A 71,480-nucleotide genomic window follows, 5' to 3' on the forward strand; every position below is an offset into this window, starting at 1 on the left:
CAAGAAGGGGAATCGCCAGAGACCAGAGAGCTACCGGCCAGTAAGTCTCACCTCTATCCCATCGAAAGTCATGGAATCGATCATCCGCGATCGCCTCCTACAGCATCTTTCTGATGCAGGGCTCCTCCACAAGGCACAACACGGGTTTCTTCCGAAGAGATCGTGCTCGACCCAGCTGCTGGAGGTGATGGAAGAGTGGAGTGCGGCGGTAGAGTCTGGGGAACCCATTGATGTTGCATACCTGGACTTTTCCAAGGCCTTTGATTCTGTCCCGCACCAACGTCTCCTCACAAAACTGTATGGCTACGGTATCAGGGGAAAACTGCTGGACTGGATCGCCACCTTCCTGCTCGATCGCCGACAGAGGGTGGTCATCGGAGGTGCGAAGTCCGATTGGACTCCGGTGACCAGCGGTATCCCCCAGGGATCTGTACTCGGGCCAATCCTATTTAACATATGTGTAAACGACATGCCCGGTCACGTCTCCGGCCGCATCAAGCTGTTCGCCGACGACACCAAACTGTACCGCCACGTGACTGAGGACCCTGCCGAGTTCCAGGCCGACATCGACGCCCTCGTCCGCTGGTCGAGCGAGTGGCTGCTGCCATTCAATGCCTCCAAATGCAAAGTGATGCACATCGGCAGAGACAACCCAAGGAGAACCTACCGCCTGAACGACTCTGTCATCGAAGAAGTTACGGAGGAAAAGGGCTTGGGCATCATCATCGACGAGGACCTGAAATTCCACCAGCAAACAGCGGCTGGCATCGCGAAAGCCTCCCAGATGCTGGATGTGGTGAAGCGCTCCTTCGCTACCATTAACGAGGTCACTCTCCCCCTGCTCTACAAGTCCATGGTCCGTCCTTTACTGGAGTATGGGAACCTGATCTGGGGTCCCTTCGGCAGAGTAGACCAGGCGAGACTGGAACGAGTACAGCGCAGGGCCACTCGGATGGTTCCGGCCATTCGGCATCTCCCGTACCCGGACCGACTGCGTCACCTCCGCCTCCCCTCACTGTATTACCGACGACGCAGAGGCGACATGATCACCGTCTTCCAGCTGCTGCACGGCGGAATGGCTGTCGAGTCCGACCAGTTCCTGCACAATAACACCTCAAACCAAACAAGAGGCCACCAGTGGAAACTGCTCAAGCCCAGGGCGAATACCCTGACACGAAGAAACGCCCTCAGCACAAGAGTCGTCAACGACTGGAACGCCCTGCCGTCCACAGTAGTGTCAGCCACATCGGTTGCGCAGTTCAAGGCTCGACTGGACCGACACTGGGCGAACGAGATGCACAACATCCCGATTCCCTACCATTAAGAGCCTCGTTCTTACCTTGTCACACATGCTCGATTGGAGCGGGACCACCAGGCCTAGTGGCCTTATTACCCGATAACCGATAAGGTAAGGTAAGGTAAGGTATTTATTCAGAACACAAATCTAGGCTGGTGTGATCAATGTCATCCAACTTCCAACTCAGATTTGTGGGAAGTGTCGCGGACGACGGTGAAAACAGGGCGCCTTGGGCGATTTGATCAAGGTTCGTGAAATTTACACGTGACGTTTGGCATGTAAAAGGCCCACAAAGGGGGAGAAGCTCCAAATGTCACGTGACTAATATGCCCTCCGGCGCCCTGTTTTCACCAGCGTCCAGTGTCGCGCATCGTAATTTTCTTTCGTTCTCAGTCAGGTTGCCGGTGAGTTGTTGGGTTTGTGCCCTCATTTAGCATCTTTTTATTCATGGATATTATGCAACAAACCTGTAGCTGTCTATATGGCGCTTCCTAAGCTCTTTGTGCTAGGCCATTTGCAGACAAGCAAGCATGTGTTTTTTTTTTTGTTCATGGCCGTTTTTTACTGGAATTTGCAATGCTTCAAAAAACTAGTGTCAATTGTCATAATCTAATGTTAATTGTCATAATCTAAGAGTTAACTGGGCCCAGTCCCCGAAATAATCGCATGGACTCTGGACATTATTCACTCATTTGTCAATGATGTATTTTATCATTCATAATGGCATGCATCATTGCATATTGCATATTGAAATTGAAACATTGCATGGCAGGTATCAAGTAGAGTTCTGCACAGCTGCAATTTTCCACAGCCTAGCCGCCCCACAGCCGTGGCCGGTGGCTCCACAGCCACAGCCGCTCACAGCTGTGGCAAACTGTGGGCAGCCAGCCGTCCGCCGGCCGTGGATACTTTTAATGAAATGCAATCAAATAGTATATGATAAGTTGTTTTTGGTTAAAACATATAGACAAAAGACACCTCCACTTCACCCCGCCCCTACCATACGAACAGTAACACTGTCAAACACGAACTCCACTGGAGCGGACACTACAGGCCTTGGGCCTCTCAAAATTTTCCGTGCATCTTAAGTAGGTAAGTAAAAGCACATTGCAATGGGCTATAGATTCTCAAGCTCATGAAGCATGCCTACACAAGCCCTTGCAAGATGGGTAGGTACCTACACAAACAGAAGATATCAGTCGGGGAAACTATGGTAAAATCTGCTATTTTTAGCAGTCTGCTATTTTTAACAGAAATCTGCTAAAAATGGGTACGCATGTGACGTCATCGTACCCAAATATAGCAGATTTGGGTACGGCCCCATACAAAAGCAGATCTACACCCTAATTGAAGCAAATGCGCATCAAATGCCTGGCATATTCATGATGAGAATAGTGCTGAGAGTGATCTCTGCTATTTTTGTTCAGATCCGACTATTTTCAAATTCATTATTTTAAAATAGTCGGATCTGAACAAAAATATTAGATGACCGTCAAAGTATGACTGATCTGATTAAGGCTGTTTGTGGTGACAGCTCAAACTTAAAGATCGTTGAGGTTATCCGACTCGGCAAGAAAGATGAGACTCAAGCCCCACCCTCTGAAGCCTCTGCCTCTAGTAGTGCCACTCCTCGGCCGCGCCTGCTACTGGTGAAATTTGAGGCGAAAGAAGATGCAAACCGACTGTTCCAGAAGCGTTTTGAACTGAGGGATGCTGGGTTCCGACATGTCTACATCAATAGAGATATGAGCAAAGAAGAAAGAGAAAAGCAATACAAGCTGAGGGAAGAACTAAAAGCCAAAGGAAGGGACACACACAAAATCTTTCGGGGTAGTGTCGTCCCGAGAGGAGACTAGTGGTTCTGAAACCCCAAACACTGTTTCCATTGGCAAGTGTGTTGTACTTGCTGAACGTCATAAAGTCTTGACTGTGAACAATAGCAGGAACTGTTTGGGAGAGGGCAGGAACAACAAACTAAAATGTATGTACACAAATATTGATGGATTGAATGCAATTAAGGGGTCAGAACTTAACATTACTTTGCAGCAAAAGGAATATGACATCATCTGTCTAACTGAAACAAAGCTATCAAGGGATTGTCTGCTCACACAATATGTTGTCTGTGAAGACTTCCACATCTTTAGAAAGGATAGAAGCACTGGCCATGGTGGAGGAGTCTTGATCATGGTCAGAAATACAATAACTGCATCGGAACTGAAAGAAGATGGATGGGACAATGTTGAATCTATTGCCTGCCAACTTATGTTTGGTACAAATTTCCTCAATGTTGCCTGTATGTACAGACCACCAGGGAGTCAACAAAGCTACAATGAACAGTTAATCAAATCAATGTGCATGGTAAGCAAAAAGAAGGATCAACAGGTTATCATTTGTGGCGACTTCAACTTCAAAGAAATAAACTGGTCTGATAATGAAGTTGATGGTGGTGCAGGTAGTGAACAGTCCAAGTTTCTAGACGAGTGCTCTAACCTATATATATATCAACATATTCGGAATTTCACAAGGATCAGAGGGAATGATCAACCATCGCTACTGGACCTTGTACTGACAAGAGATGAGTTAGAAATAACAAACATATTGCACATGGCACCAATTGGTTCTAGTGATCACTGTGTACTCTCTTTCTCATTTGAAATTGATATGAGACATCTCCCTGAAGATGCCACGGAACTTGATCCCAAGAGAAATTTCCATAAAGGTGATTATGAAACTGCAAGAAACATGTTTGACCGAATAAATTGGGTTGATGAGCTATCAACTAAAGATGTGGAGGGAGCCTGGGATACTTTCCTAAATCACTATTGGGAAGTCATAAACCAAACTGTACCAGTATACCCACTTGTGAAAAACAAACGGCACAAGAAGAAATGGGTGACTAATGAGGTTCTACGCCTTGTACGAATGAAAGAGAAGGCATGGACAAGACTTCGTGCGAACAAGAAATCAAAGAGGTTACGCCAACTCTACACCCAAGTGAGAAATGCTTCTACAAGTGCGGTGCGGAAAGCAAAGTACGACTTTGAAGCCAAGCTAGCGAGTGAGATCAAGGAAAACCCAAAAGCTTTCTATGCGTATGCAAGTAGCAAGACAACTATAAAAGAAGACATTACGATGGTCAGGAAGTCAGATGGGCAACTTACCCGAAACCTAAAGGAGGCATGTGAAGAAATGAACGAACAGTTTCAAAAGGTTTTCAACACAACGTCTGACAGTCCACCTATCATCCAGTGTCTCAGCGAAAGAAAACTTACCGAGTGTAAATTTGATGTGGGTGAGGTTGTAAACATACTGCAACATTTAAAAACTCCATCAGCGCCCGGCCCTGATGGCGTCCACCCCATTGTCCTGAAAAACTGTTCAAGAAGTCTGGCCAAACCCATGCTGATTATCTTCCAGAAATCATTGGAAGATGGCAGACTTCCAAGAGACTGGACCAGAGCAAATGTATCACCGATATTCAAAAAAGGGAACCGTGAAGATCCTCTCAACTACCGTCCAATCAGCCTCACATCTGTCCCCTGCAAGGTGTTGGAGAAGCTTGTAAAGAAGAGGATAGTTGAACATCTAGAAACTAACACACTACTAAGTCAACACCAGCATGGGTTTCGCTCAAGGAAATCATGTCTCACCCAGCTGCTTGAATTTACGTATGACCTTGAAAATGCTCTTGATGAAGGACGCTGTGCGGATGCCATATACCTAGATTGCAGGAAGGCCTTTGATTCGGTCTCACACTGCCACCTCCTTGCCAAACTCAAAGCTGCTGGTATAGAGGGCCAGCTTGGAGTATGGATCAGCAGTTTCTTGAAGAATCGCGAACAGAGAGTAAGCATCCGAGGCAGTCATTCTGGGTGGAGAACTGTGTGGAGTGGTGTCCCCCAGGGCAGTGTCCTCGGCCCTGTCTTGTTCCTGCTCTTTGTCAACGACCTTCTGGATAACTTGCAGTCCCCTGGAAAGTTATTTGCAGATGATGCGAAGATTTACAGGAGCATCAAGTCGTCGGATGACTGTTCCATCTTGCAGAATGACCTGGACAGCTTACAAGTTTGGAGTAAGACCTGGCTGCTAGACTTCAACAAGGAAAAGTGTAAGGTCATGCATTTTGGAGAGAAGAACTTGAATTATGCGTACACGATGGGACAAACTACCTTAGCCACTACCAAGAAGGAAAAGGACCTTGGAGTACTGATAACGCCGAACCTCAAACCATCCGAGCAAGTCGCCCAAGCGGCCTCTGTGGCAAACTCTATGCTGGGTAGAATAAGAAGGACTTTCTCCTGCCTGGATGAACACATACTTGTACCTATCTACAAAGCACTAGTGCGACCCAGGATGGAGTTTGCTGTCCAAGCATGGTGTCCGTATCTACAGAAGGACATACTCAAGCTAGAGAAAGTTCAAAGAAGGGCAACCAAACTAATACCGTCCATAGCTGACCTACCCTACGAAGACCGTCTCAAGAGGCTCCATCTCACTACTCTACAAGAAAGAAGAGTCAGAGGTGACATGATAGAAGTCTTCAAAATTGTCAAGGGCTTTGATGTGGTGAAAGCTGGTGATAAGTTTCTTCAAATGGACGCTGGACCACGCAGCGACAGGACTCGCGGCCACTCACTCAAACTCGCCAAGCCAAGACACAGAACCCTGAAGAGAACCATGTTCTTCTCATCACGAGTTGTTGACCACTGGAATAGTTTGCCTCAAGAAGTGGTAGAAAGTCCCAGCATCAGTTCATTCAAAAACAGATACGACCAATACATGAATAGACAGTGAGAGAGGCAGCATCCCATGAGCCCAGCTCCCTTGCCTCTTATCCTACATTCTAGGTAAGAATTCTAGGTAAGACATTCTCAGCACTATTCTAATCATGAACCTGCCAGGCATTTGATGCGCATTTGCTTCAATTAGGGTGCAGATCTGCTTTTGTATGGGGCCGTACCCAAATCTACTATATTTGGGTACGATGACGTCACACGCGTACCCATTTTTGGCAGATTTCTGTTAAAAATAGCAGACTGCTAAAAATAGCAGATTTTACCATAGTTTCCCCGACTGATATACACAGCAAACCAGAATAGAAGCAGTATAGACATCTAATGCCGCCAAATCCTGAACTTGAATCATGGTAGTGGGACAGAACAGCAGACCCTGGTACTTTTCATTATCAATGTTATGGAAATGAAACTGAGATAAAAGTGCTATAAAATGAAAGTTGAAACTGAAGTGAAGTTGATGAACTGTCAAACAGTGATTGTCCTGATAGTTAAAAATATTGCTTCTTTCTTACCTTGCATATTTTCTAGGGTGTGATATGCCAGGCTTGAAGCAACCTTCTGAGCAAGTCTCAAACTAATTTGATATGCATTGATGCCTGGTGGTTGGTTGCATATTTTCTGGGGTGTGATATGCCAGGCTTGAAGCAACCTTCTGAGCAAGTCTCAAACTAATTTGATATGCAAGGCATCAAAACACTAGTCAGCATCGAAGAAAGAAAAACATCAATCACCCAAGGTAGTATATCATTCACCTATTTTGATTTTTCCAATTTTGATTTGATTTTTCATTTTTCTTCAAGCTGCGCTCAAATCACCAAGGACGTGTTAGCCACAATTGCCTCTTTCAATCTAAAAGTTTATTGGAATTTTGACGACGTTTGTAACAGAGAAGAAGCAATTTTTTTTCGTATCTCCACAACTAGGCAGTAAAAATTGTGATTACTAATAATTAGGATTTAGCAGTAAACAAATTGCTCTCAAACACCAAATATGATATCAAATTTTGACATTTTCAAAAAATAACGTCATTTTGCTAGTAAAGTCAACAACTCTTGAAAGAAATGTCATGTTCAGGATTTACAACGCTATGTGAATGAACCGTAAATACGGTTTACGCTCCCTAATAATATAATTCCATTGGCTTCGTTGATCTGCATTTTCTATTAGCGTTCACTCAAACACCAGTAGGAACATAACGCGCCAGTCTTGTATTAATGTAATTGCCGAAAATCCAGAAATACATATAGGGGTTATTTTAGATAATATTTTATGAAGGCTTTAACGGCCTTTACCTAGGTTTTATTCCTTTTTTTATTACCTGAAAGAATTATTGAACGCTTGTCTTCAATAGCTCTCTCTCTCTCTCTCTCTCTCTCTCTCTCTCTCTCTCTCTCTCTCTCTCTCTCTCTCTCTCTCTCTCTCTCTCTCTCTCTCTCTCTCTCTCTCTCTCTCTCTCTCTCTCTCTCTCTCTCCCTTTATTGTGCTGGTGCCGGGCTCTATCGAGCATTTACGCACAAGTTCGGGGTAAGTCAAAGAGGTCAGACACACACTGACACGCACAGCATTACATCATGCAACATTGGGACTGCTTAATGCCTTACTTTGGCAAAGGGGTGAGTAGCACATTGAAACAAATGTAATAATGTAACATAAGTCATAAGGGTACCTAGTCGTTCATGCGTTTTGTAGATATCGGTCAGTCAGAACTGACGGCTGGCCAAAGCAGCCTTGAATGAGTCGAGGGAGGTGGCACCCACAGTTTCCTGTGGGAGATTGTTCCAGAGGCTGATGGTTGGTGGGTAAAAAGAGTCTTGGTAGCATTTAACGCGACTTGCTGGCAATAGGAACCAACCTGTGGCTATGTCCTCTTGTTCTTCTATGGGTAGGCTTAAGAAGAACAGTTGGAATATCCATCAGGTTGTGTGATGCGCGGTAGAGGTTCTTCAGTTTTGCGCGCTGTCTTCGACTCCTCAGGGTATCCAGACTCAGCGCATTCAGCATGTTTGTGACGCTGCTTCATCGATCGTAGTCTCCTGTGATGAATCGTGCTGCTCGACGCTGTACAGATTCAACAGCTGACGCACGAGCCTTATCAGAGTTGTCCCACACTGTTGCTGCGTATTCAAGCTGGGGTCTGATCAGCGTCTTGTACGCTGTTAGACGAATCTTGAGCGGACAGTGTGAGATGTTTCTTCTTAGAAAAGCCAGGGTGTTCAATGCCTTCCTACTGATGTTGCTGACCTGTTTTCCCATGACAGTTTGCTGTCGATGTCAAGGCCTAGGTATTTGATGCTGTTGGATATTCTTAACGCTTCACCATGGATAGAGTAGTTCTTGGTTATGGGTGATCTCTTGTTTGTTATGCGGATGACTTCGCATTTGTCTGAGTTGAATGACATTTGCCAACGATGCTCCCAGTTCTGTAACGACTTGAGGTCTTTTTGTAGTTCGTCTGAGTCGCTTGTGTTGTTGATGACGCGGTACACCAAGCAGTTGTCAGCCAACAGTCGAGACGTCGAAGTGACACATTGGGGTAGGTTGTTAATGTAGACGAGAAACAGCAGAGGACCAATGACTGTTCCCTGAGGGACTCCCGGTGTCACTGGAGCTGGTGCCGACTGTTCTCCATCGACGACCACTTGTTGGGTTCGGCCGTGGAGGACAGTGTCCCAAAATTATATTTTGGCTTGGGTGTCAGAGGGGAATATTCGTCACTATAAAGAGGGCTGAGAGTGGAAAATTGCCAGTTAGAAGAGTACAAAAAGAGCAGAAAACAGATATCAACAATTACCTAATTTGTGAGTGTTGGAGGATGTGGGAGCTGTCTTAAAAGATCATTGAATCGAATATGGAGGGAGGTGAAAGTGCGCAGATGCTCTTAATTGGTAAACTAGGGAGTGAAAAATCGCTCTGGAAAATTGGAGGTGAGAGTGGAAAATTATTTTGATTTGGATGTCACTTCCCACCCAAACTGGCAAATTTTGGGACACTGGAGGAAGCTCTCAATCCACTGCAGTGTCTTTCCTCTCACTCCGTAATGTTCAAGTTTGGTGACCAGTCTCTGGTGTGGTACCTTGTCAAACGCCTTGCTGAAGTCTAAGGCAATGGCGTTAATCTGTTGTTGCTGGTAAGGTGCTCTCCTAACGACCAGGTAAGATTGATTTGAAAGGGATATGACAATGCAACATGGTGCATTTTCTGAAGTTGTCAAGCTCGTGATGATGAGGGAACAATGTATTATAATTAGTCATCTGTTGATTATTTAAGGACATATTTGTGTTAAGAGGTTATGGGTGGAGCCAACAGTGTAAGTAACAGAGTACTGAGTAACAAGAGAGTAAGTGCATGTAGTTATTTGTTGGCTCCACCGATAACCTCAGGTCCTCATAACACAAATTAGTTATCTGTACCAGGGTGCAAGCTTTCCTACTTATGATGGCAAATGATAAAACCATTACAGCTTTTCAAAGGCCTCACCACTTTCAGTGTTGCTGGGCACCCTTTGCATGATTTTTACAGGCTAGAATGCTTATCAGAATGTAAGATTAAGCATTTAAAATTTTATATTTGAGTACTTAAGATTGAGCTTGAAATCTCACAGCCGTGGCCACAGCCGTAGCCGTGTTCTTGGAGAAATTGGCAGCCGCCCCGAGTCCCCGACCCACAGCCGTGGGGCTGCAGCCAGCCGCGGCTGCAGCCGGCCGGTGCAGACCTCTAGTTTCAAGTATCCTCTTGCACTCCTTTTTCATCATATTCAATCCATTTTAACCCGCGCCCCACTGGGGTCTGCGTATAACACGCCCTACTGGGGGGGGGGGGGGGCTATTCATAGCCCCCCTCCTAACTCCGAAACTACTGGGCTGATCGTCAAAATTCAAACGGTGTCTGATAGCCCCGGAAAAACTGTCGAGCGAAACCTAATTTCATTGACCTCAAGGTCACCGATGACGTCACAGGTCAGGTCAAAGTAAAAATTATTAGCATTTTTGCTTGTTCACGTTTTGGGTTCTGGCCGCCGTCTTACAAGTCAGATCAGGCTCATTTTTGGTTCATACACTCCTGAACAGATGCTCTAGATACCCTGAGGGTACCAAACTTGTACTTTGATTTTCAGGTCAAGGTCAGGTCATCACAGGTCACGAAAATATTATATCATGCGTCGGTCACGTGACACATGTTTTATGGTCCATTTAGGCCAAAGATTTCGAATTTGATGTCGTCTGTGTCATTCGAGATCATTTTGAGTCGAATTTAGCTTAGGTCAGGTCACTTTCAGGTCAAAAAAGGTCAAATTTTGAAGGTATATTTTTCAACAGAAAAGGTGTCTATTTGATGCAGTTTGAGCTCTGGAACACGATGGTGCTATTTATATTGGCGTACGATGTCAAATACGTGGTGAAAAATTGATTTGAAAAAAAAACTAATAATTGTGAATTTTTTTGCAATAATGCGTATAACTTGGCCATTTTTGAAGATATTTAGCTAAAACTTGCTAGAGTAAGTCATAATAACGCGTTCTATCACATATATTCCGTTTTTTTTTTCGAAAAGTCAAAAACTTTTTGAAAAAAAATGTAAAAATGTAAATTTTGAATTTTATTGTATAAAATTTTCAAAATTTCAAAATTTCGAAAATCCGAGATAGCAGTTTGATAGCGCAGTCTATTCTGAGTCCTCTCATGCAAAGAAATAGGATCTAGCTTAAAAACTGAGCCCTTGGGAGCGATTGCCGTGGTTCAATGTTTTGCGTCGAAATCGGCCTAACATGACGTCACTCTGACGTCATTTCCGGCCGACCTATAGTAGCTACGAAGTTCAAATTTTGACACAAGGTGTCAAATTGATGCAGCCGAAGGTACTGAAAGTTTGGCGTCGATACGTCAAGCGGTTTGGAAGTTATTGCAGAAAAACGGGAGTGGGGGCTATAAATAGCCCCCCCCCCCCCCCGTGGGGCGCGGGTTAAAGAATAGCTGGCTCATGTGCTCAGTGTAGGATTGATTGATCAGAAATAAGGATTTCTTGTTAGGATCTTCATCTTGACAGGATCTGAAAGAAAAAGATGTGGGTTTATCTACTGTCAATTCATTGGTACGTAAATCTGGTATGTAATGTAATCTGGTATGTAACTGTTTGAATGCGTTGAACATTTTTCAAAGATGAAATAATTCCATTTTTCCTGGTTTTGGGGATGAAAAGATTTTGCCCATTAGGTGTGCTTTTCCACCAAAAATTCCCAAAAATGGAACACTTTTCAGCCCAGATTCGGGACACCTCCCATCAAGCTAAAACTTGCACAACATGTAGGTCCTCACATGCCCAATCAACAGTCTGAGTCATTCGGTGGCACTCCCAGCCGTTTGACCTACAGAGGTCAGCAAAGGTCACGTGACCCAAATTTACACAGCAGAATGTGGCCCACCCAGTAGAGCTAGAGCGCTAAAAATGGCACCAGTCGACTCGCCAGCATCTAATCTTACTTTCCCAATACCCATTTGACCTGTCAAGGTCATGCGATGACCTAAGGTCATTTGTGGGCTATGTCGAAAATACACTTGCACAAATGCACAGTAGTTCTCGAGTAGAGGGATTGATCGAAATCCAAATCAAAGCACATCATCGGGATAGGCCGTAGTAACTTTCCTTAAAAATAGCTTCTCCTTATGTGACCCCGTTTGACCTCGGCAGAGCAAATTGTCCAAATAAACGACACTCCAAACATCGCAGCCCGGACTCAGCCCAGATTCGGGACACCTCGATCAAGCTGAAACCCGCACACAATGTAGGCCCCAATGTAGGCCCAAATTTGGGTAACGTGACCTTTGCTGACCTCTCTAGGTCAAACGGCTGGGAGTGCCACCGAATGACTCGGACTGTGGATTGGGCATGTCAGGGCCTACATTGTGTGCGGGTTTCAGCTTGATCGAGGTGTCCTGAATCTGGGCTGAATCCGGGCTGCGACGTTTGGAGTGTCGTTTATTTGGACATTTTGCCCTGCCGAGGTCAAACGGGGTCAGGGATCGAGAAGCAGTTTTTAAAGAAAGTTACTACGGTATATGGGCCACCTGATGATGTGCTTTGAGTTGGAATTCGGCCAATCCCTCTACTCGAGAACTGCTGTGCAAGTGTATTTCCGACATAGCCCACAAATGACCTTAGATCATCGCATGACCTTGAGAGGTCAAATGGCTGTTGAGAAAGTAAGATTAGATGCTGGCGAGTCGAATGGTGCCATTTTTAGCGCTCTAGCTCTTATGAGTGGGCCACAATCTGCTGTGCAAATTTGGGCCACGTGACCTTTGCTGACCTCTGTAGTCAAACGGCTGGGAGTGCCGCCGAATGACTCGGACTGTGGATTGAGCATGTCAGGACCTACATTGTGTGCGAGTTTCAGCTTGATCGGAGGTGTCCCGAATCTGGGCTGAATCCGGGCTGCGACGTATGGAGTGTCGTTTATTTGCACATTTTGCCCTGCTGAGGTCAAACGAGGTCACATATCGAGAAGCGGTTTTTTAGGAAAGTTATTACGGCCTATGGGCTACCCAATGATGTGCTTTGATTTGGATGTCGGTCAATTCCTCTACTCGAAAACTGCTGTGCAAGTGTATTTTCGACATAGCCCACAAATGACCTTAGGTCATCGCCTGACCTGGAGAGGTCAAATGGGTGTTGGGAAAGTAAGATTAGATGGTGGCGAGTCGATTGGTGCCATTTTAGCGCTCTAGCTCTACTGGGTGGGCCACAATCTGCTGTGCAAATTTGGGCCACATGACCTTTGCTGGCAGTGTTTTTGGCGATCACATAAGCAATGAGACTGAGCAGCGCCATCACTCAAGCCATCCGCTTGGCCAAAGGCAATGACTGTGGTGTTTGAGACTTGTCAGTGCCAGAGTTCTGACGTCATCTTTTATGTTACAGATAAAGGAGTTAAAGATGAACGGCCCTCGTCGGCAACGACCATACCATGCTGAAAATACCAGTTCCCGTCCGATCACTGAAGTCAAGCAGCATCTGGCCCGGTTAGTACTTGGATGGGTGACCTCCTGGGAACACAGGGTGTCGTTGTCATTTTCGCTTTTTCAATGGTGCCCACTGATGGCTATTTATCCCCTCACTGTGAATGCTCTTGCGACATGGCCCGTGCCCTGCACACTGCACGCGTCTTCTAAATGCACGCGTCTTCTTTATTTATTAGGACTCGATAAGCTTCTTTTTACATACTGGTTCTAGCTACATGTCATTCGAAACGGGACTGTAACCATCGAAAGACGTTCAACGAGATTGCTTCACGGGGCCGAGATATCGCTATGTTGCCAAAAAGCAGTGGTATGTCCTCTCCCTTAACCCGGCAGTTGCTGGGGTATTTCGCCACCCGCCGTTTGCTGGGGAGGGGCGTTAAACGCCCCCAGCCGATAACTCGAGAACCAATAGGCGCAGCGAAACGCACGAGGCGGCAAACGATAGAACGCGACGAGACGCTTCAGATGAGTACTTTAAAGTTGAATTTTGAGGTCACAGGTCGGGTCAAGGTCAGGTCAAACACCCAAAATCGGGCTTTCAGTAGCATGGACTTCAGGACTTTGCAATGGGCGCCTCTGGTCATAAACTCTGTCAAAACGGTGCACAATCCATCATAAAAGGCCTACAAGAGTGTCAGCTCCATGTAGGGGTCAGTCAAGCATAGGTCAGGGTCAAGGTCAGGTCAACCGGGTAGGCACATATCCCCGAAAATCAAAACTGATATTCGCAGCCTGTGACACATGTTTAATGGGTAATTTGGGGCGTAGAACACGATGGTGACATTCATTTTATCATATATGTACGTGTTTGGCTCAAAAAGTTCAATTAAAGAAATGCATATATCATGGTCGTGAAGTAGTCACGAGAAATTGCCAAGATTCAGTTCAAGATTTTGGAAAATGCGGAACGATAATCAATAATCGAAGATAGCCATTTGATTGATCATGGTATTGGCAGTCTAATGGCGTTTACGGCATGTCTGTATGTCTATTCTGTGATTTTATGCCGTTTTTGGTCGAAAACTCAGAAATCATGACGTCACTAAAACCTCGGTATCTCAAAAAATTTCCGATCGATTTTTTTGAAACTTTGTCACAATAAACTTCAATCAATTTCCTACAGGTACCCAAAATTTGGGGCGCCTGCGGCGCGCCGTTTTTATGCTATGGCCCGGCAAAAAAAGTGGGGGCGTTTAACGCCCCCCCCCCCCAGCAACTCGCGGGTTAACCCTCGCCGGACCTATTGACTTTCTACATACGCGTCGGTCGAGGGGGAGGGGGTGCTAGGTACGAACCCCCCTTCGCTGTTTCGCCCCTGGTGGAGCTAGCGCGTCGCAGAAAAAACGGGCGTGTGCGCCGTTACGAGAGGAAGAGATTGCTACCCAATTTTAAGGTCCTCGGTCAACTGGTGACCTCTGAGGTCAGGTCAAGTGCCCCAAGGTACGGTTCCGTTTTTGGTGAATAGCTTTGCAAAAAACGGCCGCCGAGCCGCGATTTTGGCAGCATCGTGCTTGCCTCGTTCAGGCGCGTCGAATTATATACTTTTTGTTTGGGTGAGGTCACCTTAGGGTGTTGACCTCGGGTCACGGTCAGCTCAGCGCCCCCACGTCACGAAGTTTGTCGAAGGAGGTCATGACCCATCTCCTTCGATTCGCAAGTCTCCCTGAGTCCATTGGTGGCTTTCCCGAATCGCAGGATCAATTTCATCGGGAGTCATCGACGAACAATTAATATGAGCCTAATGACGTCATAAATGACGTCAGGCAAGGTCGACATTGCAAAAGTGACGCATCGAACCTTACAACGAGTGCATGAAATCACGATTCTGAGTGGTTTAGATAGTTGGAGGTCATTCTCGGCACCAGAATAGCAGTTTTCATTTTCCCCATCGCCTCATAATTGTGAGGTCACGAAAAAAAAACCTGACCTCATATGACCTTAAGGAAAAATCCGAGTGATACACGTTGTGAGACTTGTAATGGATACTACATCATGCAGGTCTCATATCTCTGTGAAAGCTCCTCCGCCAGAGAGGGTGTTGCGAGGTTGCGACGTTTTAACCCTATTAGTGGCAGGCTCCTGGCTACCCCTATTAGTGGCGGGGGGGCTGTTTACGACCTCCCCCCCCCCCCCTGATATCTCGAGATCTAACGGGCCGATTTTCAAAATTCAAACGGCATTCGATTTCGCTCAACGTGATCTACATTTCTAAAAAATAAAAATTAAAAAATGTCAATAGAGGGTAGAGGGGGGTAAAAACGGGCCAATTGCAGATACATTTTAGACTGTTTATCACGGCCAGGTTTCTGAACCAATCTTAACGCAACTTTTGCCGATCGATAGAGAATCAACCAGGAATTCACATGGATCCTAAAAATATGCATTTTCAAAAATCATAGGCGGATACAGATCATTGAGATTGGGGGTACACAAAAAGTATAGTAAATAAGGTTTTTGTTGGTACTGTTTCTAAAAAGGGTGGCAATGGTCTTGTTATGTTACAATTTTCTGATGAGAGAACGACTACAATTGTATTGGTCATGCATAGGCGGTGTCAGGGCACCTATGTTGGGAGGTAAAACATTACCCCCCCTTTTTGGACGCCTGGATCCGCCTGTTATAGCAAAAACGTGTCAAAAGAGGATGCACAATAGCTTTGTACATGTTATCATATGATACCTTTCATTCACTGTTCGTAAAACTGGTGCATACAGTTATAATACATCAGCATCGTGATCTTCGCCCAATGACTCGCTTCACGAATAGGACCCCCCAATTCCCAGTGCTCTGGAGCCGCCCCTGGTAAAGTTATGAACTTGAAATTTTCAGGGAATGTGCCCAATTTAGTTTTAGGAAAAGTCAGAAAATTTCAGCATCGTAGCTTCAGCGGTTTCGGAGATATTCCCGAAAACCCTGAGGGGTGGATGAAAACCCCCTGCCACTAATAGGGTTAACCCACCCGGACCCGGGAGGGGGGGGGGGGTAATCCCAACTAGTGATGTCAATTACGGAAAGTCGGAATACCGATACCTAACCAAATACCAACCAAAACCGTGGAGAAATACCGAAACCAATCCAGCTTGGGAACATGAGGAAAATACCAACTTTCTTACGATTTCTTAGCCTCTTAAACATTAGCGAGGGTTCATGATACCAACAAAATACCAAACACATTAGGATTGAAATACCAAATACCGAGTTGGTATCGGTTTAGTATCGGTATACCAAAAAGTTGGTATCCGATTGACATCTCTCATCCCAACCACCGCAGCCCGGGAGGGGCGTTTTTTGCCCCCCCCCCCCTGTCTAATTTCGTAAATATGGGAGCTACGGAAACAGAAGCGATACCAAACGAAAGGTCCTTACGTGATGATTCCAAAGCACCTAAAATTTTTGACCTCAGGTCAATTTTTCAAGGTCAGAGGTCAAGGTCAAAGGCAAAACCCGTCACATGTGTAGTGATCTCAAAGTAAGCCACGTGCAAAGCGTTTGACAGCGGGGGCATTCCACGATAGATCGACCAAAAATAAATAAAATTTACACCCTCATATTTGATTTTTTGCTTAAAATTGGTCTAATGGGTTGTGATGGGCGGGGAACCCAGCTGTGGCAAGGATTTTTTCTTCGAACAACGGTTTCCGAGATATAGTTAGCCTCGGGCAGTTCCTGGAGGTCACACTGCAACCCTATGTTTGGCGGCTTATAACTCAGAAACTATTGGTTTTCTATGGTAAAAACTTTATATGGTTCAACTCACAATCAACCAACAAACGTTTTGGCTATCTCGGATTTTCGATTTTTGAAAATTTTGATCACGTGACATCTTGACCTTTTTTTCGAAGAGTGACCTTGATATTATCCCAACTGAAAGTCGCAATTTTGTCTGCTGACGATTAAAGCCTTATCAATTGTCATTCATATGCGATAATAAAAAAGTGGCTTTCGGCCTGCGTTGACCTCAGGTCAGGTCATTTTTATGACCCTCCCATTATTACGAGCGGGAGCGACAGCGAGATCTCGAGAACAAAGCAAGATAGCGACAAGTGGTAAACGGCACAAAGTACACATGGATAAGGTCTACAATTTTTACTCAGGTCATTTTCAGGTCAGGTCAAAGATGACGTCACAGGGGTAAAAAGAAAGTCTAAATGGCGGCACTACATATATATGAAGTTTTTCTCGAATAACTTTCAAAGTATCCCAGCTAGGAACAAACTAATAGCACCATCGTGATCCTCTCGTCGATCCGCATCGAAACATGTGTATGTTGACCTCGAAAGGTCAAGGTCAAAAGTTGACCTTAAGTCACGTGACATTAAGGTCATCATATATCTCATTCGATGGGCCTTGACGAGCTGAACACAATGAGCCTATCCGCGCGGCTGTATCTCAAACATGTAAGGAGTTATTAGCAAAAAAACATTTGGTGACCTTTAATGACGTCACATGACCCAAGAGCAACGTCACAGTTGACCAAGAGCAAAAAAGGTCTCAAGGTAGTCAAAGTTAGTCGTATATGAAGTCACTCATGGTATATTAGGCAATTCCGACGCGTTTTAGTGTAAAAACAAGGTAGCTGAATTTTAATACAATGAAATGATATTAAAATAAGTCCAAAAATATTATGATATATTTCGACTTGCGTCGTCTTCAGAATGTACATTTTCAGAATTGTCGACGAGCAAATTCAAATCCTTTCAAAATAGCGTGCAACATTTTTGTGAGATCTCTGGCTAACAAATTACAGTCAGATCATACCTATAATAAATTTTAACAGCGTACAATACAATGAATACAATATCACTGAATAATAATTGGATAAATATTGTCAGTGCGACACAATACCTAAAAGTAACACAGGCATATGTTGTTTGTGCAGCACGCCAAACTCGCGAAAATGCAAAGCCTATGCAGAGTGATTGACATGATAAGATGCATTCATACAGTTATAATTACACATGTTTCAGGTGCGTACAACTAAAACATACACACAGCAGAGTAAACATGACACCAGTGTAGAGCTCGCTGAGGTGGTGCACGAGTGGGGGGGACGCTGTCAACTGCGTCTACCCTACATCAAATTAGTACAAATGGCGATGAAAGACGCACCTAACAAGTACAAGTTCTTCAGGTGAGACAAATAAAAAGAATGGATAAGCCAATAGAGACATGCTGACAAAAAAGAGGACGGTAGGCCAAGCATAGAACATCGCCTATGTGGGAGTGTAGGGAGGGGGATGGAGAAGGGGCCAGGATGAGGTTTGTGTGTTTAGGCAGCCGCTGTCATACCTTTGACAGCCGCTGTCATACCAAAAATGTTGTATATAAAATCACATGTAACCTGTGTGATGAGAAACCCGCTGTGTACATAGGTGAATCAAAAAGGAGAGTCCGCGAAAGATTTAATGAGCATCTACGGGATGCTAAAAACAAGACCAAAAACACCCCTCTCGGAGACCATGTCAACCTCAACCACCCATCATGTAGTATATCGTCATCCTCATTCAAAATTAGCATAGAGAGAGTATGTAAAGATGTGGCTGATCTCAAAATAGCAGAATCTGTTGAAATAAGAAACCAAAAACCATGCCTAAACACACAAACCTCATCCTGGCCCCTTCTCCATCCCCCTCCCTACACTCCCACATAGGCGATGTTCTATGCTTGGCCTACCGTCCTCTTTTTTGTCAGCATGTCTCTATTGGCTTATCCATTCTTTTTATTTGTCTCACCTGAAGAACTTGTACTTGTTAGGTGCGTCTTTCATCGCCATTTGTACTAATTTGATGTAGGGTAGACGCAGTTGACAGCGTCCCCCCCCCCCCACTCGTGCACCACCTCAGCGAGCTCTACACTGGTGTCATGTTTACTCTGCTGTGTGTATGTTTTAGTTGTACGCACCTGAAACATGTGTAATTATAACTGTATGAATGCATCTTATCATGTCAATCACTCTGCATAGGCTTTGCATTTTCGCGAGTTTGGCGTGCTGCACAAACAACATATGCCTGTGTTACTTTTAGGTATTGTGTCGCACTGACAATATTTATCCAATTATTATTCAGTGATATTGTATTCATTGTATTGTACGCTGTTAAAATTTATTATAGGTATGATCTGACTGTAATTTGTTAGCCAGAGATCTCACAAAAATGTTGCACGCTATTTTGAAAGGATTTGAATTTGCTCGTCGACAATTCTGAAAATGTACATTCTGAAGACGACGCAAGTCGAAATATATCATAATATTTTTGGACTTATTTTAATATCATTTCATTGTATCATGAGCATAAGGTCATTTTCTACCATCATAATATTCATAATTATGCTCAAACTAGCCATAGCTCACCTCCAACGAGCTGATTTTTCCCCAATTGACTTATAATGGGGTGGTCAAGAAATTGACCTGAGGCCAGTTTTACCAAAAAATACCAGCCGGCCGCCGAAATAAAATATCCAGCCGAAAAATAGCCGCCACACAGCCACGAGTTTCACCAACAAAAAAAAATTCCAGCCGACATCGGCCGGAAATATTTGTCGCCGGCAGTCAGCTGATATTTTAATATCGATAATGGTTAAGGAGATTGATTAATTATTTAAAACATGTTTCAATTAAATTTAAGCGTGTTTTTAATGCAAGTACCACAAACATTTAGAAATATCATTACTGGGAAACATTACATATATTTTTAAGAGTTGTAACCACAAAATAGACCATAATAAATTTGCCAATACAAGACCACCAAATTGTAAACCTACGTCATTTATGACGGTGACGATAGGAAGCGTGCGCTTAAGTGGATCTTTTTTCCTGTCAGCCTATTATATTTCATTTTTACAATACCTTCAACTTGCAATTAACCTTTTTGTCTGCTTTTAGTCGGACCTTGTAGAAAATAATCGTGTCGAACGTGCACGCAATGTATGGACCCCCACTCCCACCTTTTATGAGGTGGGGAGTGGGGACTATAATAGATTGGACCCGCTCCCGACGGATCCGGGAGTTGCACCTCTTTCCTAGATGTCAAAAGAGTGGGGAAGAAGCGGCAAACATTGTTCCCAGAGGCGCCACCTGAAGCTGGACGGACAGTTCCGCTGCCGAGCGAGTGAACTGCGGTGTTGCGAGGCGGCTTCGCGCGCACTGCATTACACCTACTTCTAGGACCAAGAGGGCTAAGGATTCGCCAAGGCCTATATAAAGCCTTGTGCCAAGGCGAGTGTCTTACCTCAGAAAGATACCTACCCAGATTAACTGCACCGCGGTCATTGCAGGGCTAAGGACGGTCGTTCGCCCCACCTCGGTGAGGTGGAGGTCATGCTGCCCGGCTAGGTGGTTTCAGCCGATATGCAGGCCCCGTTTGCCGGGCCCGATCAAGACGAAGGAACGCCACACAGCAAACAATATAAGCTCCGGCCCCGCTACACTGGTCCGGCTCGTAACAATACCTGCGCTAGCTTCGTCGACCGTCGTTCGACTGCGCCCAGTACCGCTCAGTGGAGAGTCCTGCCGAACTCGTCCACGTGTGCCGAGATCATTCGTTGCGCACGGACACAATCGTCCGACGGAGACAGCTTTACATGATGATCGCGTGGTGACCACCTTTTCGCCGGCTTCCACGCCCAGTCGAGCCGTCTGGCTACGCCCCAACCAAATGATCGTTCTAAGCCTTTCGACTGGTTTGCAAAACTCGGGTCTAATATCGAAGTATTTGGGAGTTAGGACACGTTAAATCCGTGTTCATGAACAAATATACATTATGCAACTAAAAACGTCTTACTTACTTTAACTTTTCTGGGCTGATGACAAGGTAAACACCTATTCATTGTAATATTTCTAAAATGTAAATAAATCATGAGCGATGAGCGTAAAAAAGGTGAAAAAAGCGATCAACTAGAAGCTAGCGTGGAAATCCACTGACGTAGGTCGCCTCGTACTGGCGCAGCTCGTACAGCGGCACCGGCGTCTCCCGCACCCGGCCGTCCACCTTGCCCGCCTGCGCCATCAGCCGCTAGAAATGGCTGCGCTGCCGCTCAAACATTAGCGTGACCGCCTGGCCGGCCCGGCTAACGCGCGCCGTCCGACGCACGCAGTGTGCCTTCAACAGCGCCGGGATGTCGTACGACACGACCGCGTCCACGGCGTCCACGTCAATACCGCGCGCCATAGCCTCGAGCACACCAGCATCTCAGCTGGCGCGCGCCGCCGCTGGCCCGCCGGCACTGCCCCAGGGAACTCGGCCTCGCGCGCGCCCAGCACCGACAGCGGTAGCTCCAGCTGGTGCGCCGCCTCGTTCCAGTTGACCAACACGAGCGAGCGCCGCCAGTCGGGCTGTCGGAGCAAATTGTGCATCAGCAGCGGCTTCAGCGGCTGCGGCGCCACCACGTTGAACGACTCGCTCAGCTCGGCCGGCGTGGTGAACCTGCCGACGAAATGACCGGGCAGTGCGACGGCGGCCGGCCGTGCCGGCCACCAGCAGTCGCGGCTGGAACAGCGACATTCGCTCCAGCTTCTCCGGCCTCCGGGTTCTGTGACAGGGTAGCCAAGAACGGCAGCTTCTGCAGCGGCAGGTGAGGCGCGCAGACGGCGGCGGCCGTCAGCCGGCCCGCGGCGATGCAGGGCGGCGGGCCGCGAGTTACCTAAGTGTGGAACTATTCATACGGTCGCCCGTTCGAGTGACGTCATCAGTTGGCGCTGGCGGCTAGGTGCATGGATTGGCGGTTTCTTAAGTTGGCGAAGAGGTGGAGCAAGTTATCTTGCGTAAATATTCAGTCAGTCTTAACTTTTGCAAGTTCCCTTGTTAGGGAAAAACAACTTGTTGTTCTACGTGAATATATAACTGGTGTTATGTCAGCTATCGTTCATATGTATCTCCAAGGAGGTGCTTCGGAGTTTTGACGGTGGTTTGTGCACTGCGTTTCGATCCAGCATTGAGCAATTGTCTTCAGTGTTACGGCTGGTGATACTGCCTATCGGCATTGAATGGTGTTTGACACCAAAAGAACATGAATTAGCAGGTATTACTGATTTATAGTGCCGATAGTGAGTGGCGCCATCTGGACCATTGCTCGAGATAGTAGCGCCACCTGCCGCCACTTAACTACTCTCTGCTTGTAACGGCGCCTGGCTGGTGCTGTGTGTTGATTGTTTGAAGCGTAATGACGCATAATATAAGGTCGCTGCACAGCAAAATTTGAGGAGCATGGACGAATTAATTTGTGAGACATCGATGCCTTATGATTCATAATTGCTCCCAACTCAAGCTACGTATTAGATTTGAATTTACTTGTTCAACTTCCACTAACTGAAGGGGTCAAGTACGTACTTGTCCGAAAAAAAATACGATACATTCAAATTTCTGACCTTTTGACACTGGTATGAATTTTCCAGTTCAATGTTTGACTCGACAATTTCGCTGGGTTTAATCTTTTGTAGAATTTCTAAGCGCATGAGTGTCATATATGCATCATCCATGCTTCCACTGCCACTCTCACGACTCTACCAACAACGCTTTCGGAATTACGGGAGTGGAGGGTCGACCACACGTCATCAAAGAAGTCGTCTGTTCTTTGAATGTCATTGCATACTTCGAATGTCATTGCAACATTGCGTCCATGACTTCGTTGTTTCAGCATGGCATGCGTTTTTTTTTACGTCGTGATTGAAACACATCTGCAGCCCAACTGATAGTTTTAGCGCATTCATAAAGCATTGGCCATTGACAATGTTGGTAGCGAAACGAACACGAACAACGAATACCATCATACGGTTTCTTACACATAGCAGGCTCATGTACGAACTACGCACATCACCTATCCACAACCGGTCGAATACGGCTCACGACTCGGCTCATGAAATACGGTGACTCACGACACAGCTACCATCGCAAATCATAGTTCAAATCAAGTTCAAATATGCCTTTAGGGGCACCCTGCATGTTACACATTTGACACAATCAACATATTGTGCAAGAAGCCCAAGGAAGCAATCCACTAACGATCAGGATGTGGGCTTGAAACCACATGGAGGTACGCGTCAATATTCGTTCAGTGTCCACTGCCATGAGACTTGGCATTGGCTTGGTTCAGCGCAACGTTGGCTGCGAAGTTACGCGCCCTTTTCTTTCCGGCGGTAGTTCTGAGCCCCGTTCTGGGTGGCCGACCGCAGGCGACTGGTGCCGCACCCCTGGGTACCCCTTCGCGCCTCCTGGCGATTGAAGTCGGCTGGCACCGTATTTTCAGGCCGCAGCCGCCAGACCCGATGACAACGTCTGTACCAAACCGGCAGAGGGCGCTGTTCAGTTGAGCGCCTGTGCGGAAGCGTTTTAGACGACTGATCATTTTTGCACCACTTTCTTCCGTCATGCCGTCTCCCAGTGTTCGCACTGTGTCTCCCAGCGCCGACAGAAGCGCATCCACGAAAGCAGTGCTAGGCTTCTCCGGCCGTACCACCACGGACTGATCTGGCGTCGGCGGGATATTGTCCACAAAATCATCGTCAGATGGATCCATCGCCTCATCGACAGAAGGTTCGTCAGCAGCCACCGCACTGGTGCTTGCCTCGCCTGCGCCACTGGGACGATGAGACTCATCCTGCTGAACCAGGCCAGCGAAGAAGTCTGCCGGCGGTGCCGCCTCCTTGCCCATGGCCACGGCCGCCAGCCACTGACGACTCTCCTGAGTGTCGACGTACACCTGCGGCAGGTTCGTCATCGCGTACTCGGCACACGCGGTCTGGTGTTTGCAGACGGCTCCAGTCTGGCCCTTGACGCACGAACACCAGCCGAGCTGAAGGTCGACATCGTACACCTTACTGCCATCCTTTTCGCTCCTCACTTTGAAGTTTCGTCCGCCTTCAGTCTGCACCACATTGTCCCGCAGATCGGACGTTGTCTTGCAGACGGTCGCTCTCCTTCCTCGCCGTCCGAGGGCGACATCCACCAGTCGCTGCCGCATGAAGGCGTCCCATACCTCAGCCATCAGCATCACTAGCTGGCAGGCGTTGTACGCCTTGGACCTATGAAATATAGAAAATCGATGATACACGCAACAATTCACTCTGGTATGTGACAGGGAAAAACATGAACATACCTACATTTTTCCGCCATATATTTTGAAAATTACAGAACCAGGTCTTTTAAGGTCAGGTCATCAGCTCACGTCAAGTGAACTTGGAAAGGGTCAAATGTTCGCCATATATACCCTAACTGAGTGGTCGCTGTTAACCCTCGCCGGCACAGGCCATTTTGCGTCCTTCGACGGCACAAGGGGGGGGGGGGGTTGGTACGACCCCCCCCCCTCGCGTTTGGCCCCTGATCAAGCTAGAGCTTCGCGGAAAAAACGAGCGTGTTGCCCGTCACGAGAGGAAGCCGATGATACCCAATTTTAAGGTCCTAGGTCATCGGGTGACCTTCCAGGTCAGGTCAATGACCCGAAAACCGGGAAAATCGGGACCTGTCAGAAAGTCGTAAAGTGTGGCTTCTATGTGGTTTTCCGGGGTGCTGGTCACGAATATCGTGTTAGTTTTGATCAGGGATGATGTCTTGAAGCATTTAGACCAGGTCAGGTCATGTCAGGTCAGGTCAACCGGTAGGGGTTGTGACGGGTATTCGTAATACGTGTCAACCGCCTCTGACAGCTTCGTAACATGTTACGAAGGCACCAAAACTACTTCTTAAATGTTCAAATGGTTGCTAAATTCGAATTCAGCTCCAAAAACTAGCCTAGAAACATGTAAAACTCGAAAAAGTGAACCGAGGTCACCCGAGGTCACCAAAGGTCAATGACCTGACCTGACCTTCAGGTGACCTTGACACCCACCCTAATGTATGGTAGCAACATCAAATCACATGCTTGAACGTTTGAAACCACGAAAAGCTTGCAAACGCGCGGCTAATGCGAGCCGACACACGCCGAATCGCGATTCCGGCCAAACATGGTCTCGGAAAAGAGGTCACAGGTCAAAGGTCATTTGGGTCAGGGTCATGAAATTTTCAGAGTAGGTGTAAAATTGATCAATGCGAGGGTACTGAAAGTTTCGTCGCGATCGGCCGCTTTTTACGCGAGTTATTCGCGAAAAACCTAAGGGGGGGGGGGTTGCATCAACCCCCCGGCCTGTGCCGGCGAGGGTTAAACTTGTACAACAGTGCGCAAAAACCGTATGTCTCAGAATTCCGATATCTTTGACGTAAGGTCAGGTCAACTTTGCGACCTCTGACCATTATAAGTCAATCGGAGATAGTTGAAAGTTATAGGTACTAAATGCAATGAAACTTATCGGGTAACAAATGTGCACCGGATAGTCATTCCTCGATCTTAGGCGGGGGAGGTCGGATAGGCTCTCTTCGTTTTTCTTTTTCGAGAATAACTCGCGAAAAGGCGACCTATTGCAACCAGTTTCAGACCCTCGAGTTTCTTTTTCATCAAATATCATTGTAAATTTCATGATACGAACACAAATCACCTTTGAACTGTGACCTGTTTCTTGAGACCTTGCCAGCCCAAAATTGCTATTCGGCGTATGTCGACGTACATTATTCGTGCGTTTCCATACTTTTGTGATGAGAGACATGCCAGCATAGCATATGATGTCGGTCCCATGCTTTATGGTGGGTCAAAAGGTGAAGGTAACTTGAGGGTAAGGTCAATGTCATTTACCTTTGATGAGCTCGGGTGACTTTTCGAGTTTTACGCCACTTAGTGCAGCTTATGGGGCTGATTTCGAATTAAGCACTCGTGTCAACATTTAAGAAGTAGTTTTGCCCTTTGGTGTATACGTAACATCACGAAGCTGCCAGTGGCGGTTTACACCTACTATGGCTAGCTGACGGACGCCTACTGGTTGACTTGACCTGACCTGACCCGACGTACCCAAATAAGTACAATGTACATCATTTTCAGCCAAAAACTAATAAGAAATCGACCTAGCTTAAAGTACTTCTTGCAGGTCCCCATTCCCCCAACTTTTGGGTCATTGATCATTGATCTTATCTGGAAGATCAACCAATGACCTAAGACCTTTCAAAATTAACCTTCAATGGCTTAATCTCGTCACGAGCAGCACGCTCCTTTTTCCGCGAAGCTCTGGCTCCGTCAGGGTGGGGGCACAACAGAACCCTCACTCCCACCCCACCCCCACCTTCCGTACGTCACGGTCAGTTCACGGTCAGGTGAAAGTCGATCAGGTCAGGACATTGGTCAGGTGAGATCATGTTGCATACAGTTCGTCCTTAGGCTATTCGGCATCCAAACAGAAACTCATAGCTTAGACAGGCAGAAGCCACGAAAACAATATCTAGGAATGTGTGTTTGTGACCGAAGTCAACATGCTACATTTTCAGGACTGAGTTCAACCCTGATGAATCTGTCTAACCTGTTGAGGACGATATCCTTTATCACACACATCGTGGCTTCGGCGAAGTTGTTGGTGTGGTGTCCTCGAAGCACCTCACCACTTCTGAAGGCCAGTGCCCACTCAGCTCGACGCTCCACGAGCTCTTCCATGTACCTGTGGTAAAGAGAATAAACTGTAACACGAGGTAAAGTATTGTTTTCAGAAACGATGTAAGCGCGTTCCCGTCAGAAGTAAGTCTGAAAATAACACAAAGGCCAGGAACATGCGGTATAAGCAGTGATATATAACCAGCAAGAAAGTAAATGTAAGACACAATTGCACACATGACATCCATATTTCTGTTGAAGACCGGATTTGTTCACGAAAGCGGTGCTTCGATCGTAACCCACGAGCCGCGGGGGCATAAAGTTGCCCCCCCCCCCCTTTACGTTTTGTGGAATATCTCCGAAACCTGATAGCTACGAACATGAAACTTAGCATAGCTTCAAAAGTCGAATACCTAGGCAATGTTTCATTGTAACACCTAAGATGGCGTCACAGTGACGTCATAAAGTTTTGTCGTTTTCCGATATGGACCGTTTCTGATGTCGCTGAGCATGAACCTCAACTGTAGACAGCACGTGCTGTCATCATACAACATCTAAATACACTTCCAACTTGTTCCTGACCATTAATCGGCCCTTTATATTCGGTCTCGTATATCGGATATATCGTGGGGAAACTAAGAGTCGCAAATCTATAGTTTGACCTTAGATGTCACTGTGACGTCATTTCAAAAGGGATCGACACTAAATTTGAAGACAACCTTGGCTAGGTATTCAGGAACATGTATGTGAAGTTTCGTATTTCTATTCTTCGCGTTGCGACGATATCGTCGCAAAAGTAAAGAGGGGCAACTATATGCCTCCTCCCCCCCCCCCCAAGCCGGCGGGTGGCGCGGAGGCCCATCGCGGCGGCCGCCGAGGTAACGTTTGGCTCCGAGAGGGAAGGAGAGCCGAGTAAAACGTGGCTATGAAGACTCAAACACGGGCCACGAAGCGAGTAAATTGAAAGGCTGTAAAGATTACTACGGACACGCTTCAGTTATTCATTTAGCTCGGATCGCACTGTTCAAGTCATCACAAGATGTTCCCTATTTCGACATTTCGTGATGGACAATAATAGCAAGCAAGAAATAGGAGTCTGACAAGCTATAATTGGAGTTGATTGTTGGAAAACGGTGCCGGAGTCAACACAAACTCAGCAGCCCTGAGTGTCCGAGTATGAAAACAAGAAATAGTCAATCGACTTTACGTAAACCATCCAAATAGCTCTACGTCAGTTAAAGGGACTATCACACCTTTAACATGGGGTTTGAGTTGAGATAGCCAAGTTTGCGGCGAGGTTCAGAAACCACTATCTATCTAGGTTGCAACCCCCGCGGCCTCTTGGTGTTGAAGAAATTCGTTCCCTTCATTTGAAAATGGGCCTTGTGCAAGGCCCTATCTTCAACATGGAGCGACCGTTAGTGTGACGTCACCTCGTTTAGTCATTCTGATTTAAATGGGTTTGTTCGTTGAAAAATCGCTTAAAACTTGGTCTGAACTTTGTTGTGGTGCCTACAGAGTAAAAAGAATCAGCTTTATGACAGTAATGTGGCCTGGGGAAGGAGGTAATTTTGGGCTGTGACGTCACATATTTGAAAGTTTGTGTTTGGAATATGGGAAGCCTAAGATGTTTAATGAAAAATAAATGCCAGAACCGTGTTCCTGGTCATCCAATCTATAAAGTCGGGCACAATTTAACTGGTTTTAACAACATTTTAGAAGGTGGGATAGTCTACTTGCTATCGTGACGATCACTTACCTCGTGAAGGAATCGCAGCTTTCGGCCATCGGACTTGCCAGGTATGCCTCCCAAATGGCCGTGAAGCTCGTTGGCGATTCGGCGTACACCAGGCTCTTTGTCACGTTCAACAGTTGCTGGCGCTGATCCTTCTTGATACCGTGCTTGGTGTCGAGGAGCCACCGCCACACCTAGCAGCAGAAATAATACAAGTACGGTGCTATTAGATTTCAAACTTATGCATGAACCTCGCGGGAACAGCTTTACTGATGCTAAACCAGCGTCCTTTAACATGGACTTTGGCGCTAAGTTCGTTTTTTTCAAAACCGGTTTGGCTCCAAGTACGTTTCTCGGCTTGGCAGTTGGCACGCGTTTTAGGGTGGCCGTCCACTGGTTAAGCGCGTATTCAGCACATAATCGCTCTGCGTCTAGCACGCTGAAAAGTTGAAGTAGTTCAACTCGTCAACGCGTAATTCGGCGCCGACCAGCCGACGAATAATCAGCTGACTGCTCTTCATCTCGCGTTCGGCGCTGAACTGTTGTCGGCGCGCAGCCCATTGTCTCCAATGGTTAAATTCGGGGCGTAAATGTGTACACCTAACCAGAATGGCGACCTTCAGTCAGCGAAAAAGGCAAAATCATAACCTGAGAAATCGGGCGTCGCCTAAGCTTAACATGTTAATCATTCCTGATAAATTTCATACGTGCGTTTTGGAACAAGGTGTCAGAATAGTGGTGATATGCAGTCGAACTAGCATTGTAATGTATTTTGTAGGTATAACTTCCAGCTGCCACGAGTGACGTCGTCATAACATGGTATGCTCATTTTTGAAGACACAACTGCCATGTATTTACCGAACACGATTTGAAATTGAATATTTTAGCGGCAAGAAATTCTTGGCCAGACGTCTGAGGTTGACAAAACTCACGCGAGGGCTTATTTAAGGAACTTAAAACCAGACCGGCTTTTAATAACGAACTATAAGAAGAAGCATATTAACCCTCGCCCATGTAGGGGGGGGTTGGTGCAACCCCCCCCCCCCCTGAGGTTTTTCTTAGCTACACGCCGAACCGTTTCAGATAGCCTGCTCAAATTTTCAGTACCCTTTGGGGCATCCTTTGCGCAACTTTTGGTAAAAATTTTTTGTCAAGGTCATGTCAGGTCACGGAGTTATGACGTCATAAAGGGAACAACCTCCGGCCAGATTTACGCTAAATTGGAGATTGCTTAACATTGGTATAAATGCCGACTGACCTGACACACTGATGGATTGTTTTAGAATCACAACTGGCTGATTTGACATTGGCACAATGTCCGTTGACATTTTGAAGGTTACTAAAGGTCAAGGTAAGGTCAGTGACCTCGGTTGACCTGTAATGACTTCTTGCACTTGTATGCCTTTTCGGGGTATTTTGATGCCCTGAATTCGAATTTGCTATCCATTTCAGGCATCGTCAGTTGTTTCTTGTAGTTCATTTTGGGTCAGGGTCAGGTCAGTGACGTCACACGCCTGACGTGACCCAATGCACAAATGACCTTGCAGACTTCCGATGCTCCCAACGCATCATTTTTAGAGTTATGACATCGAAATATACACCAAACGATAGAGAATTGATCAAGGATCACGATAGTGAAGGTTTCAAGTCGATATCTCTTACCGTTTTGCCGCAATCGGCGCGGAAATCTGAAAAAGTTAGATTTTTCCGAAAATTTGACCTTTGACCGGTCATAAGTAGGTCAAATGTTGACCTAGGACCAAAAAATATACCACCAATCGCGAGATCTCGTTGAGAGCAATCCGTTGGTCTTTTCCGCTAAGCTCTACGACGCTCCGTTTTCAAACGTCAGGGGGGAGGGGGTCGCACCAACCCCCCCCCCCCCTGCATGGGCGAAGGTGGCAAAACACCGTTTACGGACGAGGGTTAATTAACCTCTGTTATAATAGAACAATTCAGTGTTACCGCATTGGTTGAATCCTCTAACCAGCATTCGACCACGAATTTTTAGCGGAATGGCATCTCTAAAGCTGGCCGTCCACTGCACATTTACGCACTGAATTTCACAACGGAGTCTGCTGCGCGCCGACTGCGGTTCAGCGCCGACTGCGCGATTAAGCGCAGTTAGCCTGATTATTTATTATGTGGTGGAGGCTACTTCTACAAACATGTTCAAACGAAGGCTAGACCAACACAGGGCTGCCAAACCTGCATCCTCACGCCACAACTGACCTTATGGCTCATTTCCTAGTCCGGCTCGATGTGAGCATTGAATAGACCTAGTCTACTACAGCTCACTAATGCTCAACTTCAACTTCAACTTCAAATTTGGCGGCTGGTGGGTGTCGAATCACGCGCTGAATGATCGAACACTGAATGAGCGCCTTACAAGTGGACGGATGTCTATGGTAAAAAATCCATGAAAGCATTCCAAACCATTCACATATCATTAATTTAACACGTTATTATGATTTTTTTTCATTTCCTGACCTATCATTAACCCGCGCCCCAGTGGCGGTCTCAGCCAACTTCGCCCTAGTGGGGGGGGGGGGAGGGGGTTTAACGAAGCATTGACTCTACCTGCTGTAGGATGTGAAAGACACAGAGAAACTGCTTGGAGTCTGGCCAGACTGACGCCAACGCCTTCCGTTCCGGAGTCGAGTTATCCGTCATGAAGCAGTCTGGTCTCCCCTTGCCGAAGAAGCTGTCTGGTCCCAACGACGTTTGCAGCAGCTTGAAACCTAAGAAAAGAATGGATCGTTAAAGCTTCGGTTAAAGATTGAAGAAGAGGCTTAAAGGTGAATGTTTTGCATATTAAAGGTAGTTTGAAGTTTGAACCAACAGACTCTTAAAAGTTAAAACTAAAACTGTAATATTATGAAATCAAATTACTTTACTAAAACCACGGACGACTGTCTACTATTCACACGCACCTGTCGTCAGGCACGCCTCATCCTGTGCCGAGGTGAAGATGACGCCCAGGGGCGCGGCGCCGGCCGGAGTGGCGCAGAGCAGTGGATGGACACACGTGTTCAGTCGGTCCACCGACGCCGTCCCGTCAACAAAGACGACTTCTCCTGCCTCCCTCATCTCTTGATGGACTCGCTTCATAAAGGGCGTCACCAGAGAGACGCAAAAGAACCCTTCAGTCTGCAGCACCTCAATGGAGAGCTCGGGATGGGCCGCAGCGTATTTCTTCAGAGACTGGGCCATTGCTGCGTCGTTGTACCCTCCATGTTCATTCTCTCGCCATACATCGTGCATGTACACCACAGCCCTTTTCGTTGGGTTCGTGTCGTTTCGAGCCATCTCCAGCCAATCTCCCTCGGCTGCTCGTTTCATACTGTGAAGTCGTGCCGCTTGAGACGCGCCCATGCCTGAAAAAAAAAACGGACAAACTGAAGTTAACCCGCGCACCGACGGGGGTCTGCGCCAACTCCGCACCGACGGGGGGGGGGGGCGGATGACCGCCCCCCCCCCCTGAGATCTCGAGAACGAAGCAAGATAGCGACAAGCGGTAAACGGCAAGGGATACGCACGGACAAGGTCTACAATTTTTACAAAGGGCATTTACAGGTCAGGTCAAAGATGACGTCACAGGGGTCAAAAATGTCAAAATGGCGGCGCTAGGTATGGAGAGTTTTTCTCGAATAACTTTCGAACTAGTCAATATAGGAACAAACTAAGGGCAGCATCGTGATCCTCTCGTCAATCCGCATCGAATGATATATATGTTGACCTCGAAAGGTCAAGGTCAAAGGTTGACCTCAGGTCACGTGACCTCGAGATCATCATGTAGGTATATCATTCGATGCGCCTTGACGAGCTGAACACAATGAGACCATCCGCGCGGCTGTATCTTGTTCCTGTACGGAGTTATTGTCAAAAAACCGTTGGTGACCTTTGATGACGTCACATGACCTTACAACTGCCCAACAGCAAAACAGACCTCAAGGTAGTGAAGGTTGATCGTATATGAGGTCATGTATGGTTTATGGGGCCATTCCGACCCGTTTTAGTGGTAAAAACAGGGAGTTGATTTTTCCCCCATTGACTTATAATGGGGAGGTCGAGAAATTGACCTGACCTTAGGTCACCGATATCAAAATTCCGAGATATACAAATTGTAGCTACTAATGATCTAATAACATCCTGCGACTTTCAAAGGCCTCCGACATCTACTGTAGCTCTGGCACGGTGGTAAAGTTGCAAAAAAGTGACTTGAGGTTGGGTCATTCAAAGTGACCTGGTGACCTGACCTTAAAAGTTAGGAGGTTCAAACTTGCACACCATGTGTAAAATTGATGAGAGAATAGTGGTACCAAATATCGCGGCGCTACGCGTTGCGGTTTTCCCGCTATTCGCGAAAAACCTCAGGGGGCGGATATCCCCCCCCCGTCGGTGCGCGGGTTAAAGTACATTGATATATAATGGATGAATAGCCCATTCATGGGCCAGTACATACATCAACCTTTCCTCGTATTGGCCTTTCTACAGCGTCTAATGTGTAAGGGGTGACAGTCCGTCCAAACCCTACCCCTCCCCCTCCCAACGCACTCGTATATAGGATCTCTAGCTCGATCATGGATCGAAAAGCAAGGGGACCCCCTCCTCGGTATGCGAATCGCTATGAAAAGGCCAATACCGTCAAGGATTATGTAATACGAGACTACCAAACAGAAACGAATATATTAGCAGATATTTGAATTGATTTTTGCAAATTCATATGATGTCTCAATACGCATGGGTCAATGCTAGTTTAGCCCTCGTCTGTGTGCGGCGTTTTCCAGCGTTTAGCTTGTGTGTGTGTGCTCAATGCTATTTTTGTTCCAATGCGATTTGTTCTCTAGCTATGCGAAAATTTGCAAAAAAAAAGACTGTCAAAAAAGACGAAATTTTGCCTTTGATGACGTCTGGTGACATGACCTTTGATCTGACATAGAAATAGATAACTGAAGATTAAGCTTCATCTCTATTTCTAACGCTCTTTCCAACACATCCTACCGCATCTTGTTACATGGTCAACGAGCCGAGTCAGAAGGGGTAAGGTGTGTAATCCCTGCCCCCAGAAGGGGGTGAAGATCCAGGAGCCCCAGCGGGGCGCAAGGTAAGGGCCGTTGAGAAGGAAAACAGCGCATCGCTGGGCAGAAGATGACTTTTCAGTATCTCCTATCACATTACTCAATCGTTTTACTCTGAAACGTGAAAAGGTGGAGCCACTCCTCTCGCATTCCTGCGACCTCCTTTAGCATTATGCAGATTTTTCCATGGGGCTTGAATATACTCGAAGAAAGCGACACTTATACCAGGTAATATACACAGAAATTTGACCTTAAACAAGATCAAGATGAATAAAACCGGTCAATAGATCAAAATGTGTACACACCTTGCTCGAAGTACTCTTCGAAGTTGCGTCTGACTCTGGGTAAGACACTCAGCTCCTTCAAAGCTGCTGCGGAGGAGGTGCTGTGGTTGTGGCGGCCGACTATCCGGATGAGGCCTGGGTGAGTTGCCACTGCTTTGTCGTTCTTTATGGTGTTCTTGCTCACGGGCTTGATGGTCACAATCACTCGAAACTCACATCTGCGAAAGTTGGAAAGTCAGGTTAAAGGTTATAACATGAAACAGGACGCAGTTGCGCTACTAACTAAAATACATACTATAGTCTGTTTATTTAACGACGGCGGTCCGCTTTAACCTTCGCCCCAGTGGGGGGGGGGGGCATATGTTACCACCCTGTCGCGTTTTTTTTTGCGTGTGAATAAAAAAACCTTGGAGTAGCTTTTCTTTTTGTACATCAATTTTGGACAATGTATGAAATTTATGCCCCCAGGTCATGTCAGGTCAGGTCACCAGGTCAAGTTAACTGACCAAGCCTAAAAAAGTTTGCAATCATGTCCAGCCTGTAGTGTTTGTCAGAGAGGTTTTAAACTTGGTGGATTGCATGATGTTATGGGCACCTATAATGTGTATATCTCGGATTTTTTATATCCGTGACCTAAGGTCAGGCCAGTGGCGTGACCTTACCATTATCATTTATCAGTCAATGGAGAACAATGAAAATGCCTTTAGATCCGTGTGTACGCATAGGAACAGTCCAAATATTTCAGAATCACAATGATTTGGACCACCCGTGATGACACAGGTGTCATTTTTGCTGATAGCCTCTAGAAAGGTCACCCGAGGTCATCCGAGGCTACAAACAGCTTTTTGCCAATAACTCGATTGGAAAGAGATAGGACGCTGGGGATGGCCTCATTGTGTTTGTCTTGTTGAGACGCATCGAATGCTATGCAACATGACCTTTTCTGGTCAGGTCATGACCTTGACCTGAAGTCAAATTTTAAAAGTTGACCTTTCAAGGTCAAATTATAGTTCATTTGACGCGTCTCGGCGAGAGGAACACGATTCTGGCAATAGAAATGTCGTGGCTTGTTTAAGTCAAAAGTTATTGTCGAAAAACACTTTTCGTAAAAACAGATATTTTGGGAGTTTTTGCCCTCTGGAGGCTAAACCGTTGACCTGAGGTCAATTTTGATGATGACCATATCAAACGAAGAGTTAAAAAGCTATCAATTGCTTTTTCATGCGTTTTTTTTTTTTTAGCTGTCAATGGAGCCATCGGCTGCAGATAATAACATCTTGTGGCTCGCAAGCCTCACACTGGCACTTGTAACGTTGATCCTCCCTCGCCATTTATAGGTCTTTAACAGCAATGTAAACATACCTTTATGTTTTGACTAGAGGTACAGGTTTACGCGATAACTGTATGTTTTGATATGTATGATTAACGGATGCATTAGTTTGGGTGTAGAAACTTGCATTTTTATTGGTATTATCGTATTATTTGTGTAGAACTGGGTAACTGCTTTTAATTGAACTGTTAAGTATGATGGTGATGCATGCAAGTTGTTCGAGCCCTTTGTAAGTTAGGATGTAATTTAATTAATTAATTTGTAATTTAATTAATTCATTAATTAATTAATTTGTAATATAATTAATTAATTTGTAATTAATCGCCATTTATAGGTCTTTAACAGCAATGTTAACATACCTTTATGTTTTTGATCACTGAATCAAGTCATGGCATAAGATATATCTTTGCAGTAGATATCAACCTACCTACGCATAGCTACATTCCAAAGCTTTTCTAAGAAAAAAAATGATTTAAAATCAAAGTACAAATCTGCTGAAATTGATGCGGCAAATACTTTTTGTAGAAACAACAAGCTACTGGGGCAGTTGCCCCACCAACTGTTAAGGAAGCTGCGCCCCTGCTTGCACTACTTACCCTGTATATGTCTTCTTAACGCCCTTGTGTGGGCGCCCATGATGGCACCTGAGGCGCTGGCCAAAAACATATCGGTGGCCCTCTCCAGACGGTAGGAGTTTCTCGCTGATAAGGGTAGAGCACGTAAGCTCCTCAAAAACATTTTTCCATTTCGAAAAATCCTCCCTGGTAAACAGGTTCACGCGAACTTTTATTTCTTCCTGGTTCTCACTCTTGACCGAAATATTTTCAAATCCATGGTTCTTAAAAACGGACGATGACAGGACTTCCTCCAAAGACATAACTTTAATTTCAAAACCGTAAAAACAAACGCAAAAGTAAAATAAAACGATCACCCTAAGCCTCAACAGCCTTCGACCGCGCGACCGCGCGGTTAACTTAGCAATTTGTATAAACAACGGTTTCTGCTTATCAAGAACAAAACAAAAATATTTAAGCTGTTTCTTTTTGCATTTTTTTGTAAAAGAAACATCAATACAAAATTTAAAACAAATATATTTTGCAGTTTTAAACTATGCTTGCCACCGCTAGTGAACAGAAAATATTTTCTTTTCTTTTAAGTCATATAATAACACCAGGGGCGCTAGTGCCGCGTGCCGCTAGCTTATAATCGTGCAGCGATTGGTCGGCCGACTGTGAGCCATGACGTCACAGCCTGTAACGTCATCTCGGCGAAGCTTATGCCAATCATAGAGCTTAGGCATGGACAGTTCCACACTTAGGTAACTCGCCGGCGGGCCGTGGCTGCCGCCACCCGCTCCACCGCTTTCAGCCAGCCCGTCTCGGCCATCTCGATCACCCGGTCGGCTTCGTCGATCACCAGGTAGCGCAGGTGCGCTAGCGAGAAGCCCTCGGCGCTGGTTATGTGATCCATCAGCCAGCCAGGAGTGCTCACCACGATCAGCCAGGGAGACCGGGCCGCGCGGCCCCACCGCCACCAGTTGGTGCCCCCCCCCCCCCTTCCCCTCGTGCCACTGCGTCTCCACCCAGCAGCCGGACGCAGAGCGGCGTGTCGGCGTCGTACTGGCGGAACACGGCGGGCACCTGAGCGGGCAGCGCCTGTGTGGGTAGCACAGCTAGCGCGCGCACCCGGCGGCCGGCGCAGCGCGGCGCCGCGCCTGCACCAGCGGCAGCACGAACGGCAGCGTCTTACCGCGGCCGGCCGGCGCCGAGACGCAGAGGTCGGCCGGTGGCAGCGGCGACTCTGCGGCCGCCAGCAACTCGGGCAGCACCGTCACCTGCACCAGGAACACCTGTTCGATGCCCTCGGCGGCCAGCCGGGCGCGCAGCTCGGGGCAGAGCGCCGGCAGATTAGCCGGCGCCGGCCGCCGGTCGCCAATCGGCTGCGAGTGCGCCAGCCAGTCGGGCAGCGCACGCGGTGCACGGCCTGTCGGCTCGAGCGCTCCACCTCGTCCAGCACGGTGAAGTCGTCCGCGGCGGCGTCTCCGTCCGACTCGGAGGTCGTTATTGGCGACGGCGGCTGCCGCTGTGCGCTCAGTCAGGTCGGCCATCACAGCAACACTCGCCGATGATAGGCGTCATCGAAACCGTCGGACGACGGTGGATTCACCACCGTTTTTGCAGCAGAGACTGGAAAACCCTCAGCAATAAACAAGGAAAAACATCACAACATGCCACAGCCCGCAATTGTGCATATTGTCATTTTATTTCTCACATGACAGAAAATATTGGCTGCCTTATTCTAGGAACTGGCATGAAAAACATAAGCTAAAATCAAGCTAAGTGAATTATTACTGTATTTCAACATGAGACTGAGAAAAAATCCTTGTCACTGTCAACATGACCAGCGTAAGGGACGGGCTGCATGAACATTTCGGCGCATGATCTGAAAACTCTGTGTGCAGAAATTTCAGCGCTGAGGTGAACAAATAACATTTAGACCGCAATTTGCCTGGTGCCTCCACAATTTAGCAAAACTAACTCACAATACTTACAGCCAGTTTTAATATGATCCCTGCATGACTCATGCATGCAAGATACACATGCATTCAATATCAGCACAGTGCACACTGCACACACATCAGTTATGGATTCATTTACATTTTACATCATTACTATTATTTTCTTTTCCTTCAATATTGGCAGCATGACTTGCTGAGTTCAGTGGCACAATCTTATGACAGCATTCAGCAAGGGTTCGGGTTCGCAACCATGCAAACTTTGCACGTTTTGCTTAAAAACAAGCCTTTATACATTTCTTTCATGCTATTCAATTTCTTTTTTAAATTTATTCTATCTTGAGTTGAATTATTTTGAATTACTATCTTGAATTATTATATCTTGAAAATCTTGCCATTTTGGTCTTAGCAATGTCAATGCACCTTCCCTATTCCGCACAACTCAAGTAAGTTCCACCCAAAAGTAGTGGTGGTATCAGTAGCTGGCACCCTGCAATGTCAAATGTAGCTGAATATGTGAAAACAGTGACATATTTATTTAAAATCTTGCGTCCAATAAGCCTACCCTCTCTGCCTCTCCTTCCAGCATTTCTTCAAGCACCTTTGATTTTCGAAAATGACCTTCCATCATTATTTTCCACTTCCGTGCGAGCAATGAACTTGTAAGCTGACCACTAGTTAATGCGCTATCATCTTGCTGTTGGGTGCTGGTAGCAAAAAGATAATATAAAACGAAAAAACTAGGTAACACCACAACACCAAACACCCGTCTTTTTGGTTCCTTTTGGTCCTGCCTGGTGACAAAGGCTCTTTCTTTACGCAATATCATCAGTATTCCTCTTCTAATCTTGAAGCCCAGATGCTTTACAAATTGGCCATGAATGATACTAAATTATTATATCAACTGAGAAGCGCAAATCACGATAATTAGTAACAAATGAGGCCAATTATTCCAACACGACATAAAAAAATAGACGGGGTCGCCCGTCTATTTTTTGGGACTGTTTTTCTACATATAATGGCGCAGATAAACACTCCATTAATGCCGCATTTGCCGTTGGTGAAACTCGTTGGCTATTTTTCTGGCTGATATTTTTTCACGCCGGCGGATATTTTTTCGCCTGGTTGGTGAAACTCGTCGACGGGTTTTTAGAAAAATTGCGCCGGGCTGCTATTTTTCTGTTGGTAAAACTGGCCTCAGATCTTAGGTCATCGGTATTGAAATTCAAAACGAATTGGCGCTAGGCGAAAGCAAACACAATGGTGCCTGTTCCACGTCTCTTTCTTTATTAGATCAAAAGGTACAGCCAAAACTATTTTGACTTCCTTTTTTCCCCTGTGACGTCATCTTTCACCTGACCTGAAAATGACCTCCGTAAAAATTGTAGACCTTATCCGTGTGAATCCTGTACCGTTTACCGCTTGTCGCTATCTTGCTTTATTCTCGAGATCTCGCGTCGCTCCCGCTCGTAATAATGGACAGGTCATAAAAAATGACCTGACCTGAGGTCAACGCAGGGCGATAGCCACTTTTTTCATTTGCGCATATGAATGACAATTGATAAGGCTTAACCCTATTCCTGGCGGGCTCCGCCGGGACAAGAAACTGGCGGGGGGGCCGATTCGGCACCCCCCCCTGAGATCTCGAGAACGAAGCAAGATAGCGACAAGCGGTAAACGGCATCGGATACGCATGGACAAGGTCTACAATTTTTACTAAGGTCATTTTCAGGTCAGGTCAAAGATGACGTCACAGGGGTCGAAAAAGTCAAAATGGCGGCGCTAGATATGGAGAGAGTTTTTCTCGAATAACTTTCGAATTAGTCAAGATAGGAACAAACTAAGGGCATCATCGTGATCCTCTCGTCAATCCGCATCGAATGATATATATGTTGACCTCGAAAGGTCAAGGTCAAAGGTTGACCTCAGGTCACGTGACCTCGAGGTCATCATGTATATCATTCGATGCGTCTTGACGAGCTGAACACAATGAGACCATCCACGCGTCTGTATCTTGTTCCTGTACGGAGTTATTGGCCAAAAACCTTTGGTGACCTTTGATGACGTCACATGACCTCACAGCTGCCCAACAGCAAAACAGACCTCAAGGTAGTGAAGGTTGATCGTATATGAAGTCATGTATGGTATATGGGGCCATTCCGACCCGTTTTAGTGGTAAAAACAGGGAGTTGATTTTTCCCCCATTGACTTATAATGGGGAGGTCGCGAAACTGACCTGACCTTAGGTCACCGATATCAAAATTCCGAGATATACAAATTGCACATACTGGTACCCTAACTAAAGCCTGAAGAGAAGAAATTGATCAGTCAAAAACTGTAGCTCTGGCGTGATTGCAAACTTTTCTGAGGTAGGGTCACCAAACCGCCTCTGGTGACCTGACCTGAGGTCAGATCAACTCAAAATTTTCAGACATGTTGCGTAGAAGCCTTATAGGAAAAGTCAGAAAATTTGAGCTTCCTAGCTCAACGCGTTTGGGAGAAATAACCAAAAAACCTCAGGGGGGGCTCCTGAGCCCCCCCCCCCCGCCAGGAATAGGGTTAAATCGTCATCAGACATAATTGCGACTTTCAGTTGGGAAAATATCAAGGTCACTCTTCGAAAAAAAGGTCAAGATGTCACGTGATCAAAATTTTCAAAAATCGAAAATCCAAGATAGCCAAAACGTTTGTTGGTTGATTGCGAGTTGAACCATATAAAGTTTTTACCATAGAAAACCAATAGTTTCTGAGTTATAAGCCGCCAAACATAGGGTTGCAGCGTGACATCCAGGAATTGCCTGAGGCTATATCTCGGAAACCGTTGTTCGGAGAAAAAAAATCCTTGCCACAGCTGGCTTCCCCGCCCATCACAACCCATTAGACCAATTTTAAGCAAAAAATAAAATATGAGGGTGTACGGCTTTGGTCGATCTATCGTGGAATGCCCCAGCGTGCAGCATTGCCGGCTCCTGGAAAAGCTCGGATGGTATGGTGTAGATGACCATTGGTTCCGCGGTTGGCTCGAAGGCCGAACGCAGCGTGTGGCGGGGTGTACAACGCCAGTGGCGGTGACACATGGCGTAATCCAAGGGAGTACTTTGGGACCGATCTTGTTTTTACTATTTACCAATGATTTACCTTCTTTTATTCGCCACGGACAGCTCATCATGTATAAGCTAGCGCCAAACGTTACCTTGCCATCAAGGGTTACTCTGTTTTTAGAAGAGACTTAGACACCCCGACCATTGCCCATGGAGGTGTACTTTTGGCAGTGCACCACAGTGTGCCCGCACGCCAGGTTCTGCTGCAGACTCCTCTGCAGGCGGTAGCCGCTAGAGTTGATTTCAACCACCGGGAGCTGACAGTTTGTTCTTTATACCTTCCACCAGGTATAGCGCTCCCGGTGGTTGAGCTGCATCGACTTGTCGATGAGCTTCCACCTCCGGTCCTGGTAGTCGGCGATTTTAATGCCCATAGCCTGGCGTGGGGATGCGACACGACTGGCACTCGTGGTCGACTTTTAGAATCTTTTATCCGCGATGAGGCGCTGTGTATTTTAAATACAGGACAGCGCACCCATTTTACAACACCCTCCGGTCAAACATCGGCTCTGGACCTGAGCTTAGTCAGTCCGCGGCTAGCTCAGCTTTTTACCTGGTCCGTCCATGACGACCCACTCGGGAGCGACCACTTCCCAGTGTGGCTGGAGCACCAGGAGTCCCCAGTGTCAGGCAACCGTCCACCTAGGTGGAATGTTCGGAAAGCCGACTGGGGCGAATTCTAGGCCGCTGTAGAGGCCTCTGTTTTATCCAGAGCCGACCCCTCTGTGATGTCTACAGAGGATTTTACATGTTTACTCATTGACTCCGCAAACGGGTGCATACCCAAGACGTCGAGTCAGCCTCGTCGTCCTCCGGTCCTGTGGTGGACCAAGGAATGCGGAGATGCGATTCGTGCCAGGAAGCGCGCTTTTAGAAAGTTTGACCGGAGTAGTACTACTGAGAACCTCATCGCTTTTAAGAGAGCGTGGGCTTTTGCCCGACGCGTTTTAAAGGAGGCAAAGGCTGTTTCATGGCGCACTTACGTAAGTTCCTTAAACCGTTTTACTCCTACGACCCAAATATGGGCACGCATGAAGCGCATTGAAGGCCGGTTCAGCTCTGTTCCGCTTCCGGTTTTAAGAGTGAACAACACGGACATATCTCACCCTTCAGACGTCGCAGAGACGATAGGCCGTGCACTCTATCAGCGCTGCCGAGGAGAGCCGTCCTCACGACCTGCACCAGCCGCCGTGGACTTCAGCACAGCTGAAAATTTGGTGTACAACGAGCCTTTCTCTATGGCTGAACTCACGTCTGCCATCAGCTCGTTGCGCAGCGTCTCAGAAGGTCCGGATGCAGTCCACAACGACATGCTCCGTCATCTCCCCACAGTTGCCCTCGAGGCGCTGCTAGCAACCTTCAACTCGCTTTGGGAGACTGGCACCTTCCCTGAGACCTGGCGGGAAGCCATTGTCATTCCTATCTTGAAGGCTGGCAAGTCGGGACATGACCCTCTCCATTATCGGCCCATCTCTCTCACATCATCGCTTTCAAAGCTGATGGAGAAGATGGTCAATGTGCGTTTTAGCTGGTTTCTGGAACATCACGGTGTTTTTACAAACGCCCAGTGCGGTTTTAGAAAGCACCGCAGCCCTGTTGACCACATTTTAGCCCTTGACACCGAGATACGCACCTGTTTTACTGAGAAGAAGCACCTTGGAGCACTGTTCTTTGATATTGAGGCGGCCTATGATACAGTCTTACGACACAGCATACTTTCCAAAGTATATAAGTACGGCATACGCGGCCAGATGGGCCTCTTTATCAAGATTTTTTTGTCGGGTCGTTGGTTTAAAGTCCGAGTTGGCAGTGATTTCTCGAGCAGTTTTACCCAGGAGAACGGAGTTCCCCAGGGTGGGGTGCTCAGTGTGGCGTTGTTCGCGGTGGCAATCAATGACATCGTCGACGACCTCCCGGTTTCCATCGGGAGATCGCTTTTTGTCGACGATTTTGCCATCTGGTTTGCTGCTTCAAGCGCTCGACACGCGGCTAGACAGCTGCAGCTCGCCGTAACACGTTTGGAGAGGTGGAGCGGTAAGAATGATCTTCGTTTTTCCACAGCGAAGACCGTGGCAATACACTTTTGCCGCCGACGTTGTGACGACCTAGCTTTGGGAATCAAGCTCTACGGACAGGTGATTCCCACTCGGCCGGTGGCGAAGTTTCTTGGGAATTATTTTGACAGTCGCTTGACGTATAAGGAACATTTTAGAACGCTTCGGGAACGGTGTTTTAAATCCCTGAACGTTTTAAAATGTGTTGCTCGCACATCTTATGGTGCGGACCGCAGGACCCTTCTTCTCCTGTACCGATCGATAGTTCGGTCGAAGCTGGATTACGCTTCTTTTGTCTACGATTCAGCGAGCCAATCCAGCAAAAAGGTCCTCGACGCAGTCCATCATGCTGCAATCCGTGTCGCCACCGGAGCATTCCGCACCTCGCCCAGCAGCAGCCTTCTTGCTGAGGCGCACGAGCCGCCTCTATCCCTACGCCGCCAGATGCTTGGGATGCGCTATGCGCTGAAACTGCGTCAGTTCCCGACGCATCCGACGTATCCGTACGTCTTCTCCACCTACTACACTCGACTTGACAGAGCGCGACAATCGCTCTGCTTTGGAGCGCGCATGAGAGGTCTCTTCTCCGCAGCCAACATAGGTTTACGTGTCGTACGACGTAGCTGGGGTACGTCCTCTCCGCCTTGGAAACGCGCAAAACCTCAAGTAGATCTCTCACTCTCCGAAGTTAAGAAGGATGACTTGCTGCCTTGTGAGGCGCGAGTCAGGGCCTTGCAACACATCGGCCGGGGGGATCCAGGGCGTCGCAAGTCCATCTACGACACGTCGCAAGTTACGACACATGTTCCGTCGCAAGTTGTGTCGTAGCGAAAAAGGAGGGATGTTGAGGAAAGAGGGGTTTGTCGGAGGATACGACAGAACGTAGCTGCGACAAGGTTTAAATACCCGCTTTACTCGAGAATTTAAAAGGCTACACGATCAGCTGATCCCGTAGTAAGCGTCAGTAAGGTCGAAAACTCTATCAAGCATAAGGGAACATTCGTCCTTCTGGTTTGCGAGCTTATGAGACAGCCAGTTCAAGCATGTTCTCTGATTCTGAAGCTTTGTCTGAACTGGGTGACTTGTGGTTGCTAACGCTCACGTGAGTTGCCATGAATTTTGGGATCGATCACAAGAGATTCGTGGCGCTATAGGGCATCTAGAAGCGATGCTTTAGAAGAAATGAGTTAAGAGAGTATGAGGTCACAGAGAGTTAGTAGAGTTGGAGATTGAGGTCACAATTGGAAGTTACAGAGGTCATCTGGGACACTTCAGGTCACGGAGGTCAACTTGGGGTCATCACAGAGCTCAATTCGAGACCACGGAAGTAATCTGAGACACGTCAGGTCACAGAAGGCAACTTGGGGGCACGTCAGGTTACAGAGGTCAACTCGGGGTCATCACAGAGCTCAATTGGGGGTCATCTGGGACACGCCAGGTCACAGAGGTCAGCTTGAGGTCATCAAAGAGCTCAATTGGAGGTCACGGAGGTCATCTGGGACACGTCAAGTCACAGAGGTCAACTTGGGGTCATCACAGAGCTCAATTGAAGGTCATGGCGGTTATCTGGGGCACATCAGGTCAGATAGGTCAGCTTGGAGTCATCAGAGGGGTCACTTAGAGGTTACAGAGGTCATATGGGACACGTCAGGTCACAGAGGTCAATTTGAGTTCATCACAGAGCTCAATTGGAGGTCACGGAGGTCATCTGGGACACGTCAGGTTACAGAGGTCAACTTGGGGTCATCACAGAGCTCAATTGGAGGTCATCTGGGACACGTCAGGTCACATAGGTCAACTTGGGGTCACCACAGAGCTCTATTGGAGATCACGCAGGTCATCTGTGACACGTCAGAGGTCATCTGACACTCAATTGGAGGTCATCTGGGACACATCAGGTCACAGAGGTCAGCTTGGAGTCATCACAGAGCTCAATGGGAGGTCACGGAGGTCATCTGGGACACTTCAGGTAACAGAGGTCAACTTGGGGTCATCACAGAGCTCTATTGGAGGTCATGGGGGTCATCAAGGGACACATCAGGTCACAGAGGTCAACTTGGGGTCATCACAGAGCTCTATTGGAGGTCACGGAGGTCATCTGGGACACATCAGGTTACAGAGGTCAACTTGGGGTCATCACAAAGCTCAATTGGAGGTCATCTGGAACACGTCAGGTCACAGAGGTCAACTTGGGGTCATCACAGAGATCAATTCGAGGTCATGGGGGTCATCTGGGACACATCGTTTTTAGAATTTGGAGAATCTTTTGGGGGATGCCCCTCGCAACGTCCAAGACCGCCTTTCTGGATTCGCCAGTAGTTGCTGGAATGGTGTTAGGCTACTTCATATCCATGAATACCCCAATAAATGTGAATATAACATATTATGCACCATGTTCAACACTCTCGCTGGCGCGGATTGAGGCCTCATAGACGAACCGTTGGTTCTTGCTTTATAACTCGCGTTAGCGGCAACGGATTGCAACGAAATTTTCAGGATCTCAAGTTTCAACAATTTTCCACGTACCATGCAAATTTCGTGACCATGACCCCAATGACCTGTGACCTGTGACCTCTCCCTCAAGGCCATATCAACTTGCGACACAACTTACGACTGCTATTTCAAATTCGTAAGTTGTGTCGTAAATCAGGCACTTTGCGATAGACTTTACTTCTTAAGTAACGCTACTCATCAATTGATCCCTCCAAAAACGACTTACTACACAACTTGCGACACGTCGCAGCTGCGACGAGGCTTACGACGCTCTGGATCCCCCCAGTCATCGTCTCGTACGATGGTTTTAACACCGTTTTTATAGACGGATCAAAAACACCTGAGGGAGTGGGATGTGCTTTTATCGCAGGTCGCGATACCCGCTCATTCTCTCTACCTTCTTTTGCCTCGGTGTTTTCATCTGAGCTTGTCGCCATCGAGAAGGCTCTGTGTTTTATCGAGGTGTCGGACGGCCTTTCTTACTTGATTTTATCGGACTCCCTAAGTAGCCTTTTGGCGTTACGGAGTTTTAATCCAGTTGACCCGATCGTTCAAGACATTTTAGCTCGACTTCAGTCAGTGGAACAATCGGGAAAATTTGTTCAGTTCTGCTGGATTCCCAGCCACGTCGGCATACACGGCAACGAGCTGGCAGATGCGGCCGCGAGGCGCGCGGCCGCAGCCTCCTGCACTCGACGTCTGCCATTGCCGGCGCGTGACCTTTATTCGGCTGTGCGATCTTTCATTCTCTCTGAGTGGCAGGCAGAGTGGAGCCTACGTGGAGGCGGAAAGCTCCGTGAGGTGAAGCCGACTTTGGAGCCATGGAGGTCTTGCTTGCAAGACAACCGGTCCAACGAGGTGATCTTGTGCAGGCTCCGAATCGGCCATACATATGCCACGCATGGCCACCTCCTCCGCGGAGACGAGCAGGCCATTTGCAACGGTTGTTCCGCGCCTCTTACCGTCGCTCACGTGCTCTTATCTTGTCCACTTTTAGAACCAGACCGGACGCGCTACCTCGGCCGCATCGCTCCGGGTACAGTCGTGTACACTCACCTACTAAGTCATGGATGAGATAATAATGGATTGGTGTCTTCGCAGTTTTTGGCGACATTGAGCTCAGGCCTGCCATCTAGCGGGAGAATTATCGTAAGTTAGGAGCAAGCCGAGTGAAAGCCGCTGATTAGCATTGTGACACATGGGAGTATGGTGTAGAAGCGGGCTTGTTGTGCAATTTTTAAAAGGTTATGTCTTTATATGTCAGTAAAAGCGAAGAAATTAATAGATTTATGTGCAGGGTCAGTAATAAGATAAGCAGTTCCATGTTATTTCCTCATTAAATCGTGAAACAGGGAGTTATTGGAGACTTCGCCAGCACGTGTCGTTTTCGCTATTTTTCACAAGAGTCTTTACTTGGCCTAAATCAAACAAATTGTCCGATCAAAGAACAAAACAAACGTTAAGTACTATCTATAAGTCTAATGAAAAAGTTGAACGGAATTGCTAACGTCATTGCCGCTCAATATGTCATTCAAGACGCTCTATGAAAAAGACCCAGCCAGTGCTGCGTAGTCGATGAAATTTCAGTGACTGGCTCCAACTCCGATTCTGGTATCCAAATACCGACTCCGACTCCTCCGGGCAGAACTGTCGATTGTGTAGCGGTGGGTCGGCGAGTCGATAAGGGTCATTTCACGCCGTCTGTGTGGATGACTTTGATCCATCGTGACGCTCAGTTGTGTGATTGCGCCCTGTTGCCGGCTGTGAGAAGCGCATATTAATATTTGAGGATATTTTATTGCTACATATTGTTTCTTTGGCATTCAGCTTTCACTGGAAAACGAAACAAACATGCATATGCTTTTAATAATGTCCTGGACAGCTGGCTGAATAAATAATTTTTACGTTTTTACAAAAACACAATTTTTTAAAAAGGCCATCAAACGATTTCGATAAAAACACATTTATGGCATCGGCCCACCGTCAGCTTTCGAATGGTATATGTCGTTTCTTTTGTGAATGATTTGACTTTCCGACGAGCCGTGCCAGAGCGATGCCATGCCGTTCATCTTATCCGGATAGGCTACAAAACTGCCGGTGCAGCTTCAAAACACGACATCCTTCTGCCTTGCCCTCAGAATCTCTGAACATCTGAACCACTCTCATACTTATTCGAAATTTCCTTCCTAATTTTCCTTCTCCCTTTCTTATAGTATGCCTAATACGAGGCTCATTATAACTATGTTATAACTATGTTTATTGTAACTATGTTGTGAAGAATATGGAATACCTTGACGGCTAGATTGGGCTGTGGTCCATGTCGGCACTTTGCAGCCCATTCATGGCAATATTTCACATTAACCCGCGCACCGACGGGGCGGGGGGCGGATATCCGCCCCCCTGAGGTTTTTCGCAAATAGCGGGAAACCCGCGGCGCTACAATTTGGTATGACTATTCCCTCATCAATTTTACACATGGTGTGCAAGTTTGAACCTCCTACCTTTCAAGGTCAGGTCACCAGGTCACTTTGAATGACCCAACCTCAAGTCACTTTTTTGCAACTTTGTCACCGTGCCAGAGCTACAGTAGATGTCGAAGGCCTTTGAAAGTCGCAGGATGTTATTAGGTCATTAGTAGCTACAATTTGTATATCCCGGAATTTTGATATCGGTGACCTAAGGTCAGGTCAATTTCGCGACCTCCCCATTATAAGTCAATGGGGGAAAAATCAACTCCCTGTTTTTACCACTAAAACGGGTCGGAATGGCCCCATATACCATACATGACTTCATATACGATCAACCTTCACTACCTTGAGGTCTGTTTTGCTGTTGGGCAGCTGTGAGGTCATGTGACGTCATCAAAGGTCACCAAAGGTTTTTGGCCAATACCTCCGTACAGGAACAAGATACAGACGCGTGGATGGTCTCATTGTGTTCAGCTCGTCAAGACGCATCGAATGATATACATGATGACCTCGAGGTCACGTGACCTGAGGTCAACCTTTGACCTTGACCTTTCGAGGTCAACATATATATCATTCGATGCGGATTGACGAGAGGATTACGATGATGCCCTTAGTTTGTTCCTATCTCGACTAATTCGAAAGTTATTCGAGAAAAACTCTCTCCATATCTAGCTCCGCCATTTGGACTTTTTCGACCCCTGTGACGTCATCTTTGACCTGACCTGAAAATGACCTTTGTAAAAATTGTAGATCTTGACCGTGCGTATCCGATGCCGTTTGCCGCTTGTCGCTATCTTGCTTCGTTCTCGAGATCTCAGGGGGGGGGGGCGGTCATCCGCCCCCCCCCCCCCGTCGGTGCGAAGTTGGCGCAGACCCCCGTCGGTGCGCGGGTTAATATTATCAGAATATTATCTCTATATTCTCAAAAACCCTCCGTGGTGGTCCGTAAGCGAACCCTACCTATGGCCTTGACAAAATGGTCGAAATATCTGGCCGTTGACATTGGTCTAGAGAGAGAGTGAGAGAAACGGTCACGAACAGCTCCTTGGTTCTGTCAGATGCTGGGATTCGCTGACCACCGGCGCCACGCAACCACTGCACTCAGCTGTTTTCTCCGAAGCGACGGAGAAAACAACACACGGACTGTGTTGGTCCGTCTTTTCTCTGAAAGACGGACCAACACAGAAGTGAGAGCAGACTTTGGGTTTGTTGCTTTTCTCACTCTTTTTTTTTAGCGGAATAGGGGTTGTTTTCCATTGCCGCGCAGTTCTTTCAAGCGCTGACGGATTTGTTCAGCCACAGCTTGGCTACGGGCAGGGGAGAACGAAGGTCGCGAGGTCGTTCACTGGCGCTTCGGAGAAAACGGTCGAGTGGTTGCGTGGCGCCGGTGGTCGGTGAATCCCGAGCAATTGACAGGTGGGCCTCTCAGCCAACGTTACCATGGTGGGGGGTGAGGGAGGGGGCCACACAAGTATTTGACCACGCATGGTTATCTCGGAAGGTAAGAAAGCAAAAAAAAAAGAAGAAAAAGACGCAGTAAAAAGCAATCTATAGCCCACTGTTGGATTTTTCATAGGTCATTATTCCATCAGATTATCGCTAAGGTCACTGCAGGTCACCAGCATTAAAATTATCACGAATTCTGGTTTCCCGGGCATGCATTTTTCATTGACCCCGAAATGAAACTCCGTAACTTTCCGTAACTAACGGCCGTGGGGTCAGGGGTGACAGATTATGTGTGACAGGTAGGGCCTTAGCCTACAGTTTACAAATGCAGGCTTAAGTGAAAATGGTCCTTGTTATTGCATTGGTGCAACGAGCAGAGATGTTGGCGGCACCTTTGACACCATTTACGTAACATTTAGGAAATGACATGTCTATGCAGTTGTAAATAAATATCTGGGATCTAAGTAGGTATGCAAGTCGCTGCAATAGGTATGATTTTCTATTCTTGATAATTAAAATAAATGCAACGCATAAACACTAAACAGGTAAGGCACGCAACGATAAACACGAAGCTATTAACCAATCAGCTGTCAAGTTACAATAGCACAGATCTCCTTTCTGTAGAAAAGCAACGACTCCCGCGCGATCCGAACACACGACAATTCAAAGACCAGCCCGACGCCATATCACAGCGCCACGGATCCGCGGGCTGACCTGGCCCGGCCGGCTGCAGTGTCGATACGTCGCGACCCCATGGCACCGCAGCGCCGTCTGCGCTTGGGTCACTTGACCAAGCCTCGGGCGAGGTAAGTCATGTGACCGGTTCGAAGTGAGGGAACCCACACTGAATCCAGTAGTGAGTGAGATACGGAGCCCCGGGGCATGAAGTTTATACGCGGACAATATAAATAAAGTTTTTATAGTCTATATTACCTATAAAGTTAATATAGTTATCCTACAAAGCTGCACTTGTTTGTGGGCGACTGGCTGCTGGTGGTGGTGGGTCTTGTGATGATGTATGATTGATGCGTTTTATAAGCAATTAAATAAATAATCAGGACACAAGAGACGGACCAACACAGAAGTGAGAGCAGACTTTGGGTTTGTTGCTTTTCTCTCTTTTTTTAGCGGAATAGGGGTTGTTTTCCATTGCCGCGCAGTTCTTTCAAGCGCTGACGGATTTGTTCAGCCACAGCTTGGCTACGGGCAGGGGAGAACGAAGGTCGTGAGGTCGTTCACTGGCGCTTCGGAGAAAACAGCTGAGTGCAGTGGTTGCGTGGCGCCGGTGGTCAGCGAATCCCAGCATCTGACAGAACCAAGGAGCTATTCGTGACCGTTTCTCTCACTCTCTCTCTCTCTAGACCAATGTCAACTTCCAGATATTTCGACCATTTTGTCAAGGCCATAGGTAGGGTTCGCTTACGGACCACCACGGAGGGTTTTTGAGAATATAGAGATAATATTCTGATAATATTAACCCGCGCACCGACGGGGGTCTGCGCCAACTTCGCACCGACGGGGGGGCGGATGACCGCCCCCCCCCCTGAGATCTCGAGAACGAAGCAAGATAGCGACAAGCGGCAAACGGCATCGGATACGCACGGTCAAGATCTACAATTTTTACTAAGGTCATTTTCAGGTCAGGTCAAAGATGACGTCACAGGGGTCGAAAAAGTCCAAATGGCGGCGCTAGATATGGAGAGAGTTTTTCTCGAATAACTTTCGAATTAGTCGAGATAGGAACAAACTAAGGGCATCATCGTAATCCTCTCGTCAATCCGCATCGAATGATATATATGTTGACCTCGAAAGGTCAAGGTCAAAGGTTGACCTCAGGTCACGTGACCTCGAGGTCATCATGTATATCATTCGATGCGTCTTGACGAGCTGAACACAATGAGACCATCCACGCGTCTGTATCTTGTTCCTGTACGGACTTATTGGCCAAAAACCTTTGGTGACCTTTGATGACGTCACATGACCTCACAGCTGCCCAACAGCAAAACAGACCTCAAGGTAGTGAAGGTTGATCGTATATGAAGTTATGTATGGTATATGGGGCCATTCCGACCCGTTTTAGTGGTAAAAACAGGGAGTTGATTTTTCCCCCATTGACTTATAATGGGGAGGTCGCGAAATTGACCTGACCTTAGGTCACCGATATCAAAATTTCGGGATATACAAATTGTAGCTACTAATGACCTTATAACATCCTGCGACTTTCAAAGGCCTTCGACATCTACTGTAGCTCTGGCACGGTGACAAAGTTGCAAAAAAGTGACTTGAGGTTGGGTCATTCAAAGTGACCTGGTGACCTGACCTTGAAAGATAGGAGGTTCAAACTTGCACACCATGTGTAAAATTGATGAGAGAATAGTCATACCAAATTTCGCGGCGCTACGCGCCGCGGTTTTCCCGCTATTTGCGAAAAACCTCAGGGGGGCGGATATCCGCCCCCCCCCGTCGGTGCGCGGGTTAATGTGAAATATTGCCATGAATGGGCTGCAAAGTGCCGACATGGACCACAGCCCAATCTAGCCGTCAAGGTATTCCATATTCTTCACAACATAGTTACAATAAACATAGTTATAACATAGTTATAATGAGCCTCGTATTAGGCATACTATAAGAAAGGGAGAAGGAAAATTAGGAAGGAAATTTCGAATAAGTATGAGAGTGGTTCAGATGTTCAGAGATTCTGAGGGCAAGGCAGAAGGATGTCGTGTTTTGAAGCTGCACCGGCAGTTTTGTAGCCTATCCGGATAAGATGAACGGCATGGCATCGCTCTGGCACGGTTCGTCGGAAAGTCAAATCATTCACAAAAGAAACGACATATACCATTCGAAAGCTGACGGTGGGCCGATGCCATAAATGTGTTTTTATCGAAATTGTTTGATGGCCTTTTTAAAAAATTGTGTTTTTTTTTAAAACGTAAAAATTATTTATTCAACCAGCTGTCCAGGACATTATTAAAAGCATATGCATGTTTGTTTCGTTTTCCAGTGAAAGCTGAATGCCAAAGAAACAATATGTAGCAATAAAATATCCTCAAATATTAATATGCGCTTCTCACAGCCGGCAACAGGGCGCAATCACACAACTGAGCGTCACGATGGATCAAAGTCATCCACACAGACGGCGTGAAATGACCCTTATCGACTCGCCGACCCACCGCTACACAATGATGCAAATGGGGTTCACGACTCACGAGTGGCCATAAATACCGAAAAGGCCCAAATTTCAAGCTCACCTTATCGAATAAATCGTAAAATGGCCAGTCAGGCAAATGTTTGGAGTGTCTGAAAAAACATTATTTTCATGTTTTTGTCAAAACCGGCCTCGTGTATGTTTGTCAGAAGTCGTGACATTTTCCATGTCGTAAAATGACTGTCAGATACTCGCAACTTCAAATGCCACTAGCGTGCGTTCATTTCATACAAATGGCAAAAAATGTATATGGCAATGGTCCACAAAGTCTTCTGCTTTTAATGCAGGGTCACAAAAAGCCGTATCTCTTTTGGTTTGGCGTTGATCCAACTATTTGTCATCATATTGCAATCGCAGTTTTCTATTTAAAAATATTTGCTTTCGTTTCACCTACAGCAGTTTACACAGTGTGAGCCCGTTAGTGCACCATACCATAGCATTCCCTAATCATTTCTGAGCCGTACTGTGAAAGAATGAAGGCGTTAGCACAGGGCTGACCGGCTCTACTAAAGTTTTCGTGAGTTGCGGTTGGGTGTCGCGGCGCGGTGGTCGGCCCGGGCGGGGTTTCGTCGGTGCATCCCTCTGCTGTTCCTAAACAAAGTGTCCTAGCGCCTCGCGACAAAAGCCAACGGATTGCTCTTGACAATATCTCGCGAGTGAGCATATTACTTTTGAGTTTAGGTCAATATTTGACCTACTTATAGCAGGTCAAAGTTAAACGTCTGTCGAAATTGCAATCCGCGGTGAAAGCAATCCGCCCCGACTGCGACACCCAACCGCAACGGACAAAAACTTCAATAGCGTCGGTCTGCCCTGTGCTAGCGCCTTAATTCTTTCACGGTGTGACCCAGAAATGGTTAGGGAATGCTACGGCATGGTGCACTAACGGGCACACACTGTGACTAGAGACTGCTGTATAGACTGCTGTAGGTGAAACGAAAGCAAATATTTTTTAGTAAAAAACTGCGATTGCAACATAATGACAAATGATTCGATGACCGCCAAACCAGAACAGATGCGGCTTTTTGTGGCCCCGCATGAGAAGCAGCAGGCTTTAGGAATCATTGTAATGCATAATTTTTGCAGTTTGTATTAAATGAACGCACGCTAGCGGCGTTTGAACTTGCAAGTATCTGACAGTCATTTTACGACATAGAAAATGTCACGACTTCTGATAATCATACACGAGGCCTGTTTTGACAAAAATATGAAAACTATGTGATTCAGATGCGACATTTATTTGGTTAGCCATATAGTGATTTACTCGGTTTGGTAAACTTGACTTTTTTGGTATTTATAGCCACTCGCCAACCCCATTTGCATCACTGTGCGCTAGGTCCGCCTGACCGGCCACGGAATACGTTTGAGTCTCGTCCTACTAAACAAGTGTCATATTTGTTTGTTTAACGATCCATATCACTATCAAAGTTTTTCAGGATACCGGTGAAGAAAGTTCATTCTTCTGCTAGACCTACAACATGCTTTAACTTACATTTTCTTATACAGGTTTTGCTCCGTCCCGCTGCGCTCAATGCCCGCGCGGGGAAAGTTAGCGGGGTTTCACTGTCAGAGGTGACAACTGTTTGGCCCTGCGACCGGTCGAAGGTTACTACCCCTCCCCGCCGGGCGCTACCCTCACTTCTGACCAGTTGAAGCCGATACAGCCTCTGACAGCTCAGCACGGCCAACTCTTCTTGCATGGGCATAATGCCTAGCTGAGTTGAGCAAAGTAGACAAAAACAAATGCAAATTCATATATGATGTGAAAATGACAGAGCAATGAATCTTCCTCTCAGGTATCCTGAACAGCTAAAAAGTACCGACTTGAATTGTTAAACTAACAAAAATGACGTCTGTTTAGTAGGGCGACAGCCGAACGTCTCTTCTGTGGCCCGTCAGACAGCTGAGAGCGCCGGGTCTGCGCGTCGATAAGGGTCATTTGACGCCTCTGTGTGGCTTATTTTGATCCGTCATGACACTGAGTTGTGTGATTGCGCCTTGTTGCCGGCTGTGAGAGACACGTCTCAATATTTCAGAATGCTTTTTCGCTACATATTGTTCTTTTGGCATTCAGCTTTCACTGGTAATCGAAAAAACATGACTATGCTTTAAAGATTGTGCTGGACAGCTCGTTGAATAAAATAAAATATTTTTACCGTTTTACAAAAACGCAATTTCTTAACCCTCGCCGGCACAGGCCATTTTGAGTCCTTCGACGGCACAAGGGGGGGGGGGGGGGGTTGGTACGACCCCCCTCGCGTTTGGCCCCTGATTGAGCTAGAGCTTCGCGGAAAAAACGAGCCCGTCCCGTCCCGTCACGTGCCCGTCACGAGACAAAGCCGATGATACCCAATTTTAAGGTCCTAGGTCATCGGGTGACCTTCCAGGTCAGGTCAATGACCCGAAAACCGGGAAAATCGGGACCTGTTAGAAAGTCGTAAAGTGTGGCTGCTATGTGGTTTTCCGGGGTGCTGATCACGAGTATCGTATTAGTTTTGATCAGCGATGATGTCTTTAAGCATTTAGACCAGGTCGGGTCAGGTCAGGTCAGGTCAACCGGTAGGGGTTGTGACGGGTATTCGTAATACTTGTCAACCGCCTCGGACAGCTTCGTAACATGTTACGAAGGCACCAAAACTACTTCGTAAATGTTCCAATGGTTGCTAAATTCGAATTCAGCTCCAAAAACTAGCCTAGAAACATGTAAAACTCGAAAAAGTGAACCGAGGTCACCCGAGGTCACCAAAGGTCAATGACCTGACCTGACCTTCAGGTGACCTTGACACCCACCCTAATGCATGGGAGCAACATCAAATAACATGTTTGAACGTTTGAAACCACGAAAAGCTTGCAAACGCGCGGCTAATGCGAGCCGACATGCGCCGAACCGCGATTTCGGCCAAACATGGTCACAGAAAAGAGGTCACAGGTCAAAGGTCATTGGGGTCAGGGTCATGAAATTTTCAGGGTAGGTGTAAAATTGATCAATGCGAGGGTACTGAAAGTTTCGTCGCGATCGGCCGCTTTTTACGCGAGTTATTCGCGAAAAACCTTAGGGGGGGTTGCATCAACCCCCCCCCTGTGCCGGCGAGGGTTAAAAAGGCCATGGAACGATTTCTATATAAAATACTGTTTTGGAATCAGCTCACCGTCAGCTTTCGTGCGGTATATTTCGTTTCTTTGGTGGATGAAATGACTTTCCGACGAGCCGTGCTGGTTCAACCGCCAACGCATTCCACCTATAAAAATTAAACCAGCATAACGCCTTTTGGGGCAACTAACGGAGCGAGCGAGAGGGTGGGCCTTGCACGTGCGAAATCGCGAGGGGTATCTCCAACTGACTTGTGCACAGCACCCTACTAACCGGTCTCTAGAGATGTGCCAAATTTGAGCACAATCGGCCCAGCCGTTCTCGAGATCTGGTAGCGGCACCCTGCACGTGCGGACGTGCATAATGGGCCCTAACTGACTTTTGCACAGCACCCTGCTAACCGGTCCTTAACCGCGTACCAAATTTGAGCGCAATCGGTCCAGCCGTTCTCGAGATCTGGAATTGACCCCTGCACGTGCGCACGTGCAGCAGCACGCCAACTGTGGCACATACAAATGCATTGCCTAGTGGGTGCCTACCTACATGCCAAGTTTCAGCGCAATCGGCCCAGTAGTTACCGAGATATTGCAATTGTTACAAAACTGACACCTCTTCGTTTTGCACGTGCCACGTGCATAAGGGGTCACCCACATGCATCGGAAATAGTCCAATACTTGGTAGAAGGAATGAACTACCCTACAAAAATTACCGCATGTAAATCGGTCAAGTGGTTGCTGAGATATAAGCGTCGCAAAATCGTGACCACCCGGCCGGCCGGCCGGCCGCTCATACTCAGAAATTTCCGTTAATCTAAGGAAAGACTCCGCTCGCTTCGCTTTTGGGCCGATTTAATTAATTTAGAGATATAAGCATCGCAAAAGCGTGACCACGGCCGGCCGGCCGCTCATACTCAGAAATGTCCGTTATTCTACGTAAGACTTCGCTCGCTTCGCTCGCTCCGTGATGAGTGGTAAGGCGGCCAGCGCAGCGCGGCGCGTCCCTGACCCAGCCCAACGCGTCTGTGCCGAGCGTGAGGCCAGAGGGATATACTGTACCGCCGAACCTGGGTGTGAGGCGGCGCAGTCTACCGCTCCAGTCAAACGCTGGGCCGTCGGGGGGCGAACATCACTTAGTAGGTGAGTGTACAGGTTGATGGTCCCCTACTCTTTATCCACCGGGTTCCTATGGCTCAGCATTGGCAGCAGCCGCCTGGTACCGGTAGGCTGTGCCGCATGACCCGAGAGTGAAGCGGCACAGTCTACCCACGCCGTTTGACATCGGCTCGGGTCGCCGGGTGGAGCGCTTTGTAGACCAGCTGTTGCGTCAGAGCAGCACGGGGGGGAGGGGCTCGTCTCGGTGGTTGGCGTGGGCTGGCGAGTAGTGTGGGGCGTGTTGGTAGACCATGGGGGCTGGGCGGGTGTGTGTGGTCACTTGCTGCATTGCACATTTCGCGTTGCGTAACAATTGCATTCCTGTTTTTGCTAGGCACAATGCACTGAAGACCCAGCGAATATAATTTACTTTACTTGTGCATTGTGCAAAGCGTGATTTGGCACGGTATCGAGGCAACCATAGGTCTTGTGCCTATGCATGATATTTAGGCAATACGTTTATGAAAACGGTAGATTGATGCTGGATGTCATTCGTTTTGCTAAATGTCGGCACGTAATAAATAATATAACTCGTAATAAATGTCGGCACGTAATAATAATAATAAAAAATAAATAACACGTATTATTACGGCACGTAATAATAATAAAATAATAATAAATGTCGGCACGTAATAAATAATATAATTTGGCCAATTATATTATAAAAATAATATAATTGGCCAAAGGCTCCATGGGTTCACAGAGGTGCTTCTCCGTACCAAAGCGATAAACCTCCGTAGCAGAACAGCCAGGTTGAAGACTCACTCGTTGCCATGGAAACGAAGCTTATTTGTTCAAGTAATTTAATATTAATATAACTTCTATCGGTATTTACGTAAATGAAAAATGATTTCATAATACCAAAATGTATATAAATAAAAACAATATCCAACTAATTGTTTTCTTTAGTTACTATTTGTTTGCGCCCACAAATAATTCGTCGCCAAACAGCCAATCAAAACAAATCCTAAAAACGCGAGCCGTCAAATTTACCTAGGTAGGTAGGTAGGATGGTGCAAGAGAAGTTACCGCCGTAGGTAGTTTTACTAGGTAGGTATTTTGCCGATTCTACCTAGCTAGGTATTTTGGTGCAAGAGGCCTCAGGTCCACGACTCCACAGCTTACAACAGGAGCTAGCTAACATAACAATAGCCGCGTTTACATAGGGCTAGTTGCCAGATAGTGGAATTCCACTAACGAGACATTTTTTCCACTAACGAGACATTTCAGGCACCTTCAGATAATTCTGACGACCTATCCGGCCAGAAGGACCAAACCGATTGACAAAAATAAATACATCGTGGCGGATGAATACTACCGAGGTATTTCAGGCCTAGACATAGTATAGATGTCGCAACTCGCGGCCTTCCGAGCAGTAAGGGCGAGGTATAGATGACGCTACTGCAGCAAGTCACTGGAGCGTGCGAGTCGTGGAATGGAACGGAAGATACGGAACGGGGGCTTCAACGGAAGCTTATTCGTTTAATTTTCATTTAAGAATTGATTTCGTGCGCTAGGGAAAGAACATTGTCTTCTTTTTTCATACGTCTGCACCGTCCCAGTCCCCTCCATCCTTTGGATCAGCCAGTGTGCAGCAAGAGGGTTCATCGGAGAAAAACAACAAATAGCAATCCTCCCTGAGCCTGTCAGGTCAGAAATAACCTGAGCATAGGCGACGGAACGGGGAGGGCACCGGGGCACCGTGCCCCCCTTTGATTTTGGCCTGCATGGAAAGAATGGGACCAAAAGTCGGCGGTGCCCCCCCCCCCCCTCCGCGGCTACTGAAGCTGAGGACCGTTCGTTTTGCCCTACTGCCCACGCTTCTTAAAATTTCAGTAGTAGTCAGTTATCTGGCCAATGTTTCCGTATAGGGGCTGGCAAACACAACTGAGCCTCGTGAGTGGGATGAGTACTGGACACAGAAGTGGACAATCTGTTGGCAAGAAGCCCGCAAGGATAATATCTCGAAACTCAGGACTACGTATACAAACACTTTAAATGCATCTAAATCTATACTATAATCGAAAGCCGCATTGTTGTGAACTACCGGCACGTGCGTCCAATCACCATCAAGAACGGAAGTCCGACCTACAGCAAGCACGACAGTCCGATCAAAGATGTATTGAAAAATAACTAGCAACTTTAAACATCGCCTTCCTCAGCCACGCTCTACACCGCATCACATAAGAAAACCGCCAATATCGATTACAAAACACACATAAAGGAATTCCGTAGGTATAGATCAGAGGAATACTTCACCTCCTTTATCTGGCGCGTCAATAGGTATAAAGTAATCTTTGGCGTCTACGCACTAGCAACATCTATAATGCAAACAGCAGTTCAGAAACCATCCACTAAAATTGTAACAAGGCAAGGGTTGGTCAAAATAAATTATAGTCACCGTGATAAATAGCAAACGAAATACAGAACAAGCACAACAAAGCATTCCACACTCGTTTAGACTGTACAACATGCCTACATAAGACATTGCAGCAGTGTACAAGGAAAACATTCTTTAAAGATGCTAACGTGGGGAGTTTTAAAAGTTTGGTGAACACAGTTACGAGTCACTGCACAAGAAATGTAGCGCGGTCGCCAGCCGGCCCAGGCGAAAGAGTCGACGGAGACGGCGTCAAACAAACCCGAGAGGGGGTAGTTTCATCCGCATCAGCGGAGGCGCTCTCTCTACCAAGGTCGTCAGTTACCAGCCGCAGCACCCTGCTGGCGATTTGATAGCTGCTCTCATTCTCAGCTGGCTGAGCGCCATGTGCCGGGTCATCCGGCTCCATGATTTCCCCTTTCATTAGCAGCTGCTGTTGTAGTTATTGTTGTTGCGTTCCTTTCAGCCGCTGCCGCAGCATAGCCGTACGGTTCTGGATGGTTCTCACGGCGGCAGCCAGGGTCACCAAATCCGTCTCCCCGTAGCCACACCAGATTCGGGAAAATGTACCGAGATGTACCGAGCCAATGTTGCAGCACTCGCGGCATTCATCGGTAGGACTCCGCCCAACCCAATGTCGGCACTGGCAGGAGCCCGACCAGTGGTCCAAACGAAACTGATGAAAATCGACAGCTGATGAGCGGTCCTCCACTGACGCCGGACGGGTGGCGACGGCGCGGCCGGTCCTGGAGCTGGAACAGCAGAATGGACCGGCCGGGACACGCGGCTCATCATTCCATTCGTCCTGCTACTCCCCGTAGACCCCAGCCCCTTCACTGCAGGTTCTCGCGTCTGCCGACCCGTCCGTCCAAACCCACGCGGCTCGATAGGGGAGGGGAGGGCAGATATCGTTATGTCGCTTGAAGCAGTTCAGCTGCCGAGGCTCTTTGTCGCAACGCCGCCAGCGCCGGGCATCGCAGCAGCACATACCGTGGAGTGCCAGCCTCTTCGCGGCAGACGCGGCATCGGGCAGCAGGGCACTCCACGTCCGGCCATTGTGCGCATCCGGCCTCGGGAGGCGGCCGATGCAGAGCAGGTACTGGCGGATGTAGATAACGACTGCACGGTCGGCCTCCAGGACGGAGCCGGGACAGCGGTCGACCCATATCGACCGGTACCATCCGTCCTGCCAGCTCCGCCGCCAGGCGCGCGCAGCGTCGCGCGCGCCTGCCTTGCAGATAGTGCTGCCCAAGTCGATCGGCGGACGGCGCTACCGTTGGGATAGGGCGCCAGCCTCGCGCGCGAGGGCGTCCATCCGCTCGTTGCCCGGAAGCCCGCAGTGTGCAGGAACCCACTGCATTATCACTGGCTGGCCCCCTCGGTGAGCGCTGCCAGCAGCCCCCATATGTCTGCGGCCAGAGGGGCTCTCTGGGCCGCCGCGCCGCTCCGCAGGAGGGCCAGCGCCGCCATCGAGTCGGTACAGACGATAATTATCGGAAGAGAGGTGTCGCGACCAGTCTTGGTCAACAGCTCCTCCAACACCGCTCTTAGGGCGAATAGCTCGCCGCGCGTGCTAGAGCAGAGGGCGCCTGCCGCGACACGCACCTCCCGGATGTCGCGGTTCAGGGGGGGGGGTGGCCCCTCCTCCTCCATCTAGCACACCATCGGTGGCAGAGCTGTCTGACCAGATCAAGCTGTTGTTGTTGTTGTTGTTTTTCCCCACGCAGCGGTCGCTACGTAGCCTCTCGGCTCTGGAGGTACCTGGCGGCGGCCCCCAGGGCCGCCACCACGCCGCTGCCTCGGACCTCCTCCTCGCTCGGGTGTATGTTGCCTAGATGTCGTAGGCGTAGTCGCATCAGTGCCGGGCAGCGTAGCAGGATGTGTGCCGGCGTGTCTGCCTCCTCTTCGCCACAGCAGCGGCAGCCGGCCGCCCGGCACGTCAGCGAGTTGCACTGCGCGCAGTCCCGGCCGGGGTTCCTGCCGATCCGATGCAGGTACTGCGCAGATCCCGACCAGTGACCAGCGCGCAGTTGGTGCACATCAACCGCCACCTCTCGTGGAGTAGTGCTGGGCAGCGGTGCGGGTAGGTGGCCGTCCATTAGCCGCCTATACCAGCCGTCCGGCCAGTTGCTGATCGCCTCCTTTCTGGCCATCCGGGACGCCGCACGGTACACTGTGCGGACGTCAACCGGGACTCCCTGCTGTGGGAGGGCGGCGGCTTCCTTGGCGATAGCGTCCACCCGCTCATTTCCCTCCAGCTCACAGTGGGACGGCACCCATTGGAGGTGGACCCTACGGTCCCCGCCAGCCACCAGTGCCGCCATGTGCTCCCAGATGGCGGCACCTAGAGGGGACGTCTGGGCCGCTGGTCCTCCTCTCAGCGTCGCAAGTGACGCCTGTGAGTCGGAGCATATGATGATATCCTGTTCGAGGGGTGGGTGCTCCAGGAGATGTCGCACTGCCGTCTTCAGCGCCACCATCTCAGCCCGGTAGCTAGAGCATATTTTTCCCGCCGCCTCTCGCAGAGCTTCCGTCGTTCCGTCTGGGTGTTCGATTAGGACCCCGGCACCGCCATTCGTCACTCCGCCGGTCGCCGACCCGTCGGTCCAGGCCCACGTCGCACACTGGGGGAGCGCTCCCAGGCACGCCTCCGCAGCGCTTCGCCTCATCGACGCGGTCGCTCCGATCGGGAGCGGGCCGATGTCCAGGCGGATCGTCACGTTTTCCGTCGCTGTCCACGGGGGCGGCCTCGTGGCTAGGCGAGCCTCGACGGGTAGCTCCACGCCGGCGCGGTCCCACACCGCTCTTCCTCGGTCTCTCCATCCGGTCACGGACTTGAGGCGCGGCACGGGGGCGGCCTCCGCCACGGCGTGCAGCGGGTCCTCCGGCGGGAGAGAGTGCGCTTTCGCCAGCAGGCGTGCTGCCAGCGCATCCCTCCTCGCCGCCATCGGCACGACGCCCGCTTCTGCTCTCACGGCGTGCCTCGGGGTGGAGATCGGACAGCCAGTAATGGTGCGTGCCGCCGCCAGCATCTCCACTTCCAAGACGCCGAGATGCGTTGTCGCAGCCGCAGGCAGCCACGCCGCCGCCGCGTGTTCTATGGCGCCGCGGATGTATCCGTTTGCCACCGTCCGGAGGAGTCTCTCGCCGAGCCCCCACGACCTTCCGGTGAGCTGTCTGAGTTGGTTGATTCGTGGTCTTGTCTTTCTTCGTAGACGACGGCAGTGCGGCCCGAAGTGTAGGAGTCTGTCCAGTGTGACGCCCAGGAGGTGGAGGGTCTCCTGCGCCTCGACTGTGTTTCCAGCTACCTTGATGCGGCAGTCCTTGGCGTCCTTGGCTTGATGCGACCAGATCAAGCTCGCCTCAGGCGGGAGCTCCGCCAGACGACTTTCCGCCGCCTTGGCTCGCCAGCCGTCGCGCCCAAACTCGCTTCAGGCCGTGAGTCTATAGCCGGCGCGGTGGCGTGGCTTCGCCATACTAGCCTTGGGCGGGTTGTCCTCAGAGAACGCGTTCGCATTGGCGAGGAGGCGAGCAGCGCCACGAGTCCTGAAATGACCAAACAATATCAATAGACAATCAAAATTGTGAAAATTGGCATTAACTGCGCAACTGATGTTTGCTTCTTTGTTTATTAGGGTTTACGGGCGCTACGGTGGTCATTTTGCACCCATGACGCTGTTCTGGTGAACCTGCGCAACTGAGCAGTTATTATGCCATAACTTATATTTGGCGTAGTGGCAGGGTTCCACCTAAAATTTCGGCGCACGTCAGGTGTAAAGTTACATGCGACAAATTCAGCGCATGTCAGTTGGGGAGACTAGCCCCGCGTTCGATGTCTCCCGGACGGCAAAGATTCTACGCCGTCCGGCCAATCACGTTTTATAACCACAGCCGAGCCCCCGCTGACCTTGGACGGGATTGGCTGGACGACGTAGAATCTTCGTCATCCGAGAGACATCAAACGCGGGGTAAGGTTGCTGGAGTGCTGGAATAATAAAAAACGAGGGCACCAAAAATTGATCCTAAAGGACCATACTTGGACATTAATGCAGACCCTCTCTGTATCACCAATTGTCAGAAAACAGCCATGTGTTTGAAAGAGCGTTAGAGAGTCATGAAGCCAGGATAAAACACAGTGCTATTTTCCCAAAGCAGCTTTTACATGATAAAGTTAGATAACTCTCTCTCCGTTAGCCATTCGCAAGGCCAAAAAGGCCTATTGGTTTTGAAAGGCATTGGATTACAAGCTGAGCATTTTTTACTTTATCATAAAATGTTAAACCTGCGTGTAGATGAAGTCTGAACGGTGGTTTGTAGGCTGATAGGTTGGAGGTTGGAGGTTAGTAGGGAAGGGAAGGTCAGAATAATTTCTGCTTTTTATTTTCATTGGACTTTAGCCTTCATCAACACACGCATCAAAAATATTTACTTGAGCATCTTCAAGCCTCAATATACAAGATGTGCCACAACAAATTAAAAATTGATGATATACCAATATATGGTCATGATTTTTACCACCAGAATTGAATTAAATGCCTATTGATGCCTTACCTATTATTTTGATACCTGAAATCTGATTAACCAAGCATTTTTTCTTGTGAATTGGCAGTCTAAAATTTGGCTGGCTTGAGCACGACGCTATTGCTCTAGCAGAATCTCAAACAGATGTCTACCAAGTGCCACTCCCAAGAGTTTTTCAAGATTCTAAAACCACAAACTTTGTTGCTGCCTGATCATGTGATGGTTAATCAAATGATAGCACTCCATCTGAGGCCAGTTTTACAAACAGAAAATAGCCACCTGACGGATTATTTTGCCTCAAGGCTAATTCACATATGGAGCGTAAATGGTGAAGCCCAGGTTTAAAAGGAACAGGTTTCAAGACAATCGGCATGACAAACCAACACCTTACCTGCAGTTTAAGTTTGTCGATTTCTTTATCAAAATCTAGTCTTCGTTTAATCCACAAATCAAGATAAAATTACTGGATAGGTACAACTTCTTCTTATTCTTCTTCTGCACCTCACCCGCCGCCCCCTACACTTCTCCCTTATTCTGATAAATATATTTACATAATTTTCACAAAAATGCCACTCAACGGGGTAGATCTAAAAAAGTGCAGGGCTTAAATTTTGAGCTATAGAGTTCTCACCCCACGTTCGATGTATCTCGGACGGCGAAGATTCTACGTCGTCCGGCCAATCCCATTCAAGGTCAGCGGGGGCTCGGCTGCGGTTATGGAACGTGATTGGCCGGACGGCGTAGAATCTTCGCCGTCCGAGAGACATCGAACGCGGGGTCAGTGATTTTGAGACACCCATTATGTCTTCGGCACGCCGTATTTGTCTCTCAATGCCTGCGAATTCGGCGATATGATTGGTCGAAGGCCGACGCTATGGGTCCAAGAAAAGGCCAAGATTCCTGCCAAGATTCTTACAGGTAGCCAAGGCCGATGACTGACGTGACTGACGGCATGTTACTGCCCTTGGCATATTGCCAATGCACTGCTCGGTCATATCCGCAGTAATGTCAACAGTCATATCGGAAGTAATATGGTAACTATACGCAAAAACCATTTGGCGTATAGCTACCATACTTTTCCGATAACGAGACATTCTAGATCAATCTCTCTGCTGTTGGCGACATCTGCTGAGAAATCCCAAGACCGAACGCAAGCACATAAAAGTAATGCACTCTAAGGATGCGTTCGAAATCTGGGAAGTGACGGATTTCATTTCTCAATGCGTGTCCCACTCCAGCCTTCCCCATGCTGTTCGTACCGCCATCTATTGCCATGTTTCGCATTCGCATTTCATGAATTCACCACCCCGCCAAGTAGGTTGGTATCAAGTTGGTATAGGTGTCGCATCGCTCTGGTCGATCAGGCTGAGCCAGCTGTCTGGAGAGTGGAGCCGATCCGAAAAAAACGCAGAAATTCAAAAGACCGACTCCAAAGCAATGGCAGCATGCATATCAATAGAGCGTAATTCTGTCATGATTGCGTCAGAAGCAAACATAATGGCAAGAGTTTCTTGTGTGTCGGTAGGCGCGTGTGGAGCCGCTGGACCGACCGGGGACGTACCCAAGGGGGGACGGACGGGGTGCGCCTCCCCCCTAGGGGTTTTCAGGGCCCATGCTGGCAGAAGGCCCACGTTGGCCAAAATCACGTCGGAGACGAACGAAATTCATGGGAATCCCCAAAAAAATCACGTCAGGACAATCAAGGCTCTCCGACTCGCCTGCCACCTAGGGTCATTCAATTTACTACATGGGGCCTCCTGTGAATAGCCGCTAGTGTCTGTGTCTGACCACCTCTGACTCCTCGGGTAGAGGGCCCTCTGTAGGTAGGAGGCTCTCTCTACGGGATTCCTCCGCTCCCCCCCCCCCCGGCCAAATTTTAGGTTATACGTGCCTGCGCTAAGCCGGCGTCGGAGAGAGGAGTTGACGACCGAATGACAAGGAGTACTCGTCCTGAAAGAAAACATTTGGAATACAAACAATCCAAAGCTGTTCAGTATTTATATCATTCGATCTATTCGCCGGTTTCTAGAGATGTACCAAATTTAATCTGAATCGGCCCAGCCGTTTCCAAGATCGGGAAACGACCCCTACACGTGCGCACGTGCAGCTGCACCCCAACCGCGGCACATGAAAGTACATACTTACTGACTTGTGCACGGCACCCTACCAACCAGTCTCTAGTGGTATGCCAAATTTGAGCACAGTCGGTCCAGCCGTTCTTGAGATATGGAAACGTCAGCCTGCACGTGCGCACGTGCAAACTGGGTCCCATCTGACTTGTGCACGGCACCCTACTCGCCGAGCCCTAACGATGTGCCAACTTTGATCACAATCGGCCCAGCCGTTCTCGAGATCTGGAAGCGTCACCCTGCCCGTGTGCACGTGCAGCGGCACCCCAACCGTGACACATGGAAATGCATTGCACGGCGGGTGCCTACATCCATGCCAAGTATCAGTGCAATCGGCAAACTAACTACAGAGTTATCAGACTTGTTACCGAAGTGACACCTCTTCGTTTTGCACGTGACACGTGCATTAGGGGTCACCCATACGCATCGAGAGTAGCACACTACGTTTGGGAACGGAAGAAACTATCCCACACAAAGGACCGCGAGTGAATCGGTCCAGTGGTTGCAGAGATATAAGGTTTGTAAAGGCGCCCCCACGGCGGCCGACTGCTAATATTTAGCAATAATCAGTCTTGCATCCGCACACGGGAGGTATCGCCGTCACCTGTTCGTATGCTCATTGTGGTTGGGTTCAAGTCACAGTCGAGCCCTGATTTTTTACAACTTTTCTTCGAAACGGCACATCGTGCAGTGACGTTCTATACATTGTTGGAAAGAGCATCGAAAGTTGTATATTTTATTAACTTTTCACTTTTATATATCACTGACGATTGCTGGAACCGACTTTCCGTCGACTTTGATGGCGCAGTCCACGGCGTCCGCGGCGCTCTTGGAGACGACGAGCAGCTGCGTATTTCACCCGCTACCAGCATCTTGGACTATTTTGCCCAGCACACTACAGCGTCCGTCGCCTGCTGCGTCCGGCCCCAGCTCAGCGTCGTCTGTTTCCATTAACACTCTGAAATGACAAAACAATTAGCAATTAAAATCAAAGTTCAGCACTGACCAAGTTTAACCAAACTTGCCATTTCAACATAACACAGTGAGCTGTCAGAATGCTGTTCTTTTGTGCTTTGACACAGTTGCAAAATAGGTACCTTCATACGTATATCATAGAAGTAATTACCGGTTATTATTATTGGAGGAATTTTTGCAGCATTCTCGTCAAGTAAAATACATTATCTTCTTTAAAAGGACCATAGTTTTGTACATCCTAACATCTTCAAGAAGCAGTGGTGGTATATGCTACTTTGCGCGCAACATCGGTCGCACTTTTAAAATACCAAATAACTGTTTCCCAATGACTTCGTATGAACAGCGTAGGCCCCGGGAAATAAATAACAAGTGTAATATCTATTAAAAAAAAAAACATTGAATATTTTTCGATGGAAATTAATGTACACCAGTAGAAATTCCTTTTTGCTCACTCTCATCCATTGGACATCACTTTTATGCCAATTCATTAACTTTTTTGAAGGTGGGAGGGTCTCTTTAGGCGTTCAGGCTGCTCAATAGTATCTACACGCTTTTGCCAATGTACTGTATGTACATCCCAAGCACCGCGCATCGGTGCGGTGGATCCATCAAGCCCGATCGAGGAAAGGCTGCTAAAGTTGAGAGTCACTGAGCCAAAGTGAGCCTTTATCCATCCCCAGGTCCACTGGTCCGGCTACTCTAAAATCAAACAGCCTTTCCTCCGTCGGAAATCCACCGCACCGATACGGCGGTACTTTTAAAGACTGACTGTACTGTGTGGCACGATCCATCGTCGACAGAGGACAAGACAGGTGACTAATAATGCTTTCCTAGTTGATGATGCTAAATCTATGTGCCATTATCTGTATCGTACTGAGCAATGAGCATCAATAATAGTGGCATAACACTATGTTTTACACTCTGAGATGGGACGCGGCGACGATGGGATGTCACCTACCACACCGCCAGTGTGTGACGCCGCGCACGGTGGCCCGGCGTCGACGGTAACGATCGCGCCGACCAGATCGCCCAGGAGGCGGCCGCGCTCCCCCAGGCGGCGGTCCCGGTTGACGTCGCTACCGCCCACCGTGCGGCCGTCAGATTGGCCCGCGACCGCACCACCGCCGCCTGGCCGGAGGGCTGGTACAGGACCCTGATGGGGAACCGGCTGCCGCCACCGGTCGCGGCGAGGAACAGATCATCGGCCGTCGACGTCCACCAACTCCGCGCGGGCCACTGGTCGGGCTCCCGCCAATACCTCCACCGGGTTGGACGGAACTCTTCCGACGATTGCCGCCAGTGCCCTGACACCGACTGTACGGCGGGCCGGTGCACCGTGTGCCGGGAGGAGGCCGACACGTCCCGGCACCTCTTCTTCCGGTGCCCAGCCCTCATGGGCTGGCGTCTCCGGATTTACGGGACGATTTTCCCGAGCCCGGAAGACGTCCGCGACGACGGAGAGGTGGCGGCCCTGGCGGCCGCCGTGAGGGACCTCCAGAGCCGCACGGCTACACCGCGGTAGCGCGGCGCTGAGCTGACGCCGCTGCTCCACTCTGGTCATGTCGAGGTCAGTGGCCAGCAGCTGGTGGTACGCCGGGTCAGGTCAGGGGACGCGGGCGTATGCCGAGATCACCGAGCTCGGAGGTGGGCAGCGCGGCGCGGAACACGCGACTGGAGGTGACAGTGACACGCCGCGCTGTCATCGAACCCAGTCAGCTGCTGGCGACCACCAGACAGCCCGCTCTGCTGACCTGTCACGTGACGCCGCTCCTGGCAGCCGGCGACATCATCTGGTTCAAGGACGGCCGCCGTCTGCCCGCCGCCGCCAGCCAGCCGGCTCTGCAGCTGACCGGCGGCAACCCGTCCGTGGCCGGCATGTACCAGTGTCACGTGACCGATGACCTCGCCACCACCCAGGTCAGGATCGGAGCGTTGCCGGCTCGGCTGCTGTTGTCGCTGGTTCAGCAGACGGTGCAGCCGGTGGTGGACACTGCGGTCACATTCACCTGTGCGGCCACCGCGTCACCGCCGCCGGCTGTCACCTGGACGAGGGACGGCGTCAGCGCCGACCAGCTGGGCGGCAGGTTCCACGTCCAAGACAGCACCTCTGGAGTTAAGGACGTCACTAGTCAGCTGACGATTCAGCAGGTGTCCCGGGAGTACGGTGGGCTCTACCCGGCCGTGGCCAGTTCACAGCTAACCGCTCCGACGGATCGCCCTCCCGGTTCTGAGCCCCGGCGTCACTGCCTCCCATTGACAGACTTTTCTGGCGGCGGCAGCGGAGATATCATTGCTCCGTCTGCGGCGTGGATGGCCAGCCGGGTGGTAGACTCTGTGGTGCCGGCCGCGCTGTGGGCGCTCACCAACAGCTGGTAGACTGTGACCGGCAGCAGACTGCACAACTCGGCCACGTCCAGGTCGGCCGGGAGCTGGCCCTCGCGCCGCCAGCACGCGCCGCCGGCCAGCCACAGGCAGCTGAGACCGATGGAGGAGGGTGACACGACCCGGCAGGTCAGCTGACGCGGCGCCACCTCCGGCACTCCCTCCTCTGTGGTGGCGGTGACGGGCGAGCTGGCAGGACCCTGGCCGGCTCGGTTACAGGCGCTCATCGGGACTGAGTATGCCGTGTTGGGCCGCAGGTGTTTGAGGAGCAGCACCAGCTCCGGTCGGCGGATAGACCTGGTCAGGGTGGTCTGGTCGGCCAGCCGGACGTAGGTGGCCGTGTATCCGTCCGTGGGTCGGCGACTGCGGCGGCGGCGGGCTGCACGTCAGCCGCAGTGTGCGCGGCCCGGGTACTGGCCGGGCAGGCGCGGCCGCTACTGGTGCAGTGCCTGGCGGTGGGCTGGCCGGCGGCGCGGCCCGTCTGGAGCGCCGACCGGCCGCTCGGCGTCGGCCGTCACTGGGTGCGGCTCGGCTGGAGTCTGCTGGGCTGGAGTACTTTTCTGCTGCCGCCAGAAAAGTCTGTCAATGGGAGGCAGTGACGCCGGGGCTCAGAACCGGGAGGGTGATCCGTCGGAGGGGTTAGCTGTGACCTCCCACCGGGGAAGGTCAGCTATCACTGGGAAGGGTTCGCTGCCACCAGCCACCGGGCAAGGTCATCCCCCACCAGGGAGTGTCAGCTGTCTTTGGGGAGGATCAGATGGCGAGGATCAGCTGTCATTGGAGAGGATTCAGCTGTCAGGAGAAATACCACTTTTATTATGGGGTTTAGAACAGCTGGAATGGCAGCTCTGTAGCTTGAGCAGACACCATGGGCGGCCGAACGAGGAGGGCACCGGGGCACCGTGCCGTGCCCCCCTTTGGCTTTGGCATTTTAACATTAGCCCTATGGGCGTTGCATGGAAAGAATGGGACTTGGACCAAAAGTCGGCAGTGTCCCCCCCCCCCCCTAATTGAAGGTGTTCCGCCGCTACTGGCTGACACCTGACATTAGCGTATATTTTAAGTCTTAGCACCCCAGCAACCACTCTAGCCAAGGATTTATGTTATCAATTTGATCTGAATCTTCTGAATGGAAGGGTTCACAAGGACATAGTCCCCGCTGAGAGGAACATGTTGGCATGCCCTCCACATTCTAAGCACACATACTGGGCTAGGGCAGAATTTGGTCTGAAATCATATGTACGCACAAAACCATGCATAGCCAATCCCTTACTGACAAAGGCTGGCTACAGCCTGCCAGCAGCCATAACCATACCCGTGAGGAGTCTCATAGCAGCACCCGGAGCACGTGCTGCTCCGCTGCCGGGCCCTCGCTGGCTCCCGTCGAGGTATTGGGTTTACGTGGAAATAAAAACTAATTCGGACGCTCAAACATGGGATAGTGTACAAAGCCCCGAAACACTCTGCCTGGTTGATATAGCCTTGATCAGTATATGTGCACATGTGCTTTATATGAAAAGGACTTAATTTTCGCACAAATAGCCACCTAATTTTTGGCGCAAATCACTCAGAAATTTCGGCGCAAAATCGCTTGCGCCGAATTTCGGCGCAAGATGGTCTCACGGGCGTCCGGCGTAGTGTATGGATGTTTTCCAGTCTGGCCCGTGAGGAGTCTCATAAACAAGATATATTAAATATTAATTTTAATTCTGAAATAACTCCCATGTCTGCATGATACAGGAGTGTGGTGAATTGAAAAAATGCAACTAGGTAATGCAGCCACTCGGACAGAATTCAGCCATTCATCATGCTGTTGGTTTTGTAGGTACTCGGAGCACTCAGCAGTGTACCAAAATCATATTTTTGCTTGGGTGTCAGATGGGAAAATTGCTGACCAAAAAAAGGATGAGAGTGAAAATTGTCGGTCAGGTAAGGCCCAAAAAGAGTGGGAAACTGATCAAAAACATTAATCTATCTACAATTGTGACAGATGTAAAACAACCATTCCCGCAATTGCTCCTTCTCGGTGGGATTGGGAGTGGAAAATTGGGCTTGAAAACTGGAGGTGAGAGTGGAAAATGATTTGCAGTTCGATGTCGTTTCCCACCCACATCTACAAATTTTGGGACACTGCGCATCAGTCAATGTACATTATGGTTCAGTCGCAAGCCTTGCTTTAATCAACGAAAAAAATCTAGCATGCATCATGGATTACCAAAATTTTTATTCATATTTTTGTTTTTACCTTTTCTCATTATTTCATGCACACCTTAAAATCATGAAACTGTAGCGAGCAACTGATTTGAAGATAGGAAAGTCCTTGGTACATTTCTCGACATTATCAAAACATCTTTTTCCAAACATACCTATCAACATCCTGGAAATATGACTTAGCAATATATTGAGGTTCCATACCCTTGACAAGGCAAATGCACCAACTTTTAAACCAAAACAACTTTACCAACTTTTAAATAACTTTGTGACTTCCACTCCTACTCCTTTACAAAAAATCATTGTTGTTGCCTCCTGGATCGAAAAGCGAAAGAGCGCCCTCGCCCCTTCCGTGAGACCTGCACAAACTTACCAGGAG

At 48.3% G+C, this 71,480-nt stretch overlaps 3 protein-coding genes and 1 non-coding gene across 11 annotated transcripts in view; 1 reads left to right on the forward strand and 3 right to left on the reverse strand.

The window, feature by feature from the left end:
- The first annotated feature begins 13,039 nt into the window (after positions 1-13,039).
- On the forward strand, positions 13,040-13,158 carry LOC122390830. Its single transcript, XR_006258236.1, has one exon. It is a non-coding gene; the product is annotated as a 5S ribosomal RNA (ribosomal RNA).
- Positions 13,159-22,668: 9,510 nt separating this feature from the next.
- LOC122390827 lies at positions 22,669-35,946 on the reverse strand. Its single transcript, XM_043384162.1, has 7 exons — positions 35,573-35,946; positions 33,668-33,864; positions 31,215-31,658; positions 30,862-31,022; positions 28,306-28,475; positions 26,479-26,613; positions 22,669-24,123 (listed from the first exon to the last, which is right to left on the reverse strand). Exons 1-7 carry the CDS (start codon positions 35,851-35,853, stop codon positions 23,154-23,156), a joined length of 2,358 nt encoding a protein of 785 aa, XP_043240097.1. The 5' UTR covers positions 35,854-35,946; the 3' UTR covers positions 22,669-23,153.
- Positions 35,947-60,061: 24,115 nt separating this feature from the next.
- On the reverse strand, positions 60,062-64,097 carry LOC122390824. Of its 2 annotated transcripts, XM_043384154.1 has the most exons (3): positions 63,796-64,096; positions 62,791-62,868; positions 60,062-62,429 (listed from the first exon to the last, which is right to left on the reverse strand). In XM_043384154.1, the coding sequence occupies exon 3, from the start codon at positions 61,913-61,915 to the stop codon at positions 60,617-60,619; it is 1,299 nt and encodes a 432-aa protein (XP_043240089.1). In that variant the 5' UTR covers positions 61,916-62,429; positions 62,791-62,868; positions 63,796-64,096; the 3' UTR covers positions 60,062-60,616. The 2 variants fall into 2 exon arrangements, with proteins under 2 accessions (XP_043240089.1, XP_043240090.1); XM_043384155.1 differs by lacking the exon at positions 62,791-62,868 and having other exon boundaries at positions 63,796-64,097.
- A 2,158-nt stretch (positions 64,098-66,255) lies between these two features.
- LOC122390826 (Down syndrome cell adhesion molecule homolog) overlaps positions 66,256-71,480 on the reverse strand; it is a 5,765-nt gene continuing 540 nt past the window's right edge. Inside the window, exons 1-3 of one of the 7 annotated variants that reach the window (XM_043384160.1) lie at positions 71,475-71,480; positions 68,872-69,453; positions 66,256-66,491 (exon numbers count right to left, since the gene is read on the reverse strand). The exon at positions 71,475-71,480 is cut by the window's right edge and continues 540 nt beyond it. In XM_043384160.1, coding sequence (XP_043240095.1) covers positions 66,465-66,491; positions 68,872-69,117 — 273 coding nt within the window. In that variant the 5' untranslated portion in view covers positions 69,118-69,453; positions 71,475-71,480 and the 3' untranslated portion in view covers positions 66,256-66,464. The other 6 variants (XR_006258232.1, XR_006258233.1, XM_043384157.1 and 3 more) reach the window with 6 other exon arrangements.

Source organism: Amphibalanus amphitrite, unplaced genomic scaffold, assembly GCF_019059575.1.
Source record: "Amphibalanus amphitrite isolate SeventyFive unplaced genomic scaffold, NRLGWU_Aamphi_draft 000411F_arrow, whole genome shotgun sequence".
NCBI classification, from domain to species: domain Eukaryota; kingdom Metazoa; phylum Arthropoda; class Thecostraca; order Balanomorpha; family Balanidae; genus Amphibalanus; species Amphibalanus amphitrite.

Bases quoted from the DNA above. Each gene is read 5' to 3' on its own strand.
- LOC122390827 (XM_043384162.1), bottom strand. From the start codon at position 35,853: ATGTCTTTGGAGGAAGTCCTGTCATCGTCCGTTTTTAAGAACCATGGA. The intron at 33,865-35,572 runs GTAAGTAGTGCA...CAACTTTCGCAG, and splicing joins GTTAAGAAGACATATACAGG to ATGTGAGTTTCGAGTGATTG. The intron at 31,659-33,667 runs GTGTGTACACAT...TTTTTTTTTCAG, and splicing joins CGAAGAGTACTTCGAGCAAG to GCATGGGCGCGTCTCAAGCG.
- LOC122390824 (XM_043384155.1), bottom strand. From the start codon at position 61,915: ATGCTGGCGGCGGCACGCACCATTACTGGCTGTCCGATCTCCACCCCG.